Source organism: Myotis nattereri (assembly GCF_964212035.1).
Source record: "Myotis nattereri genome assembly, chromosome: 18".
In the NCBI taxonomy this organism is placed as follows: domain Eukaryota; kingdom Metazoa; phylum Chordata; class Mammalia; order Chiroptera; family Vespertilionidae; genus Myotis; species Myotis nattereri.
Genome location: NC_138093.1, coordinates 13,082,799 through 13,138,773, shown reverse-complemented (window position 1 = coordinate 13,138,773; position 55,975 = coordinate 13,082,799). Strand labels below are relative to the sequence as shown.

General features: G+C 49.7%; 6 protein-coding genes across 7 annotated transcripts; 2 read left to right on the top strand and 4 right to left on the bottom strand.

Moving 5' to 3' along the window:
* Window positions 1-208: 208 nt before the first annotated feature.
* On the bottom strand, window positions 209-8,978 carry SEMA6C (semaphorin 6C; the record flags this gene model as incomplete). Its single annotated transcript, XM_081112342.1, is given in 19 exon segments — window positions 209-869; window positions 872-1,576; window positions 1,927-2,022; window positions 2,372-2,416; window positions 2,553-2,608; window positions 2,733-2,810; window positions 3,079-3,225; window positions 3,517-3,690; window positions 3,919-4,071; window positions 4,352-4,483; window positions 4,767-4,984; window positions 5,311-5,399; window positions 5,573-5,692; window positions 5,894-5,984; window positions 6,210-6,311; window positions 6,656-6,712; window positions 6,866-6,929; window positions 7,150-7,264; window positions 8,861-8,978. Coding segments are annotated over 19 exon segments (2,835 nt in total). The 3' UTR covers window positions 209-594.
* Window positions 8,979-22,317: 13,339 nt separating this feature from the next.
* On the top strand, window positions 22,318-22,872 carry TNFAIP8L2 (TNF alpha induced protein 8 like 2; the record flags this gene model as incomplete). Its single annotated transcript, XM_081112341.1, has 1 exon — window positions 22,318-22,872. One exon carries the CDS (start codon window positions 22,318-22,320, stop codon window positions 22,870-22,872), a length of 555 nt encoding a protein of 184 aa, XP_080968467.1.
* A 476-nt stretch (window positions 22,873-23,348) lies between these two features.
* LYSMD1 (LysM domain containing 1) lies at window positions 23,349-32,915 on the bottom strand. The gene is made up of 3 exons (XM_081112340.1): window positions 32,236-32,915; window positions 24,908-25,272; window positions 23,349-24,500 (listed from the first exon to the last, which is right to left on the bottom strand). The coding sequence occupies exons 1-3, from the start codon at window positions 32,413-32,415 to the stop codon at window positions 24,362-24,364; spliced, it is 684 nt and encodes a 227-aa protein (XP_080968466.1). The 5' UTR covers window positions 32,416-32,915; the 3' UTR covers window positions 23,349-24,361.
* Window positions 32,523-37,643, top strand: LOC308534054 (sodium channel modifier 1). The gene is made up of 7 exons (XM_081112339.1): window positions 32,523-33,359; window positions 33,649-33,719; window positions 33,956-34,044; window positions 34,741-34,838; window positions 34,956-35,044; window positions 36,323-36,517; window positions 36,649-37,643. Exons 1-7 carry the CDS (start codon window positions 33,309-33,311, stop codon window positions 36,746-36,748), a joined length of 693 nt encoding a protein of 230 aa, XP_080968465.1. The 5' UTR covers window positions 32,523-33,308; the 3' UTR covers window positions 36,749-37,643.
* TMOD4 (tropomodulin 4) lies at window positions 37,337-42,063 on the bottom strand. 2 transcript variants are annotated; one of them, XM_081112337.1, is made up of 10 exons: window positions 42,028-42,063; window positions 40,882-41,045; window positions 40,520-40,676; window positions 40,101-40,217; window positions 39,293-39,382; window positions 38,983-39,113; window positions 38,783-38,890; window positions 38,261-38,404; window positions 37,866-38,010; window positions 37,337-37,456 (listed from the first exon to the last, which is right to left on the bottom strand). In XM_081112337.1, the coding sequence occupies exons 2-10, from the start codon at window positions 41,002-41,004 to the stop codon at window positions 37,434-37,436; spliced, it is 1,038 nt and encodes a 345-aa protein (XP_080968463.1). In that variant the 5' UTR covers window positions 41,005-41,045; window positions 42,028-42,063; the 3' UTR covers window positions 37,337-37,433. The 2 variants fall into 2 exon arrangements, with proteins under 2 accessions (XP_080968463.1, XP_080968464.1); XM_081112338.1 differs by lacking the exon at window positions 42,028-42,063 and having other exon boundaries at window positions 40,532-40,676; window positions 40,882-41,080.
* Window positions 42,064-43,567: 1,504 nt separating this feature from the next.
* On the bottom strand, window positions 43,568-52,509 carry VPS72 (vacuolar protein sorting 72 homolog). The gene is made up of 6 exons (XM_081113020.1): window positions 52,312-52,509; window positions 46,965-47,117; window positions 46,675-46,789; window positions 46,091-46,267; window positions 44,612-44,756; window positions 43,568-44,278 (listed from the first exon to the last, which is right to left on the bottom strand). The coding sequence occupies exons 1-6, from the start codon at window positions 52,426-52,428 to the stop codon at window positions 43,765-43,767; spliced, it is 1,221 nt and encodes a 406-aa protein (XP_080969146.1). The 5' UTR covers window positions 52,429-52,509; the 3' UTR covers window positions 43,568-43,764.
* Window positions 52,510-55,975: the final 3,466 nt, after the last annotated feature.

The following is a 55,975-nucleotide window of genomic DNA, read 5'->3' as shown; positions in this document are numbered from 1 at the left end:
TCCTGGGCCCGGAGCCACCGCCCCCCCCCTTTTTTTTTTTCTAATCTTGAGGAAACCTTTCCTGATGAACCCCGGTGGGACTGCAGCCACCCCATTACTCGGGAGGCCGAAGATGCAGGGGCGAAGGCGCCGGGAGGGAGCCCCCCGCCCCCCGCCCTCTACCCCCCCACCCCCACCCCGGCGCGGGAATGAAGCGGCGGCTCGGGGAACAGCTGTATTGGGGAGCGAAGGCTCCTACACGGTAGGAGGCCCTCCCAGGAGGTCCGAGGATCAGTCACGACGCGCGTGGCCCCAGCCCCGTCCGTCCGTCCGCCTGCGGCCCGCCCGGGGCCCAGCCGGGGAGGAAGCCCAGAGGGCGAGTTAAGGCAGCTCGGCTGAGGGAGGGGAGCGGGGCGGGGCGGGCCGGGCCCTCCAGGAAAGCTGGCTCGCTGAGGGGCAGGCTCCGTCCCCCGCGCCGCTCTCGAGGGGACAGCGGGGAAGACAGTCAATAAATAAGCCCGAGGCGGGCGGGCCCGGCGCCTCGGGTCCGGGAAGGCCGCAGGTGTGGGGCGGGGCGGGGCCTATCCTGGGAGGCCGGTCCGCTCGCGGCTTCCTTCACAAGTTAAAATGGCTGCCGCCGGGGACGGCCAGCGGGGCGGGGGGCGCGACCGGGGGCGACCGGGGCTTCTGCAGGTCCACTCTCTTCAGGGTGCGGCCCCGGTAGCCCTCGGGGCGGCCCAGGTACAGGTGTCTCCCCGAGTCCCGGGAGAGGCCCCCCGAGGGCACGCGAGTGAGCAGGGCGGGGGGCGCCCGGTGGGAGGAGAAGGGCGGCCTCCGGCTGCCGCCCACCCCGAGCCGGGGAGCGGGGGCCGGCCGGCCGGGGGCCTCGGGCACTGCCCGTCCGGGGGCACGTCCAGCCGCAGGGGGTGCGCGCATTCGCGGGGCAGGAGGCGGGAGCCGGCCGGCCGGGCGGGGGCGGGGGCGGGGGCCGGGGCGGGCTCCAGGGGCAGCGCCCGCGGGGCCGGCGGCGGGGCGTGCAGGTGGCGCAGCAGCTCCTCCAGGGTCGTCACCTCCACCGCCCGCCCCGGGCAGCCGCGCGGCGGCGGCCTCACCAGCACGCGGGGCGCCGAGCCGCCGGCCGCGTTCCCGCGCGCGGGGCCGGGGGCCTCGGTGGCGTTGTTCCCGTTCTGGTTCCACTCCCAGGGGCCCCCCGCGGAGCGGAGGCGCTTGGCCGGCAGCTCGGGCGTGGACTCCGGGGTGGGCAGGCAGGCGAGGTCCGGCGGGGACCCGGCCTCGGGCGGAGGCAGGAAGGTGGTGTAGAGCTGGGGCGGCGGCGAGGGGTCTCCGTCCTTGGCGGGCGGCGGCGGCTCCGGGCCCGGCCCGTGCAACCGGGCCAGGCTGCGGAGGGAGAGGGGGCGCGGGAGCCCGGGCGTCTCCAGGTCCTTGCTCCGATGTCGGTGGGCGCGGCGACAAGCGCAGGAGACCAGCAGGCCGGAGACCAGGGCGCCCAGGGCGAAGGCCGCGGCCACACAGGCCAGGAGCAGCGGGATGGGCACCGAGCGGGCGGCCGAGGCTGCGGGGAGGTCGCGGCGCACGCCTGCCAACCGATAGGGAGGAGGAGGCTGAGCGGCCGGAGGGCTGGGCGGCAAGGTGCAGGTTTCCCCGGGTCCTCCCCGACCCTCCAGCCTGGCCCGTCACCCCCCCCGCAGACACAAGCTGGCGCCCGGGCTGGGGGGTCCCCATCCCAGCTCCGGCCCCTGCAGCCAAGACAAGAGCAACTGCCAAGCTGCCCCAGCGGGAGGAGGCGGGGCCGATGCCCACCTGTGGGGCGCGGAGGCTCCGAACAGGCATTAGTGAGCACCAGACACGGACGCTAAAGGGCTTGGGATTCTTCCAGAACCGGCAGCCCCACACGGCACTCCTGTCCCTCCCAGCCGGCCCCCTTACCCTGAGTGTGAGCTCCAAGGGTGGAAGCCTGGGGCCGGGGGTGGGCTTCACTGGGGGGGCTGGGGGTCTCGGGGGAAGGGCCAGGACCCAGAAGCACTGGTGACAGAGACCAGGTCAGAGCCAGTGAGGCTCCTGCTCTCCACTGACACCCACGGAGCAGTTCTCCCGCCGCCCCCAGTTGGCACCCAAAGGCCCAGAACTCCAGTCTCTAGTTTCCTTGGGCTGCGGGGAAGGGCTCACCATGCAGGACGTTCAGTTATGTGTTCAAACGATTAAGCACCCTATCGCGTGCCCACCACCGAGCTATCTGCTGGGTATTTGGAAGATGCCAACCCTGTCCTATGACTCTCTCCGGGTGTCCAGGGTGCTGGTCTGCTGCTGCCATGGGCACAGACTTGAGTGAGTGTGGGATGAGTGAGGGAAGTGAAGTTGGGACAAGACTCACCATAAGCAGAGTTCCCTGTGCCAGACTGACTCCCGGTGGCTCCGTCTGTGAAGGGACAGAGGGCAAAGATGGGGGCTGGAGAAAGCTTCATGAACAGGGATTTTCGCAGAAGGAACAGTATCCGTGGCCCTCAGAGCCACGTGCAGCTATGGCTGGAGCTGCGGCCTCCGCTTCCGTTTACCTTGGCAGTCACCGTGCTCCATGGATTCCTGGTTCCCAGCTGGATCCACATCAGTCCTAGGAGGACATGGCGGTGACTCAGTGCAGTTGTACATCTTGCCCCACCCCCCACCCGGGCCCTCAGCTTCCTCCCTTATGGTGGGAACTTTCTCCTTAGGAGACCCGGGAGCCCCTCACTTACCCACGAGGTCCCCTGATATCCACACAGCCCCTGGAGCTATGCCATCCACAGTATGGGTCCTGAGAAGCCAGACAGCTCCTACGGGAAACTGAGTCATGTGAGGCTGGGACCTTCTCCATTCTAATCACATTCCATTCACCTGCCTCTTCTACTCTCACCCTGGCCTACAGAAGGCTTTTAGCCCAGTATTCCCGTCCTATCCGGCCCAAACCCTATTCCAGACCCTAGTTCCTGTGCCCCTGCAGAATGCTGGAGGCATCTCCCCACCAACCACCCCCTGTATTCCAGAGTTCCTGCCGGCCCAGGGAGCCCACCCAGGCAGGGCCCGGCCTCAGGCCCCTCTCACCTCCGACAGGCTCCATGCCGGGCACACCGGCTGAGAGGGAGGTAGATGATGCAGCCAGAAAAAGCCACAAAGAGCCTGTGACCTTCAGTGTCCAGCTCCAGTCCTATCACCTGCCGTGCTGTTTGGGCCGCCCGCTTCCCACTGCACCTAGGGTGAGGCCAAAGGAATCAAAGAGGGGCAGGCCTGGTGAGGTTCTTCTTCCCCTGAACGTGGTGAGAGGCACAAGCAACTAAGTATGGCTCATGGTGATGTGCCTGAGTGCCCACCCTGCCCCACCGCACTGTCCGGCTTCTCACCAAGCCCCTCTCTACGCCGTAGCTTCTGCCCTATAGAAGCCAATGTTGGCGCTCCCACCCCATTCCCACATCCCCATCTACCATCTCACATCCCATTCCTGTTCTGCAGGCCGCCCGCCCGCCAAAGGCCTCATGTCCTCACCGGGAGGGGCTGTAGGCATTGATCTCTTCCAACAGGATGGGCTCCCGGCCTCCAGATTGTCCCCCCGGGGGCAGCACCTTCAGCACTGTTCCATCATTGGAGCCAAGGAACAGGACTGTGGTGTTACGATAGGGACCAGCCGTGCCATCCACAGCTACCTGGGTCAGCAGGGCCCTGGAGAAGTAAGCCTGAGGTCAGGGCACCCGCTAGTGGAAGCTTGGTGCTCCAAGGACAGCCCATGTGTCCTGGTCCCCACTCCTGGGTCCTTCCCCAACCCAGCGTTTCCCTTCCCTTCCACTTTCAAGGGTACTTCCTCCCGCCACTGTGATTTACCTGGTGGGGTCAGAGAAGGGGAGTGGCTGAGATGGGAGGGTAGTGGTCTGTTTTTTTTTAGCCCCATACCTGCTGGTGAGGGTAAGGAGAGGCTGGTGGGTGGCAGGTGGCACAGTGGGGTCCAGCAGTGGGTGAGCCTTGATGAAAGTCAGGACATCATCAGGGAGATCTCGAGAAGAGGGGAATAAGGCAGCTACACCCACTCCTGCACAGGATCCTGGCCTGGTGGGCACATGGGAAGGGGCAGCCTTAGGGCAGGGAGCTGGGACGTAGGCTCTGTGCTGCCCACACACGCTGCTCCGAAACATGACGGGTAGCCCTTGCTTCCCCTCCACACACTCAGACCACTGCTTCCCTTCCCAGCTGCAGCTTGCCAGTCCCACTGCCAACACACCACAGCCTCCTCCCCAGGCACTGGACACCTTTCCCTTTCCTTACAACCCCATTTTAAGAGCAGACACTGCTTGATTCTGACCCACAAAACCCACCCCATCCTGGGTACCTGGGGGAGGGGACCCTGTCCTCAGACACAGGGGTCCAGGCCCCATCCGAACTCCTCTGCTCCTTGAACTTGCCCTCAAACCCACGTTCAATATCATCCAGGTAGAAGGCACAGACTGCAGAGCCAGGGATGCTGAGGAAGCCAGAAAAGGATGCGGGCTAGGTGTTAGAAGAGACAGCACAGCTCCTCCCAGGTAAGACGTGGCAGCTACCCTTCATGCATCCTATTAGGGGGCAGAGCCTGAGAGGGTGGGGTGCCCTGGATGCCATGCTAGGAGAAAAAGGATGGGCAAAACAGCCACTGGTTTTGAATGGAATATCCCCTCACTGACGCCATCAGTAAACTTTGAAAGAGGCGCTTGGATGCTGGTGGGGCAGGGGACAGGCTGGGCCACACTGGTTAGTCTAATACCAACCTATTGGTCTGGGTGCTGAAGACCCCAAAGAGAGCAGGGCGGCCATACAAGTTCACAGGCCCAGTCAAGGCCTGTAAGACGTCAAAATAGAAGGTGGCATCCCCAGGGACAGAGCAGTTGAGCCGAAGCTTCAGGAAGGATGTCCAATGACGGTCCAAGGCCCGCGGTGAGCCGCCCATGTCACGCTTACACACACGGGCCACACGGGAGAACTGTACCTGAAGGGGGACAGTCGGGGACAAGGGAGAACAGTGAGAGACAACCTCAGGGCCAGCGAGATGAGAGGAATGCAGTGAGTTAGAGCACCAGGACACACATGTCAGGGATGGAGCAGGAAGGGTATGCTGCACGAGGTCATTCTGGGTGAAGGATGAGGGACACAGCAGGATATGGGGCAGAGCGCTAGGGGTACTCCAACTTGGGGGCCCAGAGTCTAGGGGATTGCATTGTGGAGACCAGGCTCAGGAGCTGTCCCCTGACTCTGCCTTCACAGGATCCAGCAGAACCCTCAGCTACCCACCCCAGGTGCCCACCACCTCCTTACCCTCCCCAGCCGGGTGTCCTCCACGGAGACCTCTCGGAAGAAGAAGTAGACATGGTCTCCATGCTCCAAGGCATGGACAAAGTGTGGCTCTGAGGGGGAGTGACAGGAAAGGGTAGGGAAGAGTATCAGTACCTGCTCAGAAACTCCTGGCCCCATGCAGCCTCTCCCGTCTGCATACATGGACACTGCCTGCTCCCTGCCAGGGTCCGCCCCATGCACCTCCTCCCCAAGAGCAGCCTCCCTCCCCCAGGCCCGCCCTGACCTCGGAGCCACTTGGAGTCGTACTTGGCTGAGCGGAGTGGGGGCTGAGGGCCAAGGCTTCTGTAAACTACAGCGTCACTGGCCTGGAAATCTGCAGCTGTGGCTGAATACAGGCTGCCCTCTGGAGGGAGGGGTAGGGTGGAGTCAGAGGATCTGCATTCTGGCTCTTCTTGGGCCTTCCACACCCCTACCTCAGTCTGACTCTGGCCTCTACCCCAGCCCTCCATTCAGGAGCATGGGGGGAAAGACCAAATTGGGAGAGGGGCTAAGGTGGGAGCTCCCTCCAGCCACATGCCTGCTTCTCGCATGCTCAGGTGCTCACCTGCAAAGACAGCTACGTTGGACTGGGTGGCATCAAAGGGGCATCGAGCCTGCCCACTCAGCTCCTCACCCTCCTGCTGCAGCGAAGTTATCTGGAAACAGAGGGAACAGGTTCTTGGAACCCTTGGGGTCTTAGAGTCAGGCTCCATCGCCTACTTCCTCATGTCCCCTTGCTTCCTTCCCCCACCCCTTCTGGACTGGACCCCTGAACCCTGGGCACTCCCATTCCCCCACCCCCACTGGTCTGTCCGCAACAAACTGTCCACTTGAGTTTTCCTCCCATACCCATCCTGACCCCCGCACTCTCGCCTTTGTACCCCATAACTGCGGCACACGGGGCTGAATGAGTTCGTTCCACAAGCAAGGAGTGTCTGCGAGTCCGAGGGAACGAGAACACGAATGTAGTTGTAGCACTCGTCCTAGAGAGCACAAGCCTCTATGTCAGTGACAGGGTCCCTGGGACTGGGACAGGGGGTCACAGGAAGTAAGTCCACTCCCCTTGAACAGTCAGATCAACGTGGGGTAAAGTTCCAACTAAGCTATTCACTAGCCCTTGGCCTGGGCAGGTCCTTCATTGGCGCCTCACTTTTCTTTTTTGTGAAGCAGTGAAAGAAGCTAAACACCATTCATTCTCTTTCCTGCACATTTTCCTCTGGGTCCTGAGATGAGGGAGTGGGTAGGAAATGGGCACAGTGCGAGACTGCTAGGGCAGAGCCTGGAGGCAGGGTGATCTCCTCCCGCAGATTCTCCCTCCCCTCCTCACCGTCAGCTTCCCCCGCACAGCGCAGTTCTCCATGTCCTGGCTCCTCCATGTTAGATACTGAAGGGAGAATCGGGAGGGGGAAAATCGTGGGGCAGCCTGCACCCCGCCTACATTGTGCTTCTTTTGGATTCTTTTTCCCGCCCCCTTGGCTCCCATTAGACCCTCCCCAGCCTCATCTCTGTGTGCACCTCCTCCCAACCAGCCCCTCACCTTGTTGGGCACCAGTCCCTCCCCTTCTTCTTGAGCTTGTAGATCGAAGGAGAAAACATGATCCCTGAGGAGACAGGTAAAGAGGATCAGAGACAAGCCACGGCACCCACCTGAGCTCCTTTTCCTACCCTCGTCCACGTTCAGCTGCTCAGGGACAAGCAGTGCGAACCTCCTGCTCTCTACCCTCCCCCTTCCTCCATTTGGCATGTGTGCTCTGGGTCCCAGCATGTCCATGTCCCAGGAGCATGTGTGTCAGCCCCGCAACTGTGCCGCTGCTAGTTTACCGGGCAGCCACTAGCAAGGTCCGGTTCAAGGTCAGAAATTTCTGGAAGTCCAGCCCAAGTTCTGCAACCACAGCATCATCCTCCAGGCCCCGGAACCAGGATAATGGGGAAGTACCTGGAAGGCACAGAGAGGTGGGTGCTGAGAGCCAGCCAAGAGCTGACAAACTCCCTCAACACCCTCTCCAACCAGATGAAACCCAGCCACGGACACAGTGGATATGTGAGATGAGTTTTGAGGCATTAATTAAGTAACCTATTAAGAAAAATAATACCAGCTAACTCTGAGCACTTAACCTCTGCCAAACTCTGTGTTAGCATCTTAGGTGCATTGTCGCAATACAACAACCCTATGAGGTAGGTACTAATGGTGGTCCCATTTTACAGATGAGTAGCTTGAGGCTTAAAGACATTATGGAATTTGCATAGCTCATTTACCTTGGAAGCAACAGGTACCCGGATTCAGCTGTCAGGCTCCAGAGCTGAGCCCAGTCCCTTCTTGGTGCTGCCTTAGGGCTAGTGATTCTCTTTTGTGTCCACAATGTACTCTGTCCATTCTGGTGTGTTTACTCACCCATTTCTCCCAGACCTCTCTTTGCACCCTTCCCTCAAGGCCCCTCACAGGCCACCTCAGCACTCCAAGGTTTCTGCCTCCTCTGACCAACTACAGCACTCACCTGACCTGATCATGGAAATCACAGTCATCAGTACTCAAAGGGAGTCTAGCGTTCAGGAGGAGATGGTTTAACATTTGCATAGTGCTTAGAACTGTGTCTGGCACAGATAAGTGGTTGCTATCTTATCTCTCCCCTAGTAGTTATTCCCAATAACCCGAGTGCAGTTCCTTCATCCTTAAAATTACTCTAAACAGGAACCTGAAATAGATAAAATTCTCAGAAAAAGTGGGTTTATGGACTCCCTCACAGTAGGACATGGGCTTAGTAATAGTATTGGTACAAGTGCTGGAGGGGGACGTGAAAGGTACTGGGAACCACTGAACTAGTCCCAAGCCTGCCTTTTGTAGCTAATGATAATGGTAAACATGTAGAAAGCATTCACTTTGTGCCAGATAGCCCTTGCACTTTACACGCACTACCTAATTTAATCCCTAAATAACTCTGTGAGGTGGAATACTATTATCTGCGCTTTGCAGATGAGGAGACGGAGGCAAAGAAGGGTAAAGTACTAGAGCAAGGTCACATAGCTAGTGAGCAACTTAGCAGGGTTCCCACCTGTTCAGGTTTGGCCTGGCTGAGAGCCATGTTCTCAACCACCCTACGATGCTGCCTCAAAGTGAAGAAAGTTGGCCCAGGAATGAGAAGTGACTGAAGTGAGGTGCCAGCTCTCTTTATCTGTTTGCTCCGCTTTGCTGGTCAGGCTCTGAGCTTCACTGGGGCTGGGAGCCTTCCTGCACCTTGCCTCCCACACATAGGTCTCAGTGTTTATTTTAATTTTTTATTTATTTTTTATTGAGTTCAGAGAGGAAGGGAGAGAGAAATAGAAACATCAATGATGAGAGAGAATCATTGATCGGCTGCCTTCTGCACGCCCCACACTGGGGATCTAGTCTGCAACCCGGGCATGTGGCTTGAATGGGAATCAAATCGTGATCTCCGGGTTCATAGGTCAACACTCAACCACTGAGCTATGCCGGCCGGGCCTCAGTGTCTAATTCCTAAGCTCACACCCCAAGAGTGTGGTACTGGGCACTCACCTTGCAGGTCAGAGGTCAGCAGAGGGAGGGGATCCCGGGGAAAGGTGGCCTGGGTGTGGGGAAGTGAGAGCAGCAGCAGCAGGAGCAGCAAGGGCATGAAGTAGGGGGCGCGGGGCATCCTGTGCGGGGCAGCTCAGGCCCCAGGGGGTGCCCCCTCACCCATATGCTGGCCCTGAAAGAGGACACAGAGAACAGTGGGGGCAGGGCCCAATTCTCTCCACCCTGGAAGCAGGCAGGCTCCTCCCCCTGGTCTATCCCCAGAAGACCCTAGGGAATGGGGGAAAGAACCCTCTCTCTGGCACTGCCTTCCTCCAACCAACTGTCACTGTCACTCAAGGCCCTACCCTCTCCAACCGGCCCAGGCTGGCTGGTGCGAGGCCTGCCTGCATGACCCCAGGTAAGGACAGGACACCCGCTCCCCTCCCAGCCTTCTCACTCAGCCTATCCTCACTCCAGACCGGGCCTGGGACATTCAGTAGATGACACCTCCTGGCCCCCCTCTTGCTAACCCCTTCCCAGCTATAATTAGACACTAAAGCCTTAAAATTATAAATAGTGACTCCTTGGCACTGGGAGGAGGAAGAGGGCACCATGTCTGACTCCCCCTACATTTCAGACCCCCAGGGCACCCTGGAAGCACCACAGGCACTGAGCCCGGGCAGAGGCGGCTGTGAGATAGCCACTGTCCTCTTTAGGGTTGAGGAAGAGCACAGTTGGGGAAGGCAGCCTAAGGGTCATTGTCCGGGTCTAAACTCATGTTTCAGGGGCCCTCCCCATTGCTAGGGAGAAGCTGGGGGGGGAGGGGGGGAGTGAGGGGAGTTGCTGCTGTCTTAGCCAAAAATGAATCTGCATCAAAGCCAGATCAGAGGCTAAATTTAGCTCTGGCTGCAGCTGTCTGCCCGACCACTGTGCCCCTTCCCAGCCTCTCTATCCCCCTGCTCCCTCCCGGCTCCTAAGAACCAGTGCTTCTACTTAATGGGGGGAGGGGGAAGTGCAGACACACCCCCTGTGAGGAGCCAGGGATAGAAGGGACTACACTGGTGAGGAGAAATGGCTGCACATGTCCCTCTTTCTCTTCCTTCCCCCTTCGGGCTACCTCAAAATGGAAATATAAATTATTCAATGACAGGCAGGCAATCATAGTCCAGGGAAAGAAGGGCAGGGTGGGAGGGATGGTGAGACAACCTCCCTTCCCACCCATCAGCCTCCCCTCTCTGACCCACAGTGGGAGGTGTACACCAACTCCCTGCCTCCCCTGAAATTGAAGTAAGGGTCTGAGCAGGTTCCAGAAATCAGGTCAGAAAGGGTGAGAATCCTTTCTTTTGTGGACAGACAGCTACCTTTTACAGTCCTTAGCTGCCCATCCTGCCATGCCCCCCGAGCTTCCAGGCCCAGCCCATTCCATCTCCTCAGCAATTCCACTCTTGGAGCCAGGACCCAAGTGTACCCACCCCCACTCCAGCGTCACTGATGGGGAGATTGACGTCAGATGGGGTCTCGAGAGAGCTCGAGGAGGGAAGAGGTAGTAACGCCTAGATGACCCCCCTCCCCGGAGGCAGAGCAGTCAGCTAGCTAACGACCCTCTGGCGCTAAAAAGCCAAGTCTCCCTCCCCCACACTTCCACCACGTTTCTGGATGCTGGGACTCCCAGGGGAAGAGGTAGGGAGGGACACAGATTGTCTCCTATCCTTACCCTCCTGCCCCCGCCCCAAGTTGCCCTGGGCAACAAGTATCTTCACCCAGGAAACAACTTTGATCTGTGGCAAGTGGGGAGAACATCCAGACCCTCTCTCTGCCTGCGCCCAGGCCATGCTAGCTTCCATCCCCCGCCCTCATCACCTTTCCTTACCTGGGTGATGACTGCTGTTGGGGTTTGAGGATAGAAGACCTTTGACCTGATGGAAGGAGGGACAGAGGAGGGAAGAGACTGTGTTACTACACCTCCTTACCACATCCCTTAAAAGTAAATGTGAATATTCAGAAGTCTAGTGTGACTAGGATAGAGATGCTGGTGTGTGTGTGTGTGTGTGTGTGTGTGTGTGTGTGTGTGTGTGTGTTGACATTGAGCTTGGTTACGAAGGTGCTGGCAGCTTCATGCCCAGAGATGTGAGGGCAGGGGCTGGGGCTGGCTCCTAGTCAGAAACTGCTGAAACTGCAGGACCAGTCTTGGGAAAGAGGTAACTGGGAGAGTTTGTGGGGCATGATGACCACTTCCACGCTAAAACCCTCAGAATCCAGCAGCCTTCTTAGCAAAAGCGCCCTAGCTGGGGACAATAGAGGCTAATTTGCATCTCATTTACATGCTCTTCATTTCTAGGCAAAATGTTGATATCAGGCATCCCCATCCCCTTCCTTCTTCCCTGAGCGAGCAGGCCATGCCTCCCTCTCACCCAATCTCCTTCCACCCCACCCCCCACCTCGGTCCAGCCTCTGAAAACACTTGGTTGGCCTTTGCATGGGCCCCTAGACTTAACTATGACATAGCTTTAAGAGGGCTTTCCTTAGCTGTTTTGGGGGAGCAGCATCTGAGCAGCCTGGGGACAGGCTTATCCTGCTGGGACCAATCCCAGCTGCTCCATACCCCCATCAGAGGCGACTGGGGGAGGCCTGGCCGTCTTTTCTCCCCCTCCTCTTCCCTTGCTGGAAAGAGGAAACAGCCTTTCTCTCCTCTCCTGGCCCCGAAGCCACCTCTGGGGAGTGGCCGAGGTCAAAGCCAGAGTCTAGCGGGGGCTGGGGACGAGATGGAGAAGGGGAGACCGGGCTGGGGACAATAGCAGGAAGCCCTCCGGCTGGCCGCCCGCCCCAGTCCACCTTCCTCTGGGGGGGGGGGGGGGGGCGCGCCGAGGAGCCTCGCGGAACAGACGCGTTCGCACCTCCAAGGCATTTCCCCACCCTCAGCTCTCAGCCCCCAGCTCACACCTACCCTCCCTCCCGCCCAGCCCCCAACGAGGACAACCCAGGTGTCCATCGCCTCGCATCGGTGGGCCCGGGGCCAGGGGCTCGACGTGTCTCCCCCTCACTGGATCCGAGGCTCCGAGAGGGGCGGGTAGCAGAGTCTGGGCCGGGACCGGGTCCCAGAGCCACGTTAGCGGGAGGAGGGGCTGGAGGGGCCTGCAAGCGCAGACCAAGCAGGGATGGAAGCGGGGGTGGGGGAGCAGAGGCGGGTCTCCGAGGCCAGGGAAACAGGGTCAGAGGCTGGGAACCGACGAGGGCGGGTCCGGGGCCAGCGCCGACCCGGGTCGGCAGGCTAGGAGGCAGTCACCAGCTCGTCTCTCCTCCTCGGGAGACCTATGTCTAACAAAGCCCCGGACAGAGTGGGGTGCGGGAAGGAGATGGCTCTGGGACTGATGTTTCTGGAGGACCCCATTCCCCGACACTGTGCGGGGGCCAACCCCTTGGGCGGTGTAAGCCCAAGGACAGAGGTGCAGCCGTGACACCAAGTCCGAAACGACACGTCCCCCCCTTCCCATCCTCGCAGGGGCATCAAGAGGACCTGGTTTTACGCGGGTCACGGAGCCTTAGTTTCTCTGATGGGGAGGCAAGGACCAGGTTTTCCACCCTCCGCACAGTGCGCGCCTCAAATCACCCATCTTCGCGCTCCCCAATTCAGGAGACAGGACTCGGTCGGCAGAGGCGCCCAGACCCTGCGCCGACCGTACAGTGACGCGCTCTACAGCCCCCTCCGCGCACCCCAACTCCACCGACCCTCTCCGCCAGCCAGGCACACCGCGCACTGGCATCTCCCGGGTGCCTCGCGCACTTAGGAATCTTGCCTCCAGCCAGCCGCGCCCAGTCCTCCCTGCCTCCCTGCAGCCCTGTCCCAGTTCCTGGGTACTTGCTCCGAGATCCGAGCTAGCGGGGTCGAGAGGGCAGCGGGAGGGCAGCGGCCCCGCACCGCGCCGACTTCGCGATCCGTCGTTGGGGTTCTGGCGAGGTGTGATGAGCGTACGGGTTGGACGGAGCTTGGATCTGGATTCCCGGGCGCTGTCCAGTCCCGCAAGCCCAGTCGCAGCCCCCAATCCCGCCGCGGGTCCGCGGAGGAAAACAATGCGACCGCCGGGAGGTCTGGGCCGGGCCCCAGCAGCCCCTCCCGCCTCCCGGTCGGACCCGCCTCCGGTCCGCCTCGAGTTCGCCGCAACTAATCGGGCTCTCGCAGGCTGTCTAGACCCCGCCTCCTCGACACATTCCCACCAATAGGCCTCCTCGGGGGCGGGGCTCCCGGAGCACCGCCCAGTGAGAGGCCAGGCCGGGAGCTGAGCTGGAGACCAAAGCCAAGCTGGAGCTGAAGAGACCCCGGGCTACTGCCGAGAGCCAGACAGAGGAGGGGTCACACGTCTTAACGCAGAGAGGCCCTGGAAAGAAAGAGCCGCTGGGAGGCGACCAGAAACCCAGGGACCTCAGCCGGGCTAGGCTGTCAGAGCCGGCGGGACCCTCCCTCCCCTCCTTTCCTCTACAATGGCTTTGGCTACCCTGCTCCCTGGGGAGTCTCCCGCCGCCAACTTTCTGTTCGTCTTCTCTAGTTTTTTGTTTTGTTTTGTTTTTTTACCTCAACCCTCTTTTTTCCCCCCCTGTGCCTCCTCTGGTTCCTCCTGACCCCAATAAGGGAAGCCTGCATGCACTCAAGGGCTTTAGGCCTGAGACAGGAAGAAGGTCTTCCTAGTCCCCATCATCTCCTCCCCTCCCACCTCTACTGCCACAACAGGACTAGCTTGGGCAACTAAGCCAGGACCTAAGGAGCCAGGATGCCAGAGTGGCTGGTAGTCAGGCTACTAGTTGATGGAAGAACACAGGTGAGTCAGGCTAAAGCCAAAAGAAGAGAGATGTGGAGATCACGACAAACCAAGTCAGAGAATCAGAGGAAAAGTGACCAGCTGTCCCAATACCACATAGCCTTACTGTCCCCAAATACAGGGTTAGTTATGTCCCATCTTTCCTCAGAGAACCCTGGACATCCCTCCAAACAGCAAAACTGAAAACTGCTCCTTCCTCATCCCCACCTTCCATAAAGACCCTTTGATTCTAGCCCTGGCTGGGATGCTCTAACCAGAGCATCCTTCTGGTATGCCAAGGCTGTGGGTTTGATTTCCCATGGGGCACATACAAGAATCAACCAACGGCCCTAGTCAGTTTGGCTCTGTGAATAGAGCGGCGGCCTATGGACTAAAGGGACTCAAGGGTCCTAGGTTCAGGCCAAGAGCGCATGACATGGTTGCGGGCTCAATTCCCTCCTCCCCAGTAGGGGGTGTGCAGGAGGCAGCCGATCCATGATTCTCTCATCATTGATGTTTCTCTCTCAATCTCTCTCTCTCTCTCTCTCTCTCTCCACCTTCCTCTTAAAAATCAATTTAAAAATATTATTAAAAAAATAACCAATGAATGCATAAATAAGTGGAGCAACAAATTGATGTTTCTCTCCCTGTTTAAAATTAAATAAGTGAATAAACAAACAAACGACCCTTTGATTCTGGGACTGTCAGTGGGAAGGAAGAATAGGCTACTTCAGACAGCACTGATTGGCTCCCACCTTGGTATTGCCTACTAAGATTCTCCCCTGCGTGGGGGCTGGGACACAAGACAAACGTTCTCAAAATTCCCAGGATAGTGGGTGGCCTGGGAGACATTGGCATTCTTGGGTAGTTTTATCTGAATGAGCACCTCTTTCCTCCATGCCCCCACATCTTCTTCCCTGGACTGAAGGAAAGGAGAGACGAGTTTGCTACATCTAGCCAGTCTTTACTGGACTAAGATCAGGATGCAAAGCATCACTAACTGGGCTGAACCCCACCACAAAGAAGCAAGAGATATAACCATACATACACTCACACACATACATACACACAACACAGAAACAGAGACATGGATGGAAGGCCAGGTAAACCAGTGAGATAAACAGAATCAGAAATAATGGAACAATACATATACAAGGTTAACTGCTAAGGGTCTTGGGTCTAAGACAATTCAGTGGCCAGGGGGGCTGTTTTAAAGCCTGGAAAGAGGTTTTTGGAGAAAGACACCTCAAAATATAGAGGTTGATCCCTAACCAGTTTGGCTCAGTGGACAGAGCATCAGCCTGCAGATTGAAGGGTCCCAGGTTTGATTCTGGTCAAGGGCATGTACCTTGGTTGTGGGCACATCCCCAGGAGGAGGTGTGCAGGAGGCAGCTGATCAATGTTTCTAACTCTCTATATCCTATCCATCTTCCTTCCTCTCTGTAAAAAATCAATAAAATATATTTTGGGGGGAAAATATAGAGAGGTTGAAATCTCCTCAGATCCCAACAAGGGCTTAAGTACTCAAATATGTGCTCATTGAATAGACTAATGAATGAGGATCAAGGTGTAACTCATTTAAAGTTTTACAGCCCAACTAAAATTTCAATTCAATCCAATAAGTATGAAGTACTTATTTTAGGTACAATTGATCTTGGGATGTGGTCCTGGTCTTTAAGAAAATGACCATCTATTTCAGTCTGGCCCTTTAAATACAGTTCCTCATGTTATGACCCAACCATAAAATTATTTTCGTTGCTACTTCATAACTGTAATATTGCTACTGTTATGAATCGTAATGTAAATATCTGATATGCAGGATGGTCTTAGGCGACCCCTGTGAAAGGGTCCTTCGATCGCCAAAGGGGTTGCGACCCACAGGTTGAGAACCGCTGATCTATTTGCATTAAAACAAGACTTATCACCCTGGTCAGCGGTGCTCAGTGGTTAAAGTGTCATTCTCAGGTTTGATTCCCGGTCAAGGGGATGTACCTGGGTTGCAGGTTCGATCCCCAGCCCTGGTCAGGGCACATGCAGCAAGCAACCAATCAATGTCTCTCTCTCACATGGATGTTCCTCTCTCTTTCTCTCTGTCTCTCTCTCCCCCTTTCTCCCTTCCATTCTCTCTCCAAAAAGTGATGGGAAAAAAAAAATCCTCCAGTGAGGATTAACAACAACAACAAAAAAAACCCACACAAACAAAACTTACAGTTAGCCTGGCTGGCATGGCTCAGTGGTTGAGCGTCAACCTATGAACCAGAAGGTCACGGTTCGATTCCCAGTCAGGGCACCCCGGGTTACGGGTTATGGGCTCAATCCCTGGTGTGGGGTGAGCAGGAGGGAGCCAATCAATGATTCTCTCTCATTACTGATATTTCTATCTCTCTCTCCCTCTTCTTTCCTCTCTGAAATCAATAACAATATATTTTTTAAAAAGACTTACATGTACTAAATGATTAAAAAGCAATACCAAGTCTTAAAAAAACACCAAAAGTTACATTGAACATAATTCCTAAATGAAAGAAAAGATAATAAATTTTTTTTTGTGATGACTACAGAGAAAGATGGTGGATACATCTTGGGAAAACCTTGGTGGGAGTTGGCTTGGTGCGAAAGAAAATAAAAAATGTCCCAAAGAGGAACATAACTTAAGCAAAAGCTTTTATTTGGTGAGCATGGAGCCTGAAGCATGGGTAGCAAAAGGTCCTGTCTGACCGATATGTAAGATACTACTTAGAAGTAGAGGAAAAGGGAAGAGGGAGACAAATTATGGAAGGCTTGGTATGCCGAGGTGAGTAGGTTAAAATAATTTGATAGGAACAAGATGTCATTTTAAGTTCTTGAACAGGGTGTTTGTTACTTGTCAAAATGCTTTATTGTAGCAAGAAGACAAGGAGACCTTCTAGCAAGAAGATAGGAAAGTTCAAGGATGAGGGGAGAGAGACGGTCAAAGATGTTGCCATTGGGATGAAATGGATGAATCTGAGAGTTTTTTCAAAGGAGAGTTACTAGTATTTCAAAGTCCAAATGATGCTGTCCCAACACCCTGGAGTCTACTGGAGAAAATCACACAGTCCCACAGATTGACACCTTTAATAAATTCAGACTCTCCAAGCTTGGAAAATCACTGCCTCCCAAGCCCTACAACTAGTTATTTCAAACAACTGACTCTTTTTAAAAAACATATATTCTTATTGATTTCAGAGAGGAAGGGAGAGGGAGAGAGAGATAGAAACATCAATGATGGGAGAGAATCATTCATCAGCTGTTTCCTGCGCACCCCTCACTGGGGATGGAGCCCACAACCCGGCCATAGGCCCTTGACTGGAATCAAACCTGGGATCCTTCAGTCTGCAGGCTGACACTCTATCCACTAAGCCAAACCCACTAGGGCTGGAGTAAATTCTAAGAGGCTTCTATACTGTTCGATCCTCCTCCACGTGGCCAAAATGCTACAATTTTCAATTGTCTGCCTTCCTTGTTTTCTTAGTCTTCCCTTGCTATGTTAATGTTGATTGTTATCAGTGTTGCTTTTGAAAGCTTCTCTTTACTCTCTTAATTTGCTATTCATTATATGCTGTGGGTTCAGAGATGATTACTAGAAATGGGTATAGATTAAGAGAAAATAAAGACTTCCTCATGAGTGAGGTAAATGAACATTATTTCATGTGGCTGTTGTTATGTCTGGTCTTGGGTGTATATGTGTGTGTGTGGTTTGGTTTTTTGTTGTTGTTGTTATTGTTAATCCTCACTTCAAGATATTTTTCCATTGATTCTTAGTGAGAGTGGAAGCCCTGACCACATGCCCTTGACCGGAATAGAACCCGGGACCCCTCAGTCCGCAGGCCGACGCTCTATCCACTGAGCCAAACCGGTCTCGGCAAAAGTATATTTAAAAAAAATAAAAATAATAATAATAATAATAAGGACTTTTACTATTCCTATGATTTGAGTAGCGCCATCTACTCTTGTCCCCAGAGTGTGGTGTGGTCAGTGAATTGATAGAGCAATCAGAGTAGAATGCTACCACATTCATTATGAGGTTGAAGTTATTACCTCATAACCTTGTAAAGCAATTATCAGAAAAAGCATAGGCTTGAGAGTCATACAAAGTCCTCAGTCTGCCATTTATTAGCCCTCTAATTTGGAGACAGGTTATTTAACCTCTTTAAGCCTTAGTCTTTTTCATTAGCAAGAAGAATATCTTGACATTTAACTCATATAGGTATCGGAGGATTAAATGAGATATTTATATAACATCTAGCAAAGTTCAATCAATAAACGCTAGTTCCCGTTCTCTCCTATCACTTCCCTCCTCTGAACTCTTAGTCCATTCTCTTCCATCTGCCCCCACACCTTGCTCCATATGCATTCCCTCTCCTTTGCATTTTTCTAAGCCTCCCTCTCTACTGCTCCCTTCTCTCCACCTATAAAGGTCCTCAACTCTCAGCTAAAAATAGTTCCTCTCTCAGTCCAGCTTCCATCCCCTTAAGCTACCTTTCCATTTCTCTTCATCCCTTTACCACCACACTCCTTAAAGGAGTTAACACTCCCCATCCACACTGTATCAAGGACCCTCAGCTCTGGACCCTGGGCTCAGAGAGGCGGGAGTAAAAAGTCAAGACCCCAGCCACTGTCTCCAAGGAGGAAGACCAATGTTTTGGGAGTCAGTATGCTGTCTCGACTTCTGAATTCAATTTACCCTTTAACTTTTCACAACCAGCTAACTTTCTGATTCTTCCCCTTCTGCATGAACACCTTTCTGGGAAAATCACCAAATCCTAAGGTCTCTCATTAGTACTCATCCTGTGCTTAAGCAAGCTATACCATTGAATTTCTTTTCCAGCATACCCCTTTCTCAGCTAAAAGTTTATTGAAGCCTCTCACCCAATCCCACTGAGTTAATGATTTCACTTTCCTGATTGAAAACCTGTAATGCCTCTCTACTGCCTATGGGGAAAGTCTGAAGTCTTGAGCAAGTGCTTTAAGACCTTCCATAATCTGGTCTTTTTCTTTCTTTACTTCTCTCTCAGAACCTATGCTCCAGACATACAGAATCACCACTTCCTGAGTATGCCTCATATTATCTTTACTGTATTTGCTGTATGACTTATACTTACCCCCATCATCTGGGAAGCACTTCTTCCTCATATCTGCCTATTAAACAGTACCCATCCTTCTAAGTCTGCTTCTTTCGCCCTATAAAAAATACCCTAAATTTCTCTCTGCTCTCATAATTTCTTATTGATTTGAGAGAAAGGAAGAGAGAGGGATTTCTTGTTCCACTTATTTATGCATTCATTGATTGCTTTCTGTATGTGATCGAATCTGCAACCTTGGCATATTGGGACAACGCTCTAACCAACTGAGCTACATGGCTAAGGCTGTATGATTTTTATTTATTTATTTATTTATTTTTTACAGCGAGGAAGGGAGCGGGATAGAGAGCTAGAAACATCGATGAAAGAGAAACATTGATCAGCTGCCTCCTGCACACTCCCCACTGGGGATGTGCCCGCAACCAAGGTATATGCCCATGATTGGAATCAAACCTGGGACCCTTCAGTCCACAGGCCAACGCTCTGTCCACTGAGCCAAACCGGTTAGGGCGGGCTGCATGGTTTTTGATGGTAAATAGTTTTGCCTCATTTAGGAACTCTGACTTTCCTTCATTTAAAAAAAAAATTTTTTTTAAATTGATTTTAGAGAGGGAGAGGGAGAGAGATAGAAACATCAATGATGGGAAAGAATCATTGATTGGGTGCCTCCTGCACGCCCCACACTGGGGATCAAGCCTGCAACCCAGGCCTATGCCCTGACCTGGAATCAAACCGTGACCTCCTGCTTCATGGGTCAATGCTCAACCACTGAGCAATGCTGGCAGGGCCCTTCAATTTTAAAATTTCTTTAGCAGCTACAAAGTACATGGTAGGCTTGTTTCTTCCAGTGGTTCAGTCCTGTGCTGACACCTGCTGGTCAGATCTGGTTTGGCAGCCCTGGCCCTAGCACCTCCCCCTCTCAAGTATTAAGGGAGGGACAGTCCGTGCCACCCTTAATAAGCATATGCTCATGATAATATTGCTCCCCGGTCCTACCCGTCCCTGGAGACTCCAGGAACACACTCAAGTCTGCTGGTCTCTGTCTTGCCTCTGGAATCTCTAGCTTAAGTTCAATCTTCAGAACATTCTCCATTGACTGCACACCCCAGCCATTTGTACTTTACAAGATTTCAAGGAATTGGGCAGCAAGCAAAGAAACAAGCAGACCATTTGAGAACAGGGCTTACGTAATCCCTCCTTATCACCTCAAAGAATCAAGACTAGCCAGTTTGGCTCAGTGGATAGAGCGTCGGTTTGCAGACTGAAGGGTCCCAGATTTGATTCTGGTCAAGGGCACATGCTCGAGTTGTGGGTTTGATCCTCAGTGTGAGGTATGCAGAAGGTAGCCAATCAATTATTCTCTCTCATCATTGATGTTTCCATCTCTCTTTCCCTCTCCCTTAGTCTCTGAAATCAATGAAAATATATTAGAAAAAAAATAAGAATCAAGACTATTTCCTACAGAGTGCTATTCCTTTTGACCTATGTCATACTTCTAGGAGGTTCTTGGGCCATAAACTTTCTTGGTGACTGTATGAAGAACCGGAGGTTGAGCTGAGAGTAGGTAGGCGGGGCTTGAGGGGTGGGGCCAGGCCAAAGGGCCTCTCACTTTGGAGCTTCTCCATTCAGTCAGCTCTTCCGGAACATCCAAGGCAAGACTGGCACCCAGTGCACAGCAGGTGAGGGACTGGCAATGACTGGCAAGGGACTGGTAGGCTTTAGGGGTGAAGGTGACAGAAGAGTCCTGGCTCTGTCAGCCTGATCTTTCCAGATTGTGAGACTAACCCGATAGCATTCTGGGGTCTCCAGTGGAGGGGTCCAGCTCAGTTTTACCCGGGGCAAGACAGACATGGTTTGGGATGGGTTGGGGCAGGGCTGAGGCCTGGGGGTGGAGGTGTGTGTGTCTGACAGAGTACTGAGGGGTGCAAGGCAATCTTGGGAGACATGGAGATAAATGTAAGGGCCAGAGGAAGAGCCTGGCCGGAGGATCATAGGGCAGGTCCCAGGCAAGAGAAAAAGTGAGACTAGAAACAGGGAGAGAGAGGACAGTGGACCAAATGTGAGATGGCAACGGGGGCAACTGAGGGCTGGGTAACAGGAAGGCCAAGGAGGAAGGAAGGCCCAAATGGAGCAATCTCCTCTCCCGGCTGTGGAACATGGTTCAGAAAGCCCCCAACAAAGGCAGGAACAAAGCGAGGTTCCAGGTTCCCCTTGGACTGGCTCGGTTGGGGGAGGACCCCTCCACCCCCCAGGTACCCATCTTGCCTGACTCTTCAGACTCCCATATTGGTTTGGGGGAGAGGGTGAGGCTGCTCCTCACTGCGGTCACAGCCACATCCTGCAGAACAGGGGAGGGGGAAGTAAGAAGCAAAACAACCAGAACAACCCCAGGCAAAGACCACGGGGCGAGCACCCTGGACATTTGCAGCTGATGGGTCACCAGGAGGGTCCCAGTGCAGGTCCAGCAGAAGGCTAGACCTCTAGTACTGCCTGCCCCCCTGGGGTGCTTGCTTCTCATGCTTCCTCCGTGTGTTCCACAGCCTGACAGCCTTCCAGGGAAGGAAGTTTCTGTGGATTATTTGGTTTGAAGCCCCTTTTTTATCGTTTGCTAGTGACTTTGGCCAAGTTGCTTAATTTCACTTGGCTTCAGTTTTCTCATTGTAAAATAGGGATGTCTATCTTACAAAGGGTTGGGAAGACTGAGATAATTCACATAAAGCACTTGGCACATAGTAGGTCTCAATAAATGTTAGTTATTATTTTTATCAAGACTCCTGGGGCCCCATATTTCTCACTTATTTAAAGGCAGTATAGCACACTGGTTGACATGGGCTTTTGGAGTCAGAAAAACAGTAGTGTTTGATCTTGGGTAAATGATTTAATGAAGCCTCCGTTTGCTCAGCTATAAAACAAGGATAAAAATACCTACACCTCACAGATATATGGCACATGGTCAGTGTCCAAAATGGTAGCTGGGAGAATTCTTTGTCAGATAAGCCTTATCTTCTCCACTGTAGCAGAAATAGCCTGCTTCCCCATAAAACTTAACTTGAGGTGGGCTAGCCTCCTGTGTGTGTGTGTGTGTGTGCGCGCCCTCATTCCTCCAGCCAAAGCTATTCTGCTCCTCTAGGCTGCCTTAGAGTTCAAGATTTCTTACAGCCCTGGCAGGTTTGGCTCAGTAGGTAGAGTATTAGCCTTCGGACTGAAGGGTCCTGGGTTTGATTCCAGTCAAGGGCACATGTGCGGGCTGCGGACTCGATCTCCAGTGTGGGGTGTGCAGGGAGTAGCCTATCAATGATTCTTTCTCATCATTGATGTTTCTATCTCTCCCCCTCTCCCTTCCTCTCTGAAATCAATAAAAATATATTTAAAAACGAAGATTTCTTACAGCAGTAAAGGGAAAAAATAGGAACAAGGCATCGGGGACTGAGGGGCCCAGGGGGAAAATATGACAAGCAAAGATGCTGATGAGATAGAAACCAAATAAGAGACAGAAAGGGGAAAAGCTATTTCTCTCTTTCTTAGGAAGCCTGTGGCCTTTCTTCTGACTGACCGCATACCCCCGCCCCCACCTCCTCCTCCAGGAGCCATGGAGTCCTTCAGCTCAAAGAGTCTGGCACTGCAAGCGGAGAAGAAGCTACTGAGTAAGATGGCCGGTCGGTCTGTGGCTCATCTCTTCATCGACGAGACAAGCAGCGAGGTGCTAGATGAGCTCTACCGTGTGTCCAAAGAGTACACGCAAAGCCGGTCCCAGGCCCAGCGGGTCATCAAGGACCTCATCAAGGTGGCTGTCAAGGTGGCCGTGCTGCACCGCAGTGGCTGCTTTAGCCCCAGTGAGCTGGCCCTGGCTGCCAGCTTTCGCCAAAAACTGCGGCAGGGCGCCATGACGGCGCTCAGCTTTGGCGAGGTGGACTTCACTTTCGAGGCCGCGGTGCTGGGCAGCCTGCTGACCGAGTGCCGGGACATACTGCTGGCGCTGGTGCAGCACCACCTCACGCCCAAGTCCCACGGCCGCATCCGCCACGTGTTCGACCACTTCTCTGACCCAGGCCTGCTCACGGCCCTCTACGGGCCTGACTTCACTCAGCACCTTGGCAAGATCTGTGATGGGCTCAGGAAGTTGCTGGATGAGGGAAAGCTCTGAACCCAGCACATTCCGCCGTGATCGTGACTAAAGGGCTGGCTGAGAACGCAACAGACAATGAATGGGCTCTCTAACTCTGCTCATCTGCACTAATGCTTTTCAGTCCTCCGGCTCCAGTCTTCCCCAAGAATGCTTTTGACTCCAATCCCCCTACCCCAAATGGCTGGTGGGGAAGAAGCAATGAGGCCTCTCTCCCACACCAGCCCCTGGGCAAGAAACAAAGCTGCATGAAAAGAGGAAGTGAAATTTGGATCTCTTATTTCCTCCATAAGGGATGTCTGAAACAGGGAAGCCCCTTCCCCTGTGAACCCCTCTGGGGACACTAAAGACAGAGGGGGAAGGGGTTGCTTTGAGACATCCTAGACCTGCGGTTCTAGGCAGAGCCGGGACAGACACCAGGGGCTCTGTCCCAGAGTACAGGAAGAGGGGCCAGGGCAGGGGAGAGTCTCACAGGGGAAATAAAACTACTAATACATGCACAGGGCTCAGTGTTTAATCTCTCCAGTTTCTTATATCTGATGATCATCATGATGGTCTATAACACCACTTATCTCACCACTCGCCTTTGCACACAGGAGACTCAGGCGTCTTTCAGTATCATTGGGGTTCCCTTGCCTATTTCTGCTTAAAAACTGTACCGCAGATCAGTGCTACAAATTGCAAATAAATATTCAGTGAGTAGCAAGGCATACAGCAACAGGCTCTGATGGGGAGGGAGTATAACAAATAGGAACTGTTTGTTACACTCCCACAACTGTTCTCCTCTTCGAACTCCAACAATTCTTCTTCCATCCCTTAGCCACACAGGCTGAACAGAGGCGCAGGTTAGAAGGTGAATTGAATAGTTCGGGTACCTACATCACTGGTTTTTTTCCTCAGAGAAAGAGTTGTGAAAGAGCTGTAGTGAATTGGTTAGTCAAGACTAAACCCAAATTCTTTACTTTGAGGGTTAGATCACTGATTGCCCCACCCTCAATAACAGGGTTGGCTAAAAAGGTGGGCAGCCAGCAGTTACTGGCTCACTGTTCCTGGGTTTCCCTCACACCATGGCTATAAAAATCCCATTTTCAGCTAAGAGTGGGAAAGAACAAAATACAGCAAATAAATATCACTTCAATATAGCACCAAATAAATTAGGTAACATAGTTGGAGATGGGGAAGAAGTTAGGGCCTGAGGGAGTCACCTCCTCCTGTTCTAAGGCCAAGGAATGGTGAAAGGGATGGGAAAGGCAGCAGGGATGTAAAAAGAACCTTTGAATCTAAAGGACAACTCTAGATTCAACCCCAGAACTGAGAAGGGGTCTATTCCCCACCCCCTACTCTTGCCAATAAAACTGCCTCAGGCCAAGGAGCTCTTGATGAGACATGAGGCTGGGCAGGAGGGAGGCAGGTGGGCTGGGAAGCCATGTTCTTGAGCCTCACCTCAGGCTCCTCTCCCCCTCAAGTTGCTCCTTCACCATCTTGCTTCTCTCAATCAGTTCTGGAGACATCAGAGTTTGAAGATTTCATCCTCCTGGTCTCGAAGTGTCTGGATTCGAGAGGTCCGGGTCAGTGGCACGGGACCTAGGACTGCTCGTTGCTGCATCCGAGGGGAGCTGCGGTGAAGACCTGACTCCTCCCCAGGTACCCTGCAAATGAGGAAAGGGGAGAAAGAGTGACAGGTCAAGGGAAGAGCCTGAGAATAGGCCAATGATGAGGCACATGGGAAGCTGCCTCCTTTCCTAATACATCCAAGCTGGTCTAGATGGAGTCTCAATGTCTTCTGGATAAATCCTAGTCCTACTGCTCCCTCATGGATCATCAGAGCAGTAAGAACAGTCAACTATTTTACTCCAGTGAGAACACAAAACCCTTCCCCACTGCCTCTACCCATTCCAGCAGCCACTGGCTCTGCTCACTGCCCTGGGGCCACTGGAGGAAAGGATTTCCCTTGCTTCTGCAGACACTGTTCTTACTTACTTGTGTATCTGGTAAGGTAAGCCTAGAAGAACAGAGAAGACTGTGAAGGGGCTTAAAAGGAACCATTAAGACTCACCCACTTTCCCCTTTTCTCAGCTTCTGGGCAGCAGCCTTCTTTGACAGGCTGATCTGTGAGTCAAGCTTCTTAAGGAAATCAGAGGCAGAGAGGTCATGGCTGGGAGTGGGGGGTTCCTGGCCAGGTGTGGAAAGGACTTCGCCATTGGCACGTCCTGAGCCTGTCTGCTGTGTCTTCTGCTCAGCTGAGTGTGGCCAAACTTCAGCCTTACTTGGCTGCATCTCTTCCTCTCCATCTTTCTCTTCCTCAGAATCCAAACCATTGAACAGGTCTCTGGGCTCTGTCAGGATGGGGATGTAGAGGGTTTTCTTCAGGAAGATGGAGTCATTAGTATAAAGGCGGTTTGCACGTTTAATCTGTTCCATCTTAAAAAAAATAGTCACCACAATTAATGACAGTAATAAAGATACGTTATATTTGTATAGCATTTAATGCCGTTAACAGTGATTGTGTAGCCGTGGCAGGTGTGGCTCAGTTGGTTGGAGGGTCACAGGTTCAATCCCCAGTCGGGGCACATACAGTAGGCAGCCCATCGATGTTTCTCTCAAACCAATGTTTCTCTCCTCATTTCTCCTCTTCTCCCTTCCTCTCTCTCTAAAATCAATGAAAAACATATTCTTGGGAAAGGATTACATACATTTTTTAAAAAGGGATTGTACAGAGTCTTATCTCTTATCAAGAGACCCTATAACAATCAAACTAAAGTACAAGGGACTTATTGATTAGTGGTTTTCATGTCTTTTGGTCATAGGATCCTTTTACACTTTTAAAAATTATTGAGGAAAGCCCTGCCTGAGTGGCTCTGTTGGTTGGAACATCATCCTGTTCACCAAAACGTTGTGGGTTCAATTCCAGATCAGGGAACATACCTAGGCTGCGAGTTCAACCACAGATTGGGGCGCGTACCAGATGTAGTCCATTAGTGTTTCTCTCTCTCCCTCAATAAATATATCCTTGGGTGAGGATTTTAAAAAACTTATAAGGAAAAAAGCTTTTCTTTATGTGGATGATAGCTATCAATATTTAAGGTATTATAAATTAAAACTGAAAAAGTTTATGCCCTAGCTGGTTTGGCTCAGTGTATAGAGCAGTGGTTCTCAACCTTCTGGCCCTTTAAATACAGTTCCTCATGTTGTGACCCAACCATAAAATTATTTTCGTTGCTACTTCATAACTGTAATGTTGCTACTGTTATGAATCGTAATGTAAATATCTGATATGCAGAATGGTCTTAGGTGACCCCTGTGAAAGGGTTGTTCGACCGCCAAAGGGGTCGCGACCCACAGGTTGAGAACCACTGGTATAGAGCATCAGCATGTGGACCTGCAAAGAAACACTGCAAAAGTTTAAGAACATGTATTTATTTAAAAATAATAAACCCATTACATGTTAACATAAATATTTTAAGAAAAATAACTATATTTTCCAAAACAACAAAATGTAGCAAGGAGAGGCACTGTTTTACATTTTTGCAAATCACCTTATTTAAATCTCTTTAAATATCACATGATGTAGCCTCTTTTTTAAAAATTCAGTTTTTTAATTTAATTAAAACTGTATCTCAACAGTTTCAGCTAGTTGTATATACTGTTCCTAGCTGATTACAATAAGATGAAATTCCCCTGATTCACATGTGATGTAACCTCTTGAAAACAGTACGATCATGAGAATGAGAATGAAAAAGGCCAGTAAAATCTCATTATTACTATGAAAACAGTTTTGACCTTGTGGATCCCTGAAGGGTTTCAGGGACCCATAGGGGTCCCTGGATCTCACTTTGAGAACTTCTATTAAAGATGAAGGAACTGAGGTCAGGGAGATTAGGTTACTTGCCTAAGATTATCTAGCAAGTTAACGACAGAGCTAGGGCCCTTTTACTCCTTCTGGGAATACTCCACACTACAATATTAATTTCACTCACCAAATATTTACTTAGTACCTACTTATTACTGAACATGGTGACTGGCATCACCATCTATCTACCTGCCTCCCAAGGTAGAAATATCAATGTCACTCTTAACTCATACTTTTCTTTCATCACCCATACCCACGTGGCCTCTCATATCTGGTTTAATCTTCAGTCTTCTGCCATCACTTCAGACAGTGGTTCTCAACCTTCTGGCCCTTTAAATACAGTTCCTTATGTTGTTGCTACTTCATAACTGTAATGTTGCTACTGTTATGAATCATAATGTAAATATCTGATATGCAGGATGGTCTTAGGTGACCCCTGTGAAAGGGTCATTCGACCGCCAAAGGGGTCGCGACCCACAGGTTGAGAACCGCTGCTTTAGAACAACCCTTAATACTTCTCATCTGAGTACTGAAAGTTTAATTGGTCTTTCTACTCATCCTTCACCTTGCTGACATCTATCTTTATTCTTCTGCTTCTTTTTAAGAGAGGGAGGAAGGGAAAGAGAGACAGAAATATCAATGTGATCAGGCCGGAAACCTAGGTATGTGCCCTGCCTGACTGGGAATCAAACCAGAGACCTTCTGGTGCACAGGACGGCACTCCAATCAACTGAGCCACATAAGCCAGGGCACATCTATCTTTCTCAAAAAATTAATCTGATCAACTCATTACCCTACTTATAAACTCCCTCTCGCTCCTCATTGGCTCAGTTAAAATACAAATTAGCATTCAAGGGCATCTTCAATCTAGCTCCCATAATGTCTAGCTTCATCTCCTGCCACCTATATATTTTGCCATCCTGAACTTCTCATTTTTCTTTGAATCCTATATAATAAAGAGCTAATATGCTAATTAGACCAGATGGCAGAATGACCTTCCGGACAACCTTCCGGAATGACCAGTGGGCGTGGCTGCAAGGGCCGAGCCCCCTGCACAAATTTCGTGCACGAATTTCGTGCATTGGGCCTTTAGTATATCATGATCTTTTACACTTTTGTGTCTTTATCTGCCTGAAAGGATTCTCCACTATCCCCTTCTCTGCCTGAAAAATGTCTACTTATCAACTCTGACTTCCTTTGCATTACTTTCCTCAGGGCTCCCATACTGTAAGTATGGTTGTAATAATGCCTGCCCTATTATATTGTTATTCACCTCTTTGCATATTTGCTCAAACTCTGTGAGTCCTTTAAAGGTAGGAATGGTGACTTGCTGTCTCTGTATCTCTAAGGTGCTCCTCAACATCACAAACTTGGCACACAGCAGAGGCTCATTAATGCTTTATGGTTAAACTAGATCATAAAATAGAGAAATCACAGATACAGTATGTCAGTCTTTTATTATCAGAGGCCAGGCAGCCAGTTGTACTAAAAGTTCATCCCATATTGGCATCAGTTTAGGAAATCATATTTTTTATGTCTGTCAAATATCTATGCTGTTTCCACCCTGGGGGAAAACTATTATTATAAAAACTTGACTAAAAAATCTTATGCTATGATGTGTTTAAAAATAAAACCAGATTAATCTAAACAATTAAAAAAGTTAAAATTGGCTTGCAGTTCTGTACTTTTACTTTGCCAAGTGTTTTGATGACATTAATTAAAAAAATATTTTTATTTATTTCAGAGAGGAAGGGAGAGGGAGAGATAGAAATATCAATGATGAGAGAGATTCATTTATCAGCTGCCTCCTGCATGCCCCCTACTGGGTATCAAGCCTGCAACCTGGGCATGATAATCAATAAATATATTTTAAAAAAACAAACACAAAAGAATGGAATATGTCCTCTTATATGGTACTTCTAGGAAATAACAAAAGCCACAGAAAATTTACAGTAATATAATATCTTAGAGCTAGAAGGGACCTATAATACTAGCTAGGAAAAATAAAAATTAATAGCATCAGCCCAACTGGTGTGGCTCAGTGGTTGAGCATCGACCTATGATCCAGGAGATCAAGATTCAATTCCCGGTCAGGGCACATGATGGCTTATGACTCCTCTGGGTCAGGTAACATATTCCATTATTTTTTTATTTTTTAAATATATATGTAGTTTTATTGATTTCAGAGAGGAAGGGAGAGACTTAGAGAAATAGAAACATCAATGATGAGAGAGAATCATTGATTGGCTGCCTCCTTCATGTTCCCCACTGGAGGGGATCAAGCTCTTATACCAGGCATGTGCCTTTGGCCGGAATTGAACCTGGGACCCTTTAGTCTGCAGGCTGACGCTCTCTCCACTGAGCCAAACCAGCTAGGGCTCCATTATTTTTTATTTTATTAAAAAAAATATATATATATCTTTTTTATTGATTTCAGAGAGGAAGAAAGAGGGAGAAAGAGATAGAAACATCAATGAGGGGAAAGAATCATTGATAGGCTGTCTCCTGTACAACCCACACTGGGGATTGAGCCCACAACCCAGGCATGTGCCCTGAACTGTGACCTGCTGGTTCATAGGTTGATGCTCAATCACTGAGCCATGAGCCATTCTTAAAAAAGGATGTGACCGCCCAGCTGGCATGACGCAGTGGTTGAGCATCGACCTATGAACCAGGAGGTCATGGTTCAATTCCCGGTCAGGGCACAAGCCCAGGTTTGGGGCTCGATTCCCCAGTGTGGGGTGTGCAGGTGGCAGTCGATAGAAGATTCCCTCTCATCATTGATGTTTCTATCTCTTTCTCTCCCTTCCTTTCTGAAATCAATACAAATATGTTAAAAAAAAAAAAAAAAGGATGCAACCAAGGCCAAAGCCCAGAGGAGTCCTAAGCCATCAAGATGGTCTTTTCAAGCTAGAAAGGCCATTAGAATCTCGTTAGTTTTTTTTTTTTTTAAATATATATATATATATATATTTTTTTTTTAAATATATTTTATTGATTTTTTACAGAGAGGAAGGGAGAGGGATAGAGAGTTAGAAACATCGATGAGAGAGAAACATCGATCAGCTGCCTCCTGCACACCCCCTCCTGGGGATGTGCCCGCAACCCAGGTACATGCCCTTGACCGGAATCGAACCTGGGACCCTTGAGTCCGCAGGCTGACGCTCCATCCATTGAGCCAAACCGGTTACGGCTTTAAATATATTTTATTGATTTTTCACAGAGAGGAAGGGAGAGAGACAGAAAGAGCTAGAAACATCGATGAGAGAGAAACATCGATGAGCTGCCTCCTGCACATCCCCCACCGGGGATGTGCCCGCAACCCAGGTACATGCCCCTGACCGGAATCGAACCCGGGACCTCTCAGTCCGCAGGCCGACGCTCTATCCACTGAGCCAAACCGGTCTCGGCTAGAATCTCGTTAGTTTAACAGAGCAGTACAAAGTGAGGATTTTAGAGAGAGATGACCCCGGTCCTAATTCTAGCTCTACTAATTAGACTAGCTGTGTAATCTATGGCAAGTTATCTCCCTAAGCCTCAGTTTCCTTGTCTTTAAATGGAAATAGTTACACCTATCTACCTCATTAAGTCTTATGAAGATCATACAAGATAACTTTTAAAGCTTGGCACATACCGATGAGAGAGAAACATCACTTGGCTGCCTCCTGCACACCCCCTACCGGGGATAGAGCCCACAACCCGGGCATGTGCCCTGACCAGGAATCAAACCAGCCACCTCTTGGTACATGGGTCAATGCTCAACCACTGAGCCACACCAGCCAGGCAGATTGTTTTTTAATAATGAAAGTATGGCTCATATTTCCACATATGAAGACTGGGAGTTCAGGAAAGGGGATATTTCAAGTAGACATCATGGTCTAAAGCCAATTGATGTTTCTCTCTCATCGGTATTTCTCTCTCTTTTTCCCTCTCCCTTCCTCTCTCTCTAAAATCAATAAAAACATCAAACAAACAAACAAAAACCAATCTATTAAGCTTTATGTGTTGGGGACTATGCCAGATAGAGATATAAAACTGAAAGAAGGCCCTGGCTGGGTAGCTCAGTGGATTAGAGCATCATCTCGATACATCAAAGTCGTGGGTTCAACCCCAGGCAGGGCACATAAAAGAATCAACCGATGAATGCATAAATAAGTGGAACAACAAAATTGATATTTCTCTCTCCCTCTCTCCCTTCCTCTCTCTCTCTAAAACAAACAAACAAATAATTTTTTTGAAGGAAAATCATTCTTAAAGGAGAATATAGGCTATTGGAAAGAAAAAGATGTAAAAGGTATAAACAGTTGGACGGCGTGGGTTTGTAAAGAGAAGCATAGAGGAAGGAATCTGTAAGTCTTTTAAGGCCTTTCATGATGGCTCCCTTGAAATCTGCACTGATGTGCTACTCCCTTCCAGATAAAATTATTTTTTTAATTTTCCATCCTTTGTTAATACCTCTACAAGCTCACCACATCCTCACCTACTATCATTTCTCACTAGACTGTAAATTAGATGAGGGCAACGACCATACATTTTGTTTATGTTTGTACCTCCCAGAATGGCTACCAGAGTGCTTTAAGCCTACCGGGCATAACAATGTTGATTAAATTCAACAGGGTATGGGGAAAAAAAACAAAACCCTCATCCACTTTGGTGCAGTGTATTTTTACACCTAGCACATATTCCCTACGCATGACCTGAAATGCTTGGTGTGGGGAGTGCCTTGGAGAGAAGAAGGCAGAGCCTTGAGGAGGAAGAAGAACATGGAGAGATTGGCACTTTAGGAACTTAGAACTAAAACCCCGCTCTCCAGGATTTGCTGTAAATGTTTAATCACTCTCAATTAAACAGCTTCCTTCTATGTGGCCATCCGTGCAGACTTTTGTCAGCAGACAGACGTTTGAATTTCCACTCTACTGCTGATTTGTTATTTGACTTTATTTTTTTTTTATTATTATTTTTTTAAAATATATTTTATTGATTTTTTACAGAGAGGAAGGGAGAGAGATAGAGAGCCAGGAACATCGATGGGAGAGAAACATCGATCAGCTGCCTCCTGCACATCTCCTACTGGGGATGTGCCCGCAACCCAGGTACATGCCCTTGACCGGAATCGAACCTGGGACCTTTCAGTCCGCAGGCCAACGCTCTATCCACTGAGCCAAACCGGCCTCGGCTGTTATTTGACTTTAGTCAAATTGGTGCACCAATCTCGGCCTCGGTTTCTTCATCTGTAGAAAGGGGACAACAACTGCACGCTCACAGGGATGGAGGACCAACGGGCTAATGCATGTAAAGCCCCTCGCACAGCCGCTGCATAATAAAAGGCTCCTCTCCACTCAGGCATGGGCAGGATGTGTGCCAACCAGACGGTGCGGTGCAAATGGGAAAACAAACAAAAACATGAAAGTGGATCGGACAAGACAGCACAATTAGGAAAACCTCAGCGGAAATAGCCTAGAAGGGCCACTCCATCGCCCTGGGGAGTGAATCTCTTGCAGCCGGTTGCCCAGTCCCAGCCCTGGAAGACTCACCGTCACCCCGTATCTGAGCGCCAGTCCAGCCAGCGTGTCTCCGGGCGCCAGCGGATGCTCCAGGCGTCTCTCCCGCACCGGGGAGCAGGCGGACTGCACGAGGCTTCCGTAAGAACGAGCCCGGCTCCCCTGAAGCAGCCCTGACCCCCCGAGGGGGTCCTGTCGAGAGGGAGACGCCATCTCCTCACCCTGCCGGCAGCTGGGGTTGCAACTGCGGGGCGCCCGGCTAAGTGACCGAGAGTGACAGGCCCGGGGACTGGGAACCGGTGACCAGGAGATTCCTTTCCCTTTCCGTCTTCTCTGCCGAGTCTCCCGTCTCCCTGACTACGCACCCCCCTCCACTCTCGCTTATCCTCCTCCCTCCCTTCGTGGGCGCCTTTCCCACGAATCTGCACTCTGAGTATTCAGTCCCTGAGTCTCTCCTTAGACACCCCTCCGACTTTCGACCCTCTACAACTCGCGACGCTGACCCTTGACCTTTGAACCCTAGACACTTTCCTCACTGTTCGGTTCAGTTTGCCTCCAGGTCTGGCAGCCCGTTCTCCGGGGACCCCCTATACCCGGCTGCGCCCAGTCTCTAGGTCGGTCCGCTAAGGTGGGAAACAAATCAGGCCCCTCAGGTGGGCTGTCGCCGCCGACAAAGCGCGTGATGATTGGTAGAGTTTGAAGTACACTTTCCACTCAGAGATCCCCAAAGACCTACTCCGCATTAGATGAGTCCCCCCCTCAAATTCGGGCTCCACATCTACCTCTCCAAATGCCTAGAATATGACAAGATGCAAGGGCCCGGAACCAGCCGGAAGGCAAGTTCTTTGAAAAAAAGACTTCATTTCCCGAAAGGCTCCGCGTCTGCGGGGTCGCAGGGGACCATAGGAAATGCAGTCCCCCTCGGTGGGCTGGAGGCGGGCTTTCGGGATCGCGCAGTGCATGCCGGGAAGCCGTCCCCGGAAGTAAGGAGGCCAAACGGGAAGAGACCAGCCGGAAAGGAGACGCCCCACTCTTGCTACGGTGGCCTGAAAGGAGGAGCGAAGTCTGTGCAATAGGATTTATTATTTCTGGAACTCACCGTTGTGATGTCTTTCAAGAGAGAGGGGGACGACTGGAGTCAACTCAATGTGCTCAAAGTAAGCGCGAGAGGGGAGCGTGGAGAGCTGCTTCCGCTGCCCTCTGAAGGCCGCGGAGGAGTTGTTTTGTTGCTCTGGCAACAGATGGGGGCTGAGGGTTGGGGGGGCGGGGAGTCAGGGTGACTAGTCTTGGGTTACTAGTCCTGGGTTGTGGCCCCTTCTTCGCTCTGTGATCTCTTCTCTCCATGGTCTTTAGTCCGTATGAGCCCCTGTCCCTGTCATCTCCCTGCCCCGCCCCTCTCCGCCTACTCCGCTGATCTTTCCGGACTTCTTTCCCTTCTCTTTGCAGAAGCGAAGAGTTGGGGACCTGCTGGCCAGTTATATACCAGAGGACGAGGCGCTGATGCTACGGGATGGACGGTGAGGGAGGGCGAGAGTAGATCAAGCCTGAGGGTTCTGCGATTAGAGGCTCAATACACTTTTGTTACTGAGGAGAGCGGGAGTATGTAGGGTTTTGGGTGGGGAGGGGGCAGGGGTGTGGGTGGTGGAGATTAGGATGGTTGGGATTGGGCTTGGGAAAGGCCTGCTAGGACAGGGTGGGACCGCCGGCAGAGACCCACTCCCCAAGGACTCTTTATCTTCTCTCTCCTCTCCAGCTTTGCTTGTGCCATATGTCCCCACCGACCTGTACTGGACACCCTGGCCATGCTGACTGCCCACCGTGCAGGCAAGAAACATCTATCCAGTAAGTGTGTCGGAAGACAGGGGATAGAGAATAAACCCTGAAGCCCTGGCCGGGTGGCTCTGTTGGTTGGAGTGTCCCCCGTATACCAAAAGGTTCTGGGTCCCATTCCCCGTCATACCTAGTAGGTTTCAGGTTTGATCCCAGTGTGAGTTTGTGAGGCAACTGATATGTGTTTCTCTCTCACACCAATGTTTTTGTTTTGTTTTGTTTTTTTCCTCTCTCACTTCCTCTCTCTCTCTCTCTCTCTCTCTCTCTGTCTCTTTTCTAAAGGATGATCAGATCCTCCAGTGAAGATTGAAATACATATATGTGTGTGTGTGTGTGTGTATAAATATATACATATAAATATATATATATATATTTAAATACATATAAATATATATATATATATATTTAAAAGTTGCCAAAACCAGTTTGGCTCAGTGGATAGAGCGTCGGCCTGCGGACTGAAAGGTCCCAGGTTTGATTCCGGTCAAGGGCAGGTACCTTGGTTGCGAGCACATCTCCAGTAGGAGGTGTGCAGGAGGCAGCTGATCGATGTTTCTCTCTCATCGATGTTTCTAACTCTCTATCTCTCTCCCTTCCTCTCTCTAAAAAATCAATAAAATGTATTTTTTAAAAAAAGTAATAAAATAATAAAATGTGTGCAGACCGGTCAAGGTGCTTTGCTTTTAATTTTCTTGCTTTTCTCCTCAGGCCTGCAGCTTTTCTATGGCAAGAAGCAGTCAGGAAAAGGAACAGAACAGAATCCAAAACAGCAGAATGAATTGGAGAAGGAAGAGACCAAAGGAGAGGTAATCAGGAGATGCAAGTGTGTGTTCCAGGGAGCACCACCATACTGCATACCTTAGGCGTGAAGGGCTTTGGCTTCTAGAAAGAAGCTCTGACTCTGTTTTCCATCTCCATTCCAGGCTCCTCTGTTAACCCAGACTCGACTTATCACCCAGAATGCTCTGCACAGAGCTCCGCACTATAACAGTTGCTGTCACCGAAAGCACAGGTCTGTGGGGCGGGAAAGTCGGATAGGGAGGGATAAAAGGAGATAGATGGTCATTTTAAAATATTTTTATCACCATTTATCCCCATATACCCTCTTCCACCTCCACCTACCCTCCTCCCCCTGCTATCACCACACTGTTGTCCATGTCAGTGAGTTCTCTTTTTTTCTTTTGTGCTCAGTCACCCTCCCCGCACCACCACAGCCCACCACCCCTCAAACCCCCATAGATGGTTCTTAAGTGATTGTTTTCCAAATTGTACTCTCAGGAACACTAGCGTTCAGGAGATGTTAACTGGTATTTCAGGAAAAAGAATTTTGTAATTTACAAAAAAGTTTGGGAAATCACACTTTGTCGAATTACAAAGTAGGATACTTTTTAAAAAAATTAAATCTTTATTGTTGAAAATATTACATATGTCCCCTTTTCCACCCCATTGACCCCTTCTAGCCCACCTCCACCCCATGCCCCATGCCTTCACTACCCTATTGTCTGTGTCCATGGGTTATGCATATATGTATACAAGTTCTTTGGTTGATCTCTTCCCATCCCAAAGTAGGATACTTTTGAAGAATTGTAACATTCGTATATTTTAAGGGTTCTACAAACTGTTAAGATAAAAAACTTAAATATTTTTAATCTAGCCTTTCCTAAATTCATTTGATTGCAAAAGTCTTTTTTTTTTAAATATATTTTATTGATTTTTTTTTACAGAGAGAAAGGCAGAAGGAGAGGGATAGAGAGAAACATCAATGAGAGAGAAACGTCGATCAGCTGCCTCCTGCACATCCTCTATTGGAGATATGCCTGCAACCAAGGTACATGCCCTTGACCGGAATCGAACCTGGGACCCTTCAGTCTGCAGGCCGACGCTCTATCCACTGAGCCAAACCGGTCAGGGCGCAAAAGTCTTTCTATGAAGGACACATTAATATCTTTTTCTTTTTTTTTTTCCAATCCTTACCAGAGGATATTTTTCCATTGATTTTTAGAAAGAGTGGAAGGGAGAGGGAGAGACACAGAGAAACATCAATGCAAGAAGGACACATCAACTGGTTGCCTCCCACATGTGCCTTGACCAGGGCCAGGGATGGAGCCTGTAACTGAGGTACATGCCCTTGACTGGAATGGAACCCGGGACCCTTTGCACAGGCCAGTGCTCTATCTACTGAGCATTGATGAACACAGTTTAGGAAACACTGCTTCAAGGGGTTGGGAGTCACAGGAGAAATGGCCCTTTCCTTGACTGCTTTGACAGATTTTGATTCTTCTCTACCCAGGCCAGAAGCTCCTCGTCCCTCTGTCTCGCCTTCCCCTCTGCTCCCCCCAGAGGTTGAACTCCAAAGTGGGAAGACCAGTAGGGACCCTGAGCCAGGGGCAGGCCCACAGGCTAAGGAGTCAGCAGCTGTCTCATCCCCTGCACCTCTGAGCCCCACGAAAAGACGAGCCCTGGATCATTACCTCACTCTTCGAAGGTGAGTACGCAGAATCACTCTTCCCATTTTCCTATGACCCTCCTCTTGTCAAACCTTCTGAATTGTTTTTTCCTATCCCACTGACTTAATAAACCTTTCCTGACCAATTCTATTTTCTCTGCTGTTTCTAGCTCTGGATGGATTCCAGATGGACGAGGTCGATGGGTAAAAGATGAGAATGTTGAGTTTGATTCTGATGAGGAGGAACCTCCTGATCTCCCCTTAGACTGATACTCTCTTTCCCCATTTAAGTCACAAATAAACTATAGCAGGCGCTGGGAGCCTGACTTTCCTCACGTCTGGTTCCTTGTCCCACTTCAGGATTTCAGAGGTGTTCCTTCTCAGTCCAGCCAATCCTTCCCTGCAATGTACACAGCTGCCCATACTTCTAACCCCTCCCCCACCTTCTACCAAAGTCATGCCAAGCGTCAGCTGCACGCAGCCCGGTGCCCTATTAATAAGTCTGTCAGAAGAGGTCTTTGCCCTTCATGTTGTCTGCCTTCTTTACTACCTCCACTCAAAATCCTTTCCTCCTTCAAATCACATGAGGGTTGTGGGTAGAAACTGGGGGGGGGTGGGGGGGGGGTCTGGCTAGGGAAATAGGGCTGAGGCTGGGTATCCTGTGAAAGTAGAAGAGTCTAAAGGCATTATCAGGCTGATGGGGAACACCAAGGGAGGGAGCTCCCCCACCTCTTCTAGTAACTTAACCTCCCTGCCTGTTGATCCCCAGAGTATAAATAATCCCCAGATGAACTGGCAGTAACCCTTGGGGGTTAGCGCCAAGATTTCCACCCCAAAGCCCAAGGAAGGAGGCAGGCAGAGTGGACAGAAGGACCTTTATTTACAGGAAAGGGGAACAGATGAGGATTTTAGCATTCAGGGCTCCCAGTTGTTGATGGTAAAGGCAAAGGTAGTGTTATCTCTTTTTTTGCTGGCGACCTGTTTAGGAGGAAGAGTAAACATAAGTTTTGTTCCACCTCTTGCTTTCTGCAAAGGTGGCCTCCCTTCCAGCTCCTTGACCAGGCTTGTAAGAGGTAATGTCTTAGGCCACCAAACATGCCCCTATCATCATCATCATATTAATAAAACAAAATAAGAAATGACAACAAAAATACTATGTTTCCACACAGGTATGTCTAGCTTCCTTTCTACTTCTCTACAGGTATATGTTTGGGGCAGGGGGACTTCCCTATCTACTTTCTGACCACTTATGCGATTTGCACTTCACACGTGAATATCACTTTGGGAGCACCCCGGGCTGTTAGTCACTAAGTCAGCTTTCAGGACTATCCGCCAGCTTTTGTACCTATTGACCCTCCCCCGCAACACCATGTCTGTAGTTACTCACGTAGTTCATTGTTCCGGGTCACGGCCTGGGCTGCCCGAGCGCGTGGCCCTTGCTGTGTAAAATGGTAGCCAAAGCGGACGATGGAGGGACACTGTTCGAGCACGGTGGCCATCTCCATCTCCACTGCATCACCAGGCCACTGGCGCTGGGGGAGGGAGAGAGGAAAGTTGTCAGCACCCTCTCTGGGTTGTCCACTGTTGCAGATCACCCACCCTTTGGGAGGTCAAGGAGGCTTGTTTGTCCAGCGTGGGAGAGGTGCTGGTTTGGCTCCCTTCATAGAGACAATGAAGAGAAATCAAACAAGATCAGATGAGATCCTGACCCAGTGGCTGCCTCAGGGAGGAGACTTAGTGAGTATTAGCTGAATGCAAAGCCCAAGGGAAGGGAATGCTGACCTGGTTGTCTACACGGAGCTCAGTGAGCGTGGCATTTTCCCGAACTGCCTTCAGCACAGCCATGAGCCCTGTGCTGCTAATGAAGTTGGATTCAATGTTCAGGCTCTGGAGGCTACGATTCTCACGCAACATGTCAGCCACCGCCTGGGTAGTAGGGACTTGGGTTAGGATTAGGGGACAGTTTCACAGATGACTGAGGAGAGAAAGAATAGGAGCAAGAGGGAAACACAGCTCTTTGAGACAAGTCCTTGAGGAGCTGTAGGTGGGGCCAGGGGGTGACAGAAGTAAGGGTAGGAAATAGGGGAAGCAGGGAGATCAAGTGTGCAGTGGAGTTGGGGGTGGTAGAGAGGATTTTGGCTCTTTGGGAAGATGATCTAAGGATTTCAGACTGTGGGGAGGGGGTGGGAGCTACCCTAAGAGAGCGTGATGGGAATAGCACCCCCAGCACAACCCTTTATGACAGCCTTGCAGGAATGCATGTCAAGTTATGGGGAGAGGGCTAGGGATGTCAACCAGCCTCACATTGGCAATGGGGTCGCCACTCCTCGTGGCCACCAGGCTGAAGCTCCGGATGTGGGTATTTGTCTTCATGGCCTCACACAGCTCAGTTAGCATGGGTATCGGGATGTCCTGTCAGAGGGGAACAGGAGGAGATGGTGGGCTCAGGACCTCCCATGTCAGCAGTTACCCAGTTTTATTATTTGGAGGCTGGGATCAAATACCTTTATGTTATTGAGGTTCACTTCCTCCAGGTCCTTGTCATTGCTTCGAACACTCTTTAATATCTCCTCGATATTTGTGGGATTTGGGGGCTCATCTGGCACTGGCTTATACTTGTCAGGCTGCACTACACCTGTGGGTGAAGGCAGGAAGGAAACCCTATATACCCCACAACCTTCTCCCTGTTGGTTCTCTCATCACTTGTGCACATGTCTTCTTCCCAATTCACCCGTTTCATCCTTTGCTACCTTTCCTCCGACTCTGGGACTGCCTGCCAAGAGCCCTGGGAGCTCTGCTCCCACACATACTCACTGCTAATGCCTTCGGTGTTGCAGATTTCTCCACTGCAGATGGCATCGTAGTATTGCTTGTTGCTCATCAGTGTGTACATGCCCAGAATTGCTGGAAAGAGTAAACGGGGGCTAAGGAACGAGAAGGGATTTTTCCAAGCCATTCCTCTCATCTCATTCTGAATCTGTTGAATTTTTTAAGCCTGACCTCTTCCACTTTTCCAAAGAGGTTCCCCTTCCTTTGGCCCCACAGGTCCCTTCCATAAATTGCTTGAGGCAGTAGTTTTTAAAATCTTGAGACTAGGCTAAAGAAGGTCCCTAAGGAGCCACTACCAGGGGTGGGCAAACTTTCTGACTCGAGGGCCACAATGGGTTCTTAAACTGGACCAGAGGGCCGGAACAAAAGCATGAATGGAGTGTTTGTGTGAACTAATATAAATTCAAAGTAAACATCATTACATAAAAGGGTACGGTCTTTTTTTTTTTTTTTTTTTCATTTCAAACGGGCCGGAATCGGCCCGCGGGCCGTAGTTTGCCCACGGCTGCACTAGAGGGTGAGGGAGTCTGTCAGACTTCTGCCTGTTTTCAGCCAGAATAGTTCCACTTTTATTTGCTTTATAATCCCTGTAAAATTGCCCTTGAGATATTAACATATTAAATTTAAAAATGAATGAATTATGTAAACAAACAAGTAAAATTAAATACCACTACCTGGAGGTTTTTCAAACATCCGTGTCCTGGTTCAGGGCCTTCCCCACTAATCCCGTGCCACGAATAGAGCCCCCTGCCCCTGATCTTCCCACTCTCCTCAACTTCCCACAGTTGCCTACCTGCAATATCACACATTTCAGCATCTGTGGCGTTGGCCAGGGCCTCCTCCAGCTCAGGCTCCAGAGTGATCTGCTCCTGTGCTGGAATTTCCCTTTTGGGTTGAATATATGGTTTCCCTGATGGGAAGAGGAAGGATGGTTCATTAGAGGTCTAAGATCCAGGCCTCCAGCTTCCTTTTCTTCTCCAGAAGATTTCAGAATGTTGGGTCACTAGGGGACACTGGAAAGCCTGAATCCGCTTCAAGCTCGGGACTCCTGCGTCTTTTATAATAGCTGGAGCGTGCAAGCTGGCATGCAGGTATCAGGGCAGTAGATTCCCCAAGCAGCTAGGAGCTGGCAGGTGAGAGGGAAGCTGGAAGGGGACATGTGAGAGACAGCCATTTGGGTTCTGGGAGGCATGGATGTTAGGGTCTCCATACCCTTCTTCTCGCCTGTGAAGGGCACCAAGTCATCACGCTCTTTGACCTCTAGTGCCTGCTGCTCCAGGTACTGCAAAAGGGCGTCTCGGTCCAGTGGCCCTGTTGGGCTCTTCTTTGTCTGGTCACGTTGTCTTAGTCCAGCTGGCAGGAGCAGGTTCTTAGGGATGAGTTTTGGGGAGCAAGTCAGACTTCTCCTCTGACCTGGGGCACCTCCAGGGCTCCCTAAAACATCTCCAGACACATTTTCCCTGGCCTTCCTGGGACTCCCCAAAGGTAGCCCTGGTCTCAGCCACCCCGGAGCCCTGTGTAGCCTTCCCCAAATGCCTGGGGATTGCCCTGGTTCCTTGTGCTAGAGCCTCTACCTCAGGGTCCATCTCCTGTAGCTCGCAGTCCAGCTGCTCTAGCTCCTCGGGGCTCAAGGTCTTGAGGATCTCATCTTCATCGATGTCTCTGTATTTCTCCAATTCCTTCAGATACGATGACATGATGGCCCCCACCCCCTCCCACAGTGTGGCACTCACAGAGCCTGGGGAACATGAGGAAAGTGGTTGGACAGTGGAAAGACCCACGTGGACAAACACAGTAGGGACACAAAGATCAGCTAGGGAGCAAAACAATGAACTGGATGCCTTAAGCTTAGAAATCTAGTTGAGCATGGGAAGATGGAAGGTTAGGTTGTTTAGTTAGAACCAGAGCCTCCTTGCTGCTTCCTCAGCTTCCAGCCACTCTGGATGAGGATCCAGGCATCCAGGCTGGATTTGTCTTCAAAATATGATGGAAAATCCTGGCAGCACCCCCAACTCATTACCGCGCCCATTGGGCCTCTTGACCTACTACAGCTGCTCAACAGTTGGCTCCAGGCCCAGTTCCTATTGAAAGGAGTTGGGGGGCAGAAAGCTTCAGGGATATTCCTCCTCTCCTCCCTTAATGCTGTCTTTTTCCTAAACTGGTTTAAGAAAGCAAGGTTTTTTGGGGGGAACAGTTCTCTTACCCCACCCTCATTTCTTCTTTTATTGTAAGGGATCAAGATTTCACTGTTCGATAAATTCTAAATCCTAAGGGAAAGCAAGGGTGCAGAGAAGCTGGGGGAGCAGGAGCGCGTGCTTCCAGGTTGGGGGAAGGGTGGTATGGCCGCGGAGGAGGGGCTGAGTCCCCATAATTTGTCCCTGGCTTTGGACAGGAAGGTGACACCAGACCAGTGGGTGGGAAATGCTTTCTAAATGGGAGTTTCTTTAAAAACAGTGGAAGGGTTAAACTTGCACAATCTTTTCAATATAAAAAATACACACAAGCTACACATACACACCATGCTTAATATGAAAGAGCCAGAAAGTGTGATACTTACATTGACAATGTAAACTACACAGTTAAGGAACATGACGGACAGTGGCAGAAACATACACTGAGTGACAGAGACAGAGATACACTTTGTATTATTCCCAATAGGAGCCACTCTTCCCATCTCCCACCAGGCTCTGATCCATAAGCCCCCTGCCTTCCCCACCTACCAGTCCTGAAGGCCACTTCCCTCACCTCCCCTTCTGTCCGTCAGTCTGTGTGCTACTGGAGCACTGTCCCTGCGGCAGGAGGAGTCCAGGAGTCCAGTGCCCGGGTGCCGGGGGAAAGGGTGGGGGAACAGTGAGCTCAGCATTTTATTATTTTAGCTCTGGCCAGGTGGGGGGTAGTGGGAGATCACATATACACAGCCCCCATACTCTGCCCAGCCCTGAGAGCCTCTAGTGGCCATTCACAGCCATGACACTCTTTCTCTCATACAAGCCTAGGTCCTAGAAACTGGAGTTCTGAGAGAATCAGATAGTTCCTACTTATTTGGTGCCTGCAATATTCAAAGCAGTGACTATAAGGTGATATAAAAGTGAGTATAAGGATTTTGTTTTGGTGTCTAATTTTTTTTTTAATTTTTAAATTGATTTCATAGAGGGATAGAAACATCAATGAGAGAGAATCATTGACTGACTGCCTCCTGCACACCCCCTACTGGGGGGGATCGAGCCCGCAACCCGGGCCATGTGCCCTTGGCCAGAATCGAATCTGGGACCCTTCAGTCCACAGGCCAACGCTCTATCCACTGAGCCAAACCAGCTAGGGCTTCGTGTCTAATTTTAAGATGTTTATAATCTAGTTGGAGGAATGAATACAATTTAAAAAGGGCAGTTCCCTGGCTGGGTAGCTCAGGTGGTTAGAACGTTGTCCTGGTACACCAAAGTTGCAGGCTCGATCCCAAGAATCAACCAAAGTTCCACTATTGAAAAGTAAACAAAAAAGTAAATAAAAACAAATTTATCAGAAAAAAAGGATCAACAAATGCATAAATAAGTGGAACAACAAATTAAAACACACAAGGCAGCTCATTGCCCTGGCCAGTGTGGCTCAGTTGGTTGGTCATCATCCCGTGCACTGAGGAGTTGCCAGTTAGATTCTTGGTCAGGGCACATGTCAGGGTTTCAGGCTCAATCCCCAGTAGGGGATGTGCTGGAGGCAGCTGATTTGATGTCCTGGTCTCACATCAATGTTTCTCTCTCTCCCTTTCCCTCCCCCCCCCCTCTCTAAAAATCCTATATAATAAAAGCCTAATATGCAAATAGCCTGAACTGCTGAATGACCAGTCAGTATGACGCACACTGACCACCAGGGGGCAGATGCTCAATGAAGGAGATGCCCTCAGTCTGCAGGTCAGCCAAGGCAGGTGCCTGCTGGGAGGGGGCCCAATTGCCCCCCCAGAGGGAGGTGACTGGTGGTAGGGGGGGCGTGGGGCCAGTGAGTGGGGGGCGTGGGGCCAGTGAGCAGGTGGCACCAGGCCAGCCAAGGCGGGTGCCAGTGGGGGCCCCCTGATTGCCCTGCCGGTCACCCCACAGATTGGCCCCGATGGCCGGCCAGGCCTAGGGACCCTACCCGTGCACAAATTTCATGCACCGGACCTCTAATCAATACAAGGGCAGCTCATAATAAATGCTGTTAAACAAATATAAGACCCATATATACTCAGACATTCACAAATATTTCTTGCTCCCAACCTTAGACATCAGACAAAGGGATCTTTCTATTTTATTAGATTAAAAAAACAAACACAAAACCAGTAGAAACTAGGGGGAAAAATGGTGAAAGTGATATAGAAAAGGGCTGGGCAAAGATTAGAGATGATAAAGAGAGAAACGGAGAGAAGGGGAGAACACTGATAGCCCAAGTCAGGGCCAGAAAGAAGTGTTCAAGGACTAAACATCTCTTCATTTGATGACAATTTTCTGGCGCAAGGCTCGAGGCCCAGAGCCAGGAAGGGGCTCAGGAGGTGGTGGGCCAGGGCCCAGGGCTGAGGCAGTTGGTGGCAGTCCGTGGGCAGTAATGTACTTCTTGTAGGCCTCACGGATAATCTTGAAGGCTCGAGCAGTGGCGTAGGGTATGTCTGTAACAGGGTCACGGTATAGGGCTGGGCGATGGGTCACTGGGCATACCTCCCGAACTGGGACCTTTGGGGGCCGCACTTGGGGAAACCATTCCTCAAATGTTGCATCATCACTAAAAGTAATGAAGGTACGTGAGCAGCGAGGAGGAGGGACGACGGTTCTAGTTGTGGTTCCAGTCCCAGTTCCAGTCCCAGTTCCAGTCCCGGTTCCAGTCTCAGTTCCAGTCCCGGTCCCGGTTCCAGTCTCGGTTCCAGTCCCAGTTCCAGTCTCGGTTCCAGTCCCGGTTCCAGTCCCGGCCTGGGGAGTCAATGCAGAAGCCGTGGGAGCAGGATCAAGTCTGAGGGAAAAGACAGAGATAAATACAAAGAGCTGAAGGAGAAAACAACAGATAGAGACCAGAGAGCTGAGGAAAGAGGAGGAGGAGGCAGAGTGATGGCCACATTCTGAGAATCTATTAGGTGGCAGATGGGAAAAGAAAGCTGGCAGGATGGAAAAACAGGAAAGAGGAAGAAAAGAGAGGCTAAAGGGAAAGAAATAGGAGCGGAAGGGAAGAGGAATCTGAAAGCTACCCAAGCGTCAGTGAGAGCTGTGGGAGGAAAGTGAAATGGGCCTGAGAGAATACAGTTAAAAGAAGGGAGAAACAGCTCTTTCTTTCCCCCGAGACACTCACCCTTCCACGTCCACATTCTCTTCCTTGGGGCCTGGCTCCCCCAGCAGCGGCACTGTCACTGAATGATAGGTGATCACAGGCCCAGGGCACTTCCGCTTCTTATGAACCTGCTTCTTTTTGTCAGCCTCAAGTCGCTCATATGTCTCTTCAGGGTCCAAAAAGGAATGAGAGGATGGTCAGTTCCCCCTCTTCCCACGCCCCTGTTCTGCCCTACAAGGTCTCAAGTATCTTCGTGGCTGGCCAGTCACTGCCTAACAGGCCATTATGAAAGTCCTCTAAGCCCTCTAGCATCTCCCATCTTACAAGTTTTCTGTTTGCCCCTCGTGACATCCTCTTTACTCACCATTTCTCAAGTCCACTCGGCTCCTCACCCACTCAGAACTGTAGGACTTCAGAGTTGGAAGGAACCCCTTGAGGAGCCTGCTCAATCCCCCCAATACTCCCCACATTTGCCCTGTCAACTCGCAGCCCTCTGGCAGAGGCGGCTCATCCTCTCATCCCACGCAGTACACCCGACTGAGCCTCACTGCAGCTTTCAGGTCACCATTCCTCTGCCCACCTGCCCACTTGCTTTTCTCCTGAGACCTCTGCCCACAATCTAGTTTATCTTCTCTCCCTCATCACGGTCACTCCCTCACTCGAGGAAGATTTTGGCAATAATTTCTACTCTTCATCCCCATCCCAATTCCTATCTTCTCAAGTCGCCTGGGTGACTTCAAAGTGCACACAGATAGCCCCCTCAACACCCTATCTCCAGCTGCTTTACCACTTCTCTCAACCTTCCTGTCCATGCATGTTACTCCATTCCACTCTAGACTTTGTCACTGCCTGAAACTGCCCCTGCTCTGAAATATTCAAAATCATATACATCCAGGTTCTGACCACAACATCCTGTCCTTCAGGTCTGTTTGCTCCACTACCCTGGAGATATCTCTGTTCTACTTCTTCCGTACCTGTCATACATGGATATCTCCTCATTCTATCAGCTCCTTTCAGCCTTCACTTTCCTTAAATCGAGCTCAGGTTCCTCAATCCATCCTTTCAGTCATTCTCTTGTCAACTGAGGAGATTTTTAAAATTTTCTTACTTTAAAGCAATTTATCTCATAAACTGATTCTACTGAATTTCTAATTCTCCTGATTATTAAACTAGTTATTACAGCCCTATTTTGTGAACAAGGAAAGCAAGACTCAAATAGATTAATTTGCTTATAGACTTATACAAGTGAACAGCAGGACTAAGATTTGCACTCTGTCCTATACAACTGTCACTTTACACCAAAGTACTTCAATAATACTTGCTCCTCAGAGCTTTCATAATGCCTAGTTCTTTGCTCCTAATCATTTACTATCCCCATTTTTTCCTTCGGATTCCCTTGTTCCAAACCTCCATCTTTCCAGTTCTTTGGGTCCTCCAGGTCTTAGCTTTTCCCATGCTCCTCAGCCCTTTTACCCACTGTTCTCAAAACCACACACTGACCCAGTGAACGTAAGTTGAGCTCTTCTGTGATCTTGGCCTCCCTGAGCAGCTCCTCCTGGGTCAGTGGCCGCTCACAGTGGGGTCCCTTTCGCCGCCGTGACTGGCCCTGCCTTTCCTGTACCCGCAGGAATGTTTGTCGTGTATGTTCAGCTGTAGATTGACGCATGGACTTCCGACCTGGGAAGGAAGTCAGAGAGAAATCTTTAAATTCATGTCCGCCTCCTTTATTATTTGTTTTAATTTAAAAAATTTTTTATTTGAAAATAATTTCAAACTTACAAAAAAAGTTGCAGGAATAGTACAAAGAACACCCATGTATCCTTTACTCAGATCACCTACTATTAACATCTTGCCCATTTGCATTCTGTATGTGTGCCTGTATTTTATTATTTCTGAATAATCAGATTGAAGTTGCACACATCATGGCTCTCCATGCCTAAATACTTCAGTGTATGTTTCCTAAGAGTAAGGACTTTCCTTACATAACCATAGTACAGTTATCAACTCCAGTAAATTTGACACCGATTCAATACTTTTATCAGCATATTTCAGTTTTGTCAATTGACCCAAACATCCTCACTCACTGTCAGAGCCATCATCCTGTAGTTCTAGTGGTAGCAGTGTCTTCTCTTCTCGGGTCTTCTGAGAGCTACCAGCTGGGGTACTGACCTTTCGAGGCCTCAAGCTCTTGAGAGGTTCCTGGGGACAGATTGGAATCAGACACCAAGGAACAGAGAGATAAGGAGAACGAAGATGAGAATCATATGAGAAAACTAGCACTGCAGGAAACGGGGCTGGAATGAGGAGTACAGGGACCTGATGAAGGGAGAATAGGAATTAAGGAAGTCCAAGAAAACCAGGACTTCCCCTGCACCTTATAGGCTTTGGTGACTATTCGGCGCTTCCTTCTGGGCTCTTCTGCTTCTCCATCACTGGATGGTTCATCTCCTTCGTCAATGTCAAAGTCAGAGTCCACTTCATCCTCTGTGTCTGACTGGTCCCCTTGATACTCATCATCACCCGATTCCTGAGGACATAGGGAGATGAGGTTCTTGCTGGCAAGAGAGTCATTAATGCCCCTCCAGGAAGAACAGAACCTCTTTGCTTTCTTGGTAAAAGTTGCCCTCTTCTCCTTCCCTACCCAGGCATTCACTCTTCTCAGGCAAGAAACCTTCCTAGCTTATGGCCCTTAGCTCCAGCACCACCCTTTCCAACATTAATTGACTGCTCTTTACCTGTAGCACACCAGGTTAAGTGCTGGAGTATAAAAGGATGTGTTTTGGTCCCTACCTTCAGGGGCCTTACAGTCTAGTAGAGGGCAGGACATAATTACAAAAGGAAGTTATAATACGAGGCAACATATAAAGTACCAGATGGTAATAAAATGTTACAGGTGTTCAGAGGAAGCAACACATGCTATGGACTGGTGGCCTGGGAAGGTTTAAATGTCGGTTTTTACTCCGTTAGTCCTTTAGACCAGGGGTTGGCAAACTTTTCCTGTAAAGGACCAGATGAGAACAGGTAATGTGTCAGATTTATCCAGTGATTTGTAGTCTGCAGAATCCTGCTTTAGACTATAAAGAATGAAGAGAACTTGAGCCACGATTTAAAATACTGATAGCTGCCGAAACCGGTTTGGCTCAGTGGATAGAGCGTCGGCCTGCGGACTGAAAGGTCCCAGGTTCGATTCCGGTCAAGGGCATGTACCTGGGTTGCGGGCATATCCCCAGTGGGAGATGTGTAGGAGGCAGCTGATCGATGTTTCTCTCTCGTCGATGTTTCTGACTCTCTTATCTCTCTCCCTTCCTCTCTGTAAAAAATCAATAAAATATATTTAAAAAAATAATAAAATAAAATAAAATACTGATAGCATTGCCTGGCTAGTGCGGCTCAGTGGTTGAGCATCAACCCATGAACCAGGAGGTCATGCTTCAATTCCCAGTCAGGGCACATGCCCAGGTTGTGGGCTTGATTCCCAGTAGGGGGTATGCAAGAGGCAGCTGGTCAATGACTCTCTCTCATCACTGATATTTCTCTCTCTCTCTCTGTCTCCCTTCCTCTCTGAAATCAATAAAAACATATAAAAATATATTTTAAAAATCTCTATATATAAAAGGCTAATATGCAAAGTGTCCCCTTGGGAGTTCCACCTGGAGGTCAATTGCTTGCTATGATGTGCGCTGACCACCACGGGATGGTGCGGAACAAAGGAAGGCCCCACTGGCAGCTGAAAGGTCCCAAATGGCCCTGATCGCTGGCCAGGCCTAGGGACCCTACCCGTGCACGAATTTCATGCACCGGGTCTCTAGTAAATAACTAAAATACTGGTAGTATCCATACAGCCAAGAGGAAAGAGGGAATAGTGGGTAGATAAACTAGCAGGAACAAAATAGGACTGTGTATAGCAGTGGTTGCCAACCAGTGGTACGTGGACGAGGTCTGAAAGGTTGGCGACCGCTGGTGCATAGCATATTTATGGAATAAGGATCTAAACCTAAGTAAAACAGAAGCTTTATCTGTGGCAAGAAGTCTTCTTAGCTGACTGCCTTTGGCTCCAGCACAGCCTCCTTTCAACATCAATTGAGACTGTAAGATTTGAAAAGATTATACTCAGTCTATAGAGAAATTTAAATGTCAGCAATAAGCAACAAAACCAGCCACAGTTGACCTCAGGCCCAGCTGCACTGGATAATGACCCCCAGCCCTGGTGCTGGCCAATGAATCAGTGGAGACCCTGAAAAGACACACCTGGAAAGCTGCTGAATATTCTATTGGTATCTTTCCCCCGGGACCTCCCCTAAAACTCCACCTTAAAGCCCTTAGGACGCAGGACCCAGGCACTTTCCTTCCCCAGAGCACACCCTGCCTTTCCCCGCCCCACCCTTCCGTCAGTCGTTACCATTAGCCTCCTCACTCCCAAGCTCCAAGGGCCTTTCCTTTACCTCCATAACTTGTTTCCTAAGCCTAATTCTTTTAGGAACTGCTTCTACCTCTGTGATTTTCCAAATGTTCTCTTATAAAATAAATAATAAATGTCAGTTAATAAAGTTATGGCTTTAATTTGCAGGTCAGTGCTCTCAGTCCTCTCCTTACTTGTCCCAGCATTGACAATCATTATTGAAGTTACTGAGAAATGTCTCATTCCTCAGGTGTGTTCGGATAGAAAACCAGCTGGATATTACTATGTATTGCAGGGAGCCATTGAAGATTTGATGGGAGAGGAAAATTGTGTGCAAGGGGTATTATAGAACACTCTGGAGGAGATTAGATGGACTGGAGTAGAGAACATGGAGTTCAGCCTAAACCTGAGGTGATGCAGATTAGGGCTAGGCTGGCAGCCACATTGGAAAAGAAAGGGAAAAAAACACTGGAGGCAAAGGAGTTGACTGGGTGGGCACTGCACCTCAAACATGTGGCTCTTTCTTCAATCAGTGATGCAGGCTGACAAAATAAGCAAATAACAGAGACAGTTGGCACTCCAAGCCTGCCAGAGTTCTGTCTTGCACTGATGACCATCATTTCCTCCCAGATGATGTTTGTGAAAGACAGCCCGGGAACACATGAATCCCCTCGGCTCTAACCTGGTACTGTCATATCACCAGAGGGTTGCAGCTCTACTACCGATTAGGTTAGTGCCCAGTCAAAGTGCTTTCAGCCTTGGCTGGTGTGGCTCAGTCAGTTAGAGTGTTCTCCGGAGCATCGAGGGGTCACGGGTTTGATTCCCAGTTAGGGCACATACCCAGGTTGCAGGATCGATCCCTGGTCAGGTGCGTATGGAAGGCAACTGATCAATGTTTTTCTCTTTCTCCCTCCCTCTCTAGAATCAATGAAAAATATGTCCTCAGGTGGGGATAAGAAAAGAAAGTTACCGATTTACTACCATTCCTTTGGCTTTTTTGTTGTTATTAATCCTTACCCGAAGATGTTTCTTACGTTGATTTTTAGAGAGGGCAAGGGAGCAAGATGAAGGGGGGTGGGGGGAGAGAAACATCGATGTGAGAGACACACATCAATTGGTTACGTCCCACACAGCCCGGCCTTCTATGTGCATGCCTATGCTCTAACCACTGATCTACACCAGCCAGGGCCCTTTGGCTTTTATTGAGGGTCATTAATAGACATGACTAGATAAGAGAATGTTTTTACATCACATACCAAACCCCTGTTACTTTATATATCTTATATAAGGAGGAGATTCTCCCTAGGATTGAATGCTGACCAATTTTGTATCTCAAAAAATTATATGCGCCCTAGCCAGCTTGGCTCAGTGGATAGAGCATTAGCCTGTGGACTGAAGGGTCCCAGGTTCGATTCCGGCCAACGGCACATGCCTGGGTTGTGGGCTCGATCCCCTGTAGGGGGTGTGTGGGGGGGCAACTGATCAATGATTCTCTCTCATCATTGATGTTTCTATCTCTCTCTTCTCCCTTCCTCTCTGAAATCAATAAGGAAATATATTTTTAAAAAATTATATGCTTCCTTCTTACTAAAAAAAGAAATTCAGAATTTCATTGCCAGAAAGCTCACAACTAAATTTAATATTTATTGCTATTACCATTTCAGCAGAGGCTCCTGGTACAATTACTTCTGATCTCTCTATTTTTACTGTTCTTAATTTGTGTTTATAATCATAAGCCTCCTTAAATCCTTTTTGGAAGCATGATAGGTACATATTAAATAACGACTCATAAAATGACAGGAATAGGATAATGGCTTTTGGAAGAGGGATGAGAAAGTTCTATTTTAAACTAGCTGGTTAGGGCTGTATAAGTAATGACTTCCAATCAGTCACCAAGTCCTGTGGATTCTACTGCCTTAATTTCTCTTGAACCTTCCCGTCCATGTTTCTCTACTCCCAATGCCCTCCTCAAAACATTCTCTTCATTACAGAGTGATCTTCCTCAAGTACAAATACGATCATCTTTCCAATCCTCTGGGTGAAGAGCAAAACTCCTTACCCCTATCATAGCTCACAAGGCCCGACATGTCTGGCCCATGCCTACCACCTCCATCCTTACCGATCTTTATCCTCCTTCAGGTCTGGAGAATGAGATGTGCAGGTTGAGGACCAGGACGTCAGTGCCTTTACACATTCTGCCCTGCCCCCTCCATGGACTAACTTTTCTCCTACCCCCGTTCCCAGTCCTATTGCTCTTTATCCAGCCAAGGCCCATGTTTCATACTGTTTGTCCTCAGCTTAAACTTCACCTCCCCAGAGATACCCATCCTGACCAACCCTGGCTCCCATGTGTTACTGTAGCACCCTGTGCTTACCACTTATTTTATTCCTTATCACACAATATTTTAACTGTTAATCCAGCTCGTTCCTCAATGGGATCTGAAATGTATAAGGAGGAAGCAGGGTATTTATTTTTTTAATTTTTACTTTTTTTAATCCTCACCTGAGAATATGTTCATTGATTTTAGAGAGAGAGGACGGGAGAGAAGGGGGGAGGGAGAGAAATAAAGAAACATTGATGTGAGAGAGAAAGATGGGTGGGTGCCTCCTGGGATGGAACCCCACAATCTTTTGGTGTGCAGGATGACGCTCCAACCAACCAAGCCACCCAGCCATGGCAAAGCGGTACTTTTAATAGTGTTTTCCTAGAGCCTATCACAGTGCATGGCTTGCTCTAGGTGCTCCACATACTTAAAGAATGGACAGTCAATACAAATTTAACAAATGTCTACCCAATCAGACACTGAACTAGGCACTGTACACTGTTGAACAAAACAGACCATCTCTAACCTTGCAGAGCTTACAACCTAATACGAAAATATAAACAAGTAAGCAAACCAAATCTAATCACAGTGAAATGTTCTATGAAGGAAATAAATGAGGGCACTTTTTAGGACAGTCAAGAAAGGGTTATCTAAGGAGAAGTTTACATTTTAAAGCTGAAAAGGAATAGGCTAAGCCCCTCTATTTTAGGGAGTGGGCCAACGAGTACGACGTGGGTGTTAGACGTCAGAAGTAAAATGGAACTAGACCTTCCGTAGGTTTCCGTCATACTCGGTGCCCCGAAGGCTTCTCTATCCCCGCCCCGTCGGGCTCTCTCTTAGGGCTCCGGTGTATCTCCCCCCACCCAACCCCCGCCAACTCCGACTCGCCCACCGCGTCTTGGTACCAACCGCCAGGGCTCCTCTCTATTCCCCGCCCCCTTCTTTGTCCGAGGTTTCTCCCTTAGGACTCCCTCCCTCTTCCTGGGCCCAGGTCTTGCCTCCGTGAAACCCCCATAAGTCGTCTGGTAGAACTCATCTTCCTCCTCTGCCTCCAGAAGCCCGGAAAGCCGGTTTCCCGCGGTCTTTCGTGGGGCCCGGCCCCCAGCCAAACTCATACCGCCTGTCCAGACCGCGCCGCCAACAGCGACCCCTCACCCGGCACGGGAGCTCGGCGCTCGACGCGACCGCCTGCGGGCGGAAGCCGGTCGTCGCCAGGCAGAAGCAGCAGAGCGTCGAGGGGCGCCTGGTCCCGCCCCGGGGCCGGCTTTGCTCTTCAGCTCCGCCCACTCCCGCCTGGTCCCGCCCCGGGGCCGGCTTTGCTCTTCAGCTCCGCCCACTCCCGCCTGGTCCCGCCCTGAGGCCGGCTTTGCTCTTCAGCCCCGCCCACTCCTGCCTGGTCCCGCCCCGAGGCCGGCTTTGCTCTTCAGCTCCGCCCACTCCTGCGCCCACACCAGCCTCAGGCTCCTAACTCGTGCACACCTGGGTTGTGGAGCAACTCCACACGGTGACGCTGTTCTACTACCTTAAGTCCAGAATTTAGGACTACAAATTTTCGTTTAGAAGAGGCCAGCCTCCCTCTGCTCCAGTCCGTGTTTCACTCTGCTACCGATAGGAATCTTTCTAAAAACCCAGACTTTCCCCCTCTTCTGCTTAAAAATCTTTAATGGCTTCCTATCATCTGCGGGATAAAGTCCAAAATCCTTGAGGTAAAATAGTAGTGTTGGTTAAGGGCAGGCTTAGAGCCAGCTAGATCTGAGATTCTAGCTGTGTGATTTTGGACAGGTTGCTTTACCTCTCTGAATCTGTTTTCTCTTCTGAAGGTTGTTGAGAAGATTAAGAGAGATAATCCTTATAAACTGCTTCATATTGTATTGAGAACACACATAGATATTTAGTAGGTGATTATTACTATTAACATGGCACTCAACAACCTTCATAGTTTAGCCTCTCCCTGCCTTTTTAGCCTCACCTATGCCACATCATTCTATTCCAGTATCACTTCCCTAACACCCACTTTTCAGTCATGCTTCCATGCTGTTCCTTCTCCCAAGAACCCCTTTCCTTTCTTAACTACCTGGCAAAATTATAACTCTGTAGGACAATGAAGTCTTCCTGCACACCCATTTGGTTCTTCTTTTCATAGTCATGGAAATAACGCCTTCTAGATTCTTTAGAATAGTTCCAATCTGAAATAGTCTGTGGTATTGTCAAGCCTTTATGTTAATGTTTATTCCAATTAAAAAATATATTTTTATTGATTTTTAGAGAGAGAGGAAGGGAAAAGGAGAGAGAGAGAAAGAAACATCCATGTGAGATTGGAAAATCAATCGGCCACCTCCTGCATGCCCCCATGGGGGTTCAAGCCCAAAGCTGGGGTTATGCCCCTACCAGGAATTGAACTGGCAACCTTTCCATGCACGAACTACACCCAGCCAACTGGGCCACAGTGGCCAGCGCGCTTCCCATTTTTTTTTATTCAGAAAATGAATAAAACCATATGTCAAACCATAGCACTTGTACATACTCTATGATGGCACCTATTACATTTTATTCTAATGATTTATGTGTCTGTCTTTCTCATTAGTCTGTGGTCTTTTTGAGGGCAGGAACTTTATCTGTGTATACCAATAACTCTCATAGTGTGTGGGACATTGTTGGGACTAAATAATGTTAATTCAGTGAATGAATTAATGAAAGACTAATTTAATGATTAGGTACCCATTCTCTTATTTTGCCTCTTTGTTGATCTTGTCAGCCCCTAGCCCCCCCTCCATTCTGACCTTAGGAACTATTTTAAGACATGAAGTTCACTTTAATAAGACTGTGTGTGTGTCCCTATTTTGAGATAACTGGATTGCCCCCCTTTTCCAAAGTCTATGTTGGTGAACTCCCTTTTCCATTTCCTTGGAGTCACCAAGCCAACATGTCCTGCTCTGCCCCTACTTCCACACCCTGTGACATCATGAGGTTCTGCTATGCCAGGAATGTTACGGGGCAAGAGTGGCTCCATGACTCAGAGCACATCAGCAATTGAGTGGGAGTGGGAGCAGAGACAACGTTTAGGGAAAAAAGATGGGAGGCACCACCAGCCAAACTTTTAAAATTTTACCTTTATCCATTCATATACTCAGGAGGCAGTTACTCTGTGCCAGGCACAATTCTAGATCCTTGAAATATAAAAATGAATAAGATGTAATCTTTGCCCTATATGTTCACAGTCTTATGAGGGAGATAAGTAAAGACACTGACATAATACAAGTAGCCATTTTTGGTCCATAAAAGAGAAACAAAGACCCGAAAGAAGCTGCAAAATGCAGATCTCTTCTTTTGGGATGATTCATAGGTCAGATCCCAAGGAGAAAACCCCCTGTTTGACCAACCGCCATAGTGAGTCCATTATTGGTCCATTTCCAGTTTTCAAATCAGAAACAACTTTACCTTTACAGTTAATTTCTTTCTTTTTTTAACTTTTAAAACATTTATTGATTTTTAGAGAGAGAGAGAAGAAAGGGGAGAGAGAGAAACATCGATTTGTTTCACCTATTTGTGCATTCATTGGTTGATTCTTGTATGTGTTCAGTCAGGTGATGGAACCCCAAACCTTGGTGTATCAGGATTTGCTCTAACCAACCGAGTACCCAGCCAGGACTCTACAGCTGATTTCTAAAATAACTCAGGAAATGGTAGCAACTCCATGACTTTTATGGAAACAAAACTAATTTATTCAACAAATATTTATTGAATATCTATGAGCCAAATCCTATGCTAGATAGTGTAGGCCCACCTGTCTAGTTTTTGTACTATTTAGTTTGGTGGAGGGGGGTGGTGTAGGTATAGGCAATCATAAAATACTTCAATGCTACACAATTCCATTGCTATGGAATTACAAATGCAATCCGATCATTGGAAGTTTGTCTACCCTTCACTACCCAAAGGAGAATGAATAATCCAGCAGGTGGCAGCAGGGAAACAATTATTATACTAGATCTTGATGAGGGAAAGATAGAAGGCAGTAGTCAGTGTCTAGGGCTATTTTCTGGCCAGTGAGGTCCTAGGTTCCTTTTTGAGGACCCAGAAAGAGGCCGGGTAGAGAATAACCCGGCCATTTTGGGGGCTACCGAACCTAGGATTTTTTCCATTCCTCTTCACTTATTCATCCCACAAATAATTGTTGAGATCCTACTATGTACAGTGTCACATCACCTGAGTAGCTTGAGGATACATGAGTGACCCAAACACAGTGGTTGCTCTCCAGGAGTTCAGTCTCCCCAGGGAAAGAGGTCTTCAGAGTTCACAACCTCCAGGGTACTTTGTTAAAAATGAGCAGGGTTTGTACGAAGACTAGACTTCTGTGTGTCTCCATGCCCTTTGGAATATAGATAACAGAGAGGCGAAGGGCTTGGATCACGGGAAGACTATAATATGGTTTGATCACCTCCCTTTTTGACAGGTCTTCATTCACTTAGAAGATATTTCCTAAATTCTGTCACTGTGCCCAGCATTTGGCTTGAGGCAAAATGTGGGTCTGTTTCAAATGTCACTCGGAGGAAGACAAGACATGCATGCACCTTAAACTAAATAGTAAACAAGGCAGTAGAGCCGGAAGGATACTTGGTGGCATGTGATGTTTTGCGAATTTGACTGCTTAAAGTCTCTCACTTG

Coding starts and splice junctions, on each gene's coding strand:
- LYSMD1 (XM_081112340.1), bottom strand. CDS start 32,415: ATGGCGTCTCCCTCTCGACAGGACCCCCTCGGGGGGTCAGGGCTGCTT. Junction 25,273..32,235: donor CGCTCAGATACGGGGTGACG/GTGAGTCTTCCA, acceptor ATTTTTTTTAAG/ATGGAACAGATTAAACGTGC. Junction 24,501..24,907: donor CTGAGAAAAGGGGAAAGTGG/GTGAGTCTTAAT, acceptor CCTCATTTGCAG/GGTACCTGGGGAGGAGTCAG.
- LOC308534054 (XM_081112339.1), top strand. CDS start 33,309: ATGTCTTTCAAGAGAGAGGGGGACGACTGGAGTCAACTCAATGTGCTC. Junction 33,720..33,955: donor CTGATGCTACGGGATGGACG/GTGAGGGAGGGC, acceptor TCTCCTCTCCAG/CTTTGCTTGTGCCATATGTC. Junction 36,518..36,648: donor CATTACCTCACTCTTCGAAG/GTGAGTACGCAG, acceptor TGCTGTTTCTAG/CTCTGGATGGATTCCAGATG.
- TMOD4 (XM_081112337.1), bottom strand. CDS start 41,004: ATGTCATCGTATCTGAAGGAATTGGAGAAATACAGAGACATCGATGAA. Junction 40,677..40,881: donor TACAGGAGATGGACCCTGAG/GTAGAGGCTCTA, acceptor CTCATCCCTAAG/AACCTGCTCCTGCCAGCTGG. Junction 38,011..38,260: donor AGCTCCGTGTAGACAACCAG/GTCAGCATTCCC, acceptor TCCCTCCCCCAG/CGCCAGTGGCCTGGTGATGC.
- VPS72 (XM_081113020.1), bottom strand. CDS start 52,428: ATGAGTTTGGCTGGGGGCCGGGCCCCACGAAAGACCGCGGGAAACCGG. Junction 46,790..46,964: donor TAGTCACCAAAGCCTATAAG/GTGCAGGGGAAG, acceptor ATCTGTCCCCAG/GAACCTCTCAAGAGCTTGAG. Junction 46,268..46,674: donor ACAGGATGATGGCTCTGACA/GTGAGTGAGGAT, acceptor CTTCCTTCCCAG/GTCGGAAGTCCATGCGTCAA.